The 67,662-nt window shown below is 44.9% G+C and overlaps 6 protein-coding genes and 1 non-coding gene across 8 annotated transcripts; 2 read left to right on the top strand and 5 right to left on the bottom strand.

Annotated features, from left to right (window-relative positions):
• Positions 1-24,110: 24,110 nt before the first annotated feature.
• LOC125546279 (wheatwin-1) lies at positions 24,111-24,860 on the bottom strand. The gene has a single exon (XM_048710493.2). The coding sequence runs from the start codon at positions 24,745-24,747 to the stop codon at positions 24,307-24,309; it is 441 nt and encodes a 146-aa protein (XP_048566450.1). The 5' UTR covers positions 24,748-24,860; the 3' UTR covers positions 24,111-24,306.
• A 16,300-nt stretch (positions 24,861-41,160) lies between these two features.
• Positions 41,161-43,450, top strand: LOC147982296 (uncharacterized). Its single transcript, XM_087517311.1, has 3 exons — positions 41,161-41,410; positions 42,014-42,410; positions 42,499-43,450. Exons 2-3 carry the CDS (start codon positions 42,059-42,061, stop codon positions 43,191-43,193), a joined length of 1,047 nt encoding a protein of 348 aa, XP_087373437.1. The 5' UTR covers positions 41,161-41,410; positions 42,014-42,058; the 3' UTR covers positions 43,194-43,450.
• A 2,528-nt stretch (positions 43,451-45,978) lies between these two features.
• LOC125549788 (U2 spliceosomal RNA) lies at positions 45,979-46,175 on the bottom strand. Its single transcript, XR_007301507.1, has one exon. It is a non-coding gene; the product is annotated as a U2 spliceosomal RNA (small nuclear RNA).
• Positions 46,176-47,069: 894 nt separating this feature from the next.
• LOC125546275 (beta-fructofuranosidase, insoluble isoenzyme 4) lies at positions 47,070-50,604 on the bottom strand. Of its 2 annotated transcripts, none has more exons than XM_048710488.2 (7): positions 50,266-50,604; positions 49,457-49,465; positions 48,524-49,380; positions 48,265-48,423; positions 47,835-48,076; positions 47,653-47,746; positions 47,070-47,566 (listed from the first exon to the last, which is right to left on the bottom strand). In XM_048710488.2, exons 1-7 carry the CDS (start codon positions 50,447-50,449, stop codon positions 47,372-47,374), a joined length of 1,740 nt encoding a protein of 579 aa, XP_048566445.1. In that variant the 5' UTR covers positions 50,450-50,604; the 3' UTR covers positions 47,070-47,371. The 2 variants fall into 2 exon arrangements, with proteins under 2 accessions (XP_048566445.1, XP_087370452.1); XM_087514326.1 differs by having other exon boundaries at positions 49,457-49,487; positions 50,267-50,604.
• A 1,708-nt stretch (positions 50,605-52,312) lies between these two features.
• LOC147982295 (uncharacterized) lies at positions 52,313-53,137 on the top strand. Its single transcript, XM_087517310.1, has one exon. The coding sequence runs from the start codon at positions 52,313-52,315 to the stop codon at positions 52,937-52,939; it is 627 nt and encodes a 208-aa protein (XP_087373436.1). The 3' UTR covers positions 52,940-53,137.
• A 1,748-nt stretch (positions 53,138-54,885) lies between these two features.
• On the bottom strand, positions 54,886-56,834 carry LOC147982294 (protein FAR1-RELATED SEQUENCE 6-like). The gene is made up of 5 exons (XM_087516264.1): positions 56,681-56,834; positions 56,367-56,581; positions 55,849-56,220; positions 55,504-55,663; positions 54,886-55,178 (listed from the first exon to the last, which is right to left on the bottom strand). Exons 1-5 carry the CDS (start codon positions 56,832-56,834, stop codon positions 54,886-54,888), a joined length of 1,194 nt encoding a protein of 397 aa, XP_087372390.1.
• Positions 56,835-58,741: 1,907 nt separating this feature from the next.
• LOC147982293 (uncharacterized) lies at positions 58,742-60,184 on the bottom strand. Its single transcript, XM_087517309.1, has 2 exons — positions 59,826-60,184; positions 58,742-59,477 (listed from the first exon to the last, which is right to left on the bottom strand). Exons 1-2 carry the CDS (start codon positions 60,080-60,082, stop codon positions 59,390-59,392), a joined length of 345 nt encoding a protein of 114 aa, XP_087373435.1. The 5' UTR covers positions 60,083-60,184; the 3' UTR covers positions 58,742-59,389.
• Positions 60,185-67,662: the final 7,478 nt, after the last annotated feature.

Raw genomic sequence — 67,662 nt, 5'->3', positions numbered from 1 at the left:
TTTTTGGGGAGCCACAGTGGAGGTCTGCAAAGTTGCATATCAGTGATGGAGCCGCGTCGAGCTGGGGTGAGGAGGTGATCCGTTATTCTTTTCTTCGGTGGCTGTAGTGATGGTGCCGGAGGCAGGTGACGGACGCTGGTGTCAAGCTCAGAGATGTTCTGTTATCTTTTCAATATTGTCATGTTGGTCCTTACGTGACTTGCACTTTGTTCTTTATCAGACTTTGTTCTTTATGATATAAATTAGACACGTATTACCATGAAAAAAAGGGCTGCGACAAATCAGCCGGATGATTTCTAATCATCCGTCTGGATAGCCGTCCAATCTAGCGCTAAGTGGCCATTTGAACCAAGCAACACAGCCTCGCCTCACTTTCCTCGTCTGATCCCATTTCATTAGAGCAACACAGCACCCATCCTCGCACATCCGTCGTGCGGCCTCGTGGCACCGGAGTCGTCGGAAGCGATGCAACGCAGTTCCAAGAGCCGCCACCAACCACTGCATCACCGTGCAGCACTCCGGGAGATCCGGCATATAGCACCGGCATGCTGCTTCATTGCAGCCATGGCCATGGCAACACCAAGCACAAAAAAGCATTGACGCCACGCCGACGACGTCTCCAACGAAGCTTCATTGAAGCCAAGGCGGCCCTCCATCGCAGCACCTAGACGGCCGCTACATGCTTCACTGCAGCTCCCCACCGCGCGGCTGCCGTCGCACCTCCCATTGCAGGATCCATGGCCGCCGGCGAAGCTTCAGTGCAGCGTCGCCACCGGCACGGCCGTGCTCCTTCATAGCACCCCGACGGCCGTGGCATATGTTTCACTGCAGCCCCCCATCGCATGGCCGCCGACTAAGCTTTAGTGCAGCACCGCCACTGGCGCGACATTGCTACATGCACCCGATGGTCGCCGCATGCTTCATTGCAGCGCCCCACCGTGCGGGTGTTCCTCCATTGCAGCACCGGTTTCCGTCGCATCTCCCATCGCAGCACCTCCGATTGGCCGCCAGCAAAGCTTAGCTTCAATGTCACGCCGCCACCAGCGCAGCGGTGCTCCATCGCAGCACCGGCACTACCAGAATAAATGGCTACCCCGACGGCCTACTCTATGCCGACGGTCGCTGTCAGCATAGATGGAGCTATGCCGACGGCCTAGGGAACGTCGTAGGCGTAGAAAGGCCGTCGCCATACCTTAGACTATGCCGACGGAAGCCGTCGGCATACCTCCACCTACGCAGACGGCAGCCGTCGGTACAGTGAGGCCGTTGGCATATAGGTGGCCCTGGCGACCTGGTCTCAGACGGCAGCCTAACACCGCCAAATCTATGCTGACGGCCCTGACGGCGGCTGTCGGCATATGTTTTATCTGTTATTTTTTCCAGGAACTGCCACATGGCAATACTATGCCGACGGCCTTGCCGTAGGCATAGATATTATATGATTTTTTATTTTTTATATTTAAAAATTAAAATTTGATTAATTTAAATCTGACTTATCAAAACTATGCCGACGGCCTTGCCTTAGGCATAGATTTTTTCTTTTAAATTATTTTTATTTGTTAAATGTTAGAATTTGATTAATTTAAATCTGACTTATCTAAACTTAAACATCCACAAATTATATATCGATTTGGGGTAGAATTTTCCATACATTATGTATATCCGGTATGTTTTTGTTTTTGAGCAAGTTGGAAATGTGACCTCATGTACTTTTGTGTGTAGGTACTTATAATAAGTAATAACAATACTAAAGGGGGAAGCATTTGATTTTTCATGTTTTTTTACACTGCCTCCTGCGCCCTCGGCGAACCCTCCTTGGAGATCAGCACATTGATCGGTATGAAATATTGGGCATATGTTTCATTTCATATGCATCAGGGCAGAAAACATGGTTTTGTTGTTGTCAATTCCAGCAGCACAGGGGGATTTTCATGGTCTAGGTGGTGAAAGTTCAACAATTTAGTTATATAGATGTTGTATTTCTTGAAATTCCACAAATTTCGGCGCTAGTAATTTATTAAAATCACAAGTAATTGATACTTGCATCGATTTTGAATTTCATATGTTTTTTTATCAGAATCTTGAAAGGACGGCGGCTCCGAAGTGTGACCACTTCATGGACGCGCTGCCGCCAACACTTGGAGGGGGGAAATGTCCATGTCGGGTCGACGCGGAGGCAGTCTTGTGGTCGGTAGGGCGTGGACCTTGTTTTGGAGTCTTTCCAAGGGCTGACCTATCACAACAAGGTGGAGAACTCCATTGGTCAAAGCCCGTCCAGCGAAAGTCAAAGCCGTAGATCTCCTGGTCAACTGGTCCAGGGTTAGACCGGCTGGGGGCCTTAGAGGGTAGCAATGCCACCGAACCATCGCACCGGGTCCTCATACATGTCTTAAGTTGTGGTGGTATGTCTGAAGAGCCAATACGCGGCTCCGTGGTGTGGCCCCCCTCACGGACGGCGTTGACACCGAAGTAACGTTCTACAGTTTTGGTGTTGCATGAATATTTCTGAACACTCGGAGCGTGATAAACTCATGAATTTTTTACACAGTGTAGCGACATGTCATATAAGATGCATGGCAAATTCTTATATTTTTTAAAGATGCAGGTGTATGCGCAAACATCCCCCGCTATGTATTGTTCTTCGCGTGTCTACGAGTGTGGTCGGTGGCCTTTGGGGGCTAGCTATGCCACCAAATATTGTGTTGGGTCCTCTTACATGTCTGGAAGTGTGGCGGAAAGTGCAAACACCTGGCGCATGGCTCCAAAGTGTGACCCCCTTCATGGATGGCGCTGCCGCCGACACTTGGAAGGGGGAAACGTTTGCTTCGGGTCGACGCAGAGGGAATCTTGTGGTGGGTAGGCCTCGGACCTTGTTCTGGAGTCTTCCCATGGGCTGACCTATCACAACCAGGTGGAGAAGTCCATTGGTCAAAGCCCGTCCAGCGAAAACCAAATGCATAGTTCTCTTGGTCAACTAGTCCAGTGTCAGGCCGGCCGGGGGCCTTAGGGAGGGGGGTAGCAATGCCACCAAACCATCGCACCGGGTCCTCATATATGTCTTAAGTTGTGGTGGCATGTCTGAAGAGGCAATACGTGGCTCTGGGGTGTGGTGCCATGCATATCTGCAATTTCCCGCATTGAAACCCTATGAATGCAATAAATGTCTCAAATATTGCAGGCGCACCTGAAAATGCCATATCCTGGCACGTGTCATGCAATGGACCCCTTTGAGAGGACAAGAAGTTTCGAGGTCAACGGAGCAACGTGAAGTGGACTTCCTTCACAAACCGGACAAATTCTCTCGATAGCCGGATACTACATCGGAGATGGTGCAGTTTACAAGCGGCCTTCGGCCAGGCTCCTGCGAAATGCGCTCAAACTTTTAGCACACCCTGCAAGGGCCATATGATGACACCATGCCAGGTCCCGAGGATATCCGGCATTGTAAGATTTTCTGTGGATAATAACGGCTAGATCCAGCATGCCGCCGAGGTACATCCCCCCCCCCCGATGATGGGGCCAACCCCTCCTTTGGTTGCACTAGGTCTACACATACCCCAAAGACATCATACATGATTTTACAAACCACTTATGGACATCATTTTAGGTGACCGCCGTGCAGATCTGCAATTTATCGCACTGAACCCTACGGATGCAATAAATGTCTCAAATATTGCAGGCGGGCCCGAAAAATGCCATGTCCTGGCACGTGTTATGCAATGGCCCCCTTTGAGAGCATGAGAAGTTTCGAGGTCAACGGAGCAACGTGAAGCGCACTTTCTTCACAAACCGGACACGTTCTCTCTCGATAGCGAGATACTACCTCAGAGAAGTTGTAGTTTACAAGCAGCCTCCGATCAGGCTCCAGCGAAATGAGCTCAAACTTTTACCACACCCTACGAGGGCCATATGACGACACCATGCCTGGTCCCAAGGATTTCCGGTATCGTATGATTTTCCATGGATATTAATGGTTAGACCCAACATGCCGCCGAGGTACATTCGCCCCCTGGTGATGGGGCCTACCCCTCCTTTGGTTGCACTAGGCCTACACATATCCCAAAGATATCATATATGATTTTACAAACCATTTTACGTACAATTTCCCAAATAATTGTAGGCAAAATGAGTTTATCGTCTTTTTAATTCTAAAAATTTCTAAAAATCTTGAAAAACATGAAATTTGGCAGGATATCACTTTATGATTCATAGAGGGTGTAGAAAAAGTTTGAAAAGATTTCATAAAAAACCCTACTAAATCTAGCAAAACAAAAATGTAAAGAAGCACAAAAAAATGAAGACTTCCTATTGGATGACCACCCAGTCACGCGGATCAGTGACGTGGATGTCTGGGCACATGCCCCACCCCACGTTCCACCGCACGTTATCCTCTCCCCTCGATCGCTCTCTCTCTCTCTCTCTCTCTCTCTCTTTCGTTCTTGTTGACACCTGATTTTGGCAAGATACAGATTGCAATGAAGATGGTCTCGAGTGAATGAGTTTTCAGCATAAAAATATTCACGTCACCGAGTGGAACCACTTTGATGTTTCGGTTATATTCATTCGACTTTATCTTACGAACCGAAACTATACTCCGAGTGGCATAGTTCAATGTTCCGAGTGGTTTTTGGCCAATCACGTCTTCAAGATGACCTCGGATGAAGGAGCACTCTTAAGTAATTGTCTTCGTCTCGTCGAAGCAATCGATTTTGATATATAAATCATCTCAATCCGAGTTCATATGCAAAAGTTAGAGGCAATATACTGCAGACTGAACCTCAACGGAAATATGGCGCGAGGTGCCAACACTTCTCTGATAGGTTGCGCGAGTAATTCGGACATCAATACGGCCTTGAATCGAAAAACCTTCAACATGGAAAAGTTTCGTCTCGTCGAGCCGATCGATTTTCATATATAATTCGTCTCAATCCGAGATCATATGAGGCCTCGAGAGACAAATCAAGATCGGGCTATGTTTTCAGTCGGAAATCCGAGTGAAAGTTTATGGTTGAGTAAAAGTTTACGGTCGAGTGAAATTGTACGGTCGAGTGAAAGTTTGCTGACCGGATGAACTTATTATTATCCAAGTGGAAATATAGTCATCCGAGTGAAAATATGATCATCCGAGTGAAATTGTCGTCCAGGTGAAAATATTCCGAGTGAAAAGATTACCATCGGGACGAAAACTTGCCGATTGAATAAGATAGTGCCTTCCGAGTGGAAATATAGTCATTCGAGTGGAAATATAGTCATCCGAGTGGAAATATAGTCATCCGAGTGAAAGATTGTCTTCCGAGTGAAAAAGTCCAATCGGACGATCCGAGTGAAAGTATCTAATATCCGAGTGGATGAGCTCAAGTCCGAGTGAAATTGAACATGTGCTCGAAAGTTTATCAAAATGACCTTGGATGAAGAAGTGTTCAATACAGAAGTTGTGCGTATCATCAAGACGGTAAATTTTGATTTTGGAGTCATCATCATCAGAGATAATATATAGCCTACAAATTCACTACGAGACTTGGATAATCCAGTCTACTGCAAAACCGAGTCCGACTGGAAGATAAAGATGACCTCGAAAAGTATTCAAGATGGCCTTATTTGAAAAAATGATCAACATGAGAGTTGTTCGTATCGTCAAGGCGCACAAGTTTGATATTTGGGCCGTCTCGATCAGAGATCATATGCAAGCCCGGTGGCCCGTGCAAGAAGGAAGACAGAGTTTGGGCCAGATTCAGACTGAATCCGAGTTGGAATAGAATTAGGACTCTAGGACGTGAATTGATGTAATTTTTCTTGTAAGGAAAGCCTAGATGAATCCTTTACTTGTACGGGAAGTCCAGCCGCCTCTTATATATGTTGGGGGTGACAGCCGATTGAACAACACACAATCGAACAAATCAATATACTACTTTTTCATCTACGTTTTATCTCGCCACCGTTTTTCTATCTCATTCTTCGCTGTTCTTCGTGTTTGAGAGCTGCGAATTCCGAGGCTCTAGGGGCGAGTGAATCGACCTAGGGCAGCCCATAGCCGCCGCACTCCCTGACGGGGTCCCTCCCGGGGGTGTGGGGTTTTTGGGTTTGCAAAAGCGCCTGTCGACTGTCTTGCGTATCACGCTGTCGGTCGGGTCTCCTTCGACGTGAGCTGCGGTGCATCACCCCCGGCGTCGAGGGTACATGTGACGTGTTCGTGTGTCAACAGTTCTCTCGTCCCTCTCTCGCTCGTCTCTCTCGCTCGTCTCTAGCTGGAGCCCCTACCGGACGAAGCCGCCGCCGCCGCTCGTCCCTGCGGATCCGCCGCCGCCTGGCCCCACCGCCATCGCGCCCCAATGGCCGCTTGCCCCCACTTGCCACATGCCTCGACCATCGAGGGAGCCGTGGAGCCCCACCGACCGTTCGCCTTGGCCGCTCGCCTCCACCGCAGTGGGAGTCGTGGTGCCCCACCGGCCGTTCGCCTCCAGCGTCGAGGGAGCCGTGATGCCCGAGTGCCTAGCGAGCTCTGCGAGGTCTGAGACCTGCCGAACCCTAGGCCACAACGACCAAGGTCCGAGGTGGACGAGCAGCATCGCCGAGGGAGTCGTGGTGCCTCTCGCCAGAGCTCTGCTCGCAGGACGCGCTGCTCGCCGAAAACCTTGGACGCCGGAGCCGCAAAACACGCTGCTCATTGGAGCCGCAAGAAGCGCTGCTCGTCGGAGCCGCATGACGGCTGACCTCTGGACGCACACGACTTGTGCATTGCTGTCCCTGCTCGCCAGCTAACCGTGCTGACTGGCTGTCGGGCAGCCATTTTTTTCATACATGTTCCAAGCTATGCCTACGGCTTTGCGGTCGGCATAGGTGGGTTACCAGGAGGCGAACCAAAGGGGGACACGTGGCTCTGATATGCCGACGGTTACGCCATCGACATATCCCTAAATCTATGCCGACAGCTTAACTATCGGCATATCAGCGCCACATGTCGTCTACTTACTGGATGGACTTAGCAACGGCGCCGTTAGCTGACGATCAAGCTATGCCGACGGTCGTACGGAGAGCTGACGGCATAGGCAGCTACGCCGATGGCTTTTCTTTGCCGACGGCTCATCCAGGATGTGCCGACGCATATGTTGCCGACGGCTCTATGCCTACGGCCGCCGTCGGCATAGGCCTATCCTGACGGGGTTTGGGCCTATGCCGACGGCCGGCATAGCTCTTGATTCCGGTAGTGCGGGTGCCTCCTCCTGTTGGGGAACGTAGCAGAAATTCAAAATTTTCTACGCAACACCAAGATCAATCTATGGAGTAATCTAGCAACGAGGGAAGGAGAGTGCATCTACATACCCTTGTAGATCGCTAAGCGGAAGCGTTCAAGAGAACGGGGTTGATGGAGTCGTACTCGTCGTGATCCAAATCACCGATGATCCTAGTGCTGAACGGACAGCACCTCCGCGTTCAACACACGTACAGCCCGGTGACGTCTCCCATGCCTTGATCCAGCAAGGAGAGAGGGAGAGGTTGAGGAAGACTCCATCCAGCAGCAGCACAACGGCGTGGTGGTGATGGAGGATCGTGGAAATCCTGCAGGGCTTCGCCAAGCACCACAGAAGAGGAGGAAGAAGAGATGCAGGGCTGCACCAACGAGAGATCGAATCACGTGTGTTATGGGGCAGCCCTTGGCCTCATTTATATAGGGGAAGGGGAGGAGGCTGCGCCCCCTCTAGGGTTCCCACCCCTAGAGGGGCGGCAGCCCCAAACCCATCTAAGGGTGGCGGCCACAAGGGGGAGGAGAGGGAGGCGCAGGGTATATGGGCCTTAGGGCCCATCTGCCCTTAGGGTTTGCCCCCTCTCCTCTTCTAGGCGCATGGGCCTTAGTGGGGCTGGTGCCCTTGGCCCATGTAGGCCAAGGAACACTCCCTACAGCCCACGTGGCCCCCCCGGGCTGGTGGCCCCACTTGGTGGACCCCCGGGACCCTCCTGGTGGTCCTGGTACATTACCGATAAACCCCGAAACTCTTCCGGTGACCAAAATAGGACTTCCCATATATAAATCTTTACCTCCGAACCATTCCGGAACTCCTCGTGACGTCCGTGATCTCATCCGGGACTCCGAACAACATTCGGTTACCACATACAAACTTCCTTTATAACCCTAGCGTCATCGAACCTTAAGTGTGTAGACCCTACGGGTTCGGGAGACATGCAGACATGACCGAGACGTTCTCCGGTCAATAACCAACAGCGGGATCTGGATACCCATGTTGGCTCCCACATGTTCCACGATGATCTCATCGGATGAACCACGATGTCAAGGACTTAATCAATCCCGTATTCAATTCCCTTTGTCTATCGGTACGATACCTGCCCGAGATTCGATCGTCGGTATCCCGATACCTTGTTCAATCTCGTTACCGGCAAGTCTCTTTACTCGTTCCGTAACACATCATCCCGTGATCAACTCCTTGATCACATTGTGCACATTATGATGATGTCCTACCGAGTGGGCCCAGAGATACCTCTCCGTCACACGGAGTGACAAATCCCAGTCTCGATTCGTGCCAACCCAACAGACACTTTCGGAGATACCTGTAGTGCACCTTTATAGTCACCCAGTTACGTTGTGACGTTTGATACACCCAAAGCACTCCTACGGTATCCGGGAGTTGCACAATCTCATGGTCTAAGGAAATGATACTTGACATTAGAAAAGCTTTAGCATACGAACTACACGATCTAGTGCTATGCTTAGGATTGGGTCTTGTCCATCACATCATTCTCCTAATGATGTGATCCCGTTATCAACGACATCCAATGTCCATGGTCAGGAAACCATAACCATCTATTGATCAACGAGCTAGTCAACTAGAGGCTCACTAGGGACATGGTGTTGTCTATGTATCCACACATGTATCTGAGTTTCCTATCAATACAATTATAGCATGGATAATAAACGATTATCATGAACAAGGAAATATAATAATAATCAATTTATTATTGCCTCTAGGGCATATTTCCAACACCTCCGCCCTCTCCTCCGCGTGTCACAGCTCCATCACAGTACCCCCATGATGCATTGGTGACTTCACCGCAGCACTCCCCCCTCCCTGTAGCAGTTGGTTGTGTGTGACGGCGAGGCACGAGCTGCCGAAGCGAAGAAATGGCGAGATCCAGATGCGAGAGAAAAAAGGTAGGGGATGAAGCAGAGGAAAAGGCGTGGTTTGTGTGGCCTGTGGGTTGTGCGAAGGGATAAGGAGAGTGGAGAGCGGTGCGTGGGGCCAGTGTGACACGTGTCGATCAAAGAGAGCGGTTTACGGGAGGAAGAAATCACCCGGATGAAAGCAAACGTTTTCAAAAAAAAAAAAAAGAAGCCATGCTTTCCTACATCAGGGACCCCAACAACTACGTGGTAAAAGGAAACCATACAATATGTTGTAAAAGTTTCTTTAAAAAAAGCTGGATCAATTAGGTTCGAAAAGGCGTCCATCATGCATGCATGTATTTTCGGACAAGGCCAATTCTTACGAAACCAAATACAGTACTATATTGCGGTGCTCGTGATCTGTGCTTATTCCACAAGAAGCCTGCTGTTAGTTAATGCTCGATCGGCTGGATCTGGAACGCGACGGATCGTGATCGATGCATGCACGTCAAAATTCCACCGCAATATCTTTGAGCAGGATGACACCCTTGCACGCCTGGGGCCATCAATCAGGCCAAGATTTCTGAGGCCATGCCATGGAATTCCAACAACAAACGCGCAGTAGCATCCAGAAGAAACACGGCTGGATTTTGCATTGGATAGAGACGGGCCGGAAACCTTGACCCGTCCCATGTGCATACAGAAGAAGATGACGGGCCTAGTGAGATCAATATCTCCTGAGCGACGTCTTGGTGCAGTCCCCCAACCACAAGCCTGCTACCAGGGATTCCACGCTTGGTGCAACCCCAACCCAGCGTCAACCTCAGGATTCCACGCTTCAGGTTTAGTTTGTTATGAAAGGAATCGGCGGTCCCTGTGAACGACTAGCGTGTGGTCTAAATAATACAGCTTCCAAACTTGACTAGAATATATAGTTGAACTGTTCCCGTTGTGACTATTCGCGTGCTTGAGTTCTGCCTAAACTTCTGAAATTTGACCAACAAGTTGTGCAATCGGTGTACTACCTAATTTGGAGGGTGAAGTGCATCTTAGGTTCTTGAACTATTTCAGAGGTGTCATGTAAATCCTTAAACTATTAAAACTATCACACAGGTCCTCGAAGGTCCCTGAAATGCAATAAGTGTGTATGTGTGACACCTCTGAAATAGTTTGAAGGCCTGGATGACACACATATTGCAATCTAAGGACTTGGATGACGATTTTCATAGTTTAAGTCCGTACATGACATCTCTGAAATAGTTCGAGGATATAGGATGCACGTCACTCTAATTATAACATGCTACTAGCTACTTTTACCCGGCCGCCTGCCTATGTTTCGTAGGCATGCAGAGAAATATGAGAAATATTAAGGATGTTGCTAGCTTTCATTTAGATGAGATTTAACCGTCTCATTCAACATCTATACAATTTGGTTTTACATGAAGATTCATGCGCATTTAATATTTTTTATTAATCAATTTGGTTTTACATGAGTAGCAGTTAAATGAGACTTAGTTAGTTCCCATCTAGATAAGAATTAGCAAATTCAAAATAGTTTATGTATTAGAGGGTGCTTGGATCCAAGGGACTTATTTTAGTCTAACTAAAAATAGTCTCTTTAAAAGGCTAAAGTTCCAAGCACCCCTGACTAAAGAGGGGTTAAAACTAGTCTTGAGACTAACAAAAATTTAGTCAAGGGTACCCCTACTAAAATGTGGATTAGTGTTCTCTCTCCTCATTTAACTCCTCTCTTTTAACATATACTAGTTCTGGATTGGAGGGTTTGGAGGATAATAAATGCTCATTAACTTGATTTTAGTTCTTTAGTACTTCCTCCGTCACAGTTTAGAAAACATAGTTAAATTTACGTGCGTTTCCATAATAGACAAGGTTTAGGGCGCATTGCATTTATTTCTAGTAGCTAATTAGTACTCTTATATACTATTTCTATATGCATGCGTAGTGTGAATGCTATTTTTTAGCCCATCTCACAACCAATAAATAACCACCTAGGTCCCAGAGAATTTCCAAGCGCGCCTTCTAAACCGTGACGGAGGGAGTATTTGGATCCAAGCATGGATGAGGCAAGCAAGTTTTAGTTTCACTACTTTTAGTCATGAGACTAAAACGTATCCAAGCACCCTCTTAGTAAATAGTCACTCAATAATACTAGACGTACACGCCGATTGATACAAGACTTTACTGGAAGAGAACGTGGCCCACTAGTAGAAAACAGGCCTATTGTCCCGGTTCATAAGGGCCTTTTGTCCCGGTTCCAGAACCGGGACTAAAGGGTCGTTACTAATGCCCTAACCCTTTAGTCCCGGTTCTAACCAGAACCGGGATAGATGGGCCTCCACGTGGCCTGCGCGCTGAGCCCAGGCAGGAGGCCTTTGGTCCCGGTTGGTTCCACCAACCAGGACCAATAGGCCTCCACTCGTCAGCATTTCTGTGGCTGGGGTTTTTGTTTTTTTAAGGGGGGGGGGGTTGGGGGTTTTGGGGGGTTAATTTAGGTGTTTCATATATTGTGTTAGCTAGCTATAATTAATAGAGAGAAGTGTCCTCTCTTATGTCCGTGCTTGGTCGACGCTACGTACTATACATACGTATAGAGAGGACTAGACACGCTAGCTAGCTAGTAAGCAAACGAAGGAAACAGAAGATCGTCATGCATGAACATATATGCATACAGAGAGAAGTGATATCGACCACCTCTCCTTCTCCGAGAGATTGGTCGAACAACAAGTTCTCGTATATCTATCCGACACTACCGGCTACATATATACAATAATTATCTCTTACAAATATAATCATACGGACGCATGGTCCACATAGTATTCTCCGTCTTCAGCGATCACGTGGTCAAGAAAGAATGCTGCCAATTCCTCTTGAATTTCTCGCATGCGAGCTGGTGCTACGAGTTCATCTCGCTTCCGAAACATCTAATTTGAAGAAGAGGGTCAATACATATATATATATGAATGAATGAAACTCAACACAAATGATGGTAATAAAATAAAATTGTGAATATTGTTATTTACGCACTTCATATTGTTCGTCAGAGTACCCGCCCCGCTCACAGGTCGTGTGGCGGATGGACTCGCAGACGTAGTATCCACAGAAATCATTCCCTTGTTCCTGCCACAACCACTTTACAAGAAATAGAGGTCAATCAAACGGATAAGCAAGAATGCTAAATGGTATTCATGAAACTAGCGCTTGAATCACTAGGAGATGCGCGGAACATGCTACTATAGTACTTACTTTCGGGTGTCTAAATTCCAACTCCTTCGGCAGTCCCGGAACTTTTCTGGTGAATTTTCTCCAAACCCTGTCGGACAAAGAAAACAATTACTTGATATTAGGAAATGAACAAAGTTGCTGATATGGTGGATAATGATCGATTTAAATTACTTCTTGAGGATTTCAGTCATGTCCGCATACTCCTGGGGATCTTTTCGTTTAGAGTCCAAGACAGTTACTACTCCCTGCTCAAGCCTAATCTCTAGGAGAATATAGTGGTACCTGCGCACGCATGCATAACTCATCAATTACATTACTATAACCTGGACTAATATATAAGGGAAACCGAATATGCACAAGACAGTAACACTCACTTGAAGTTGTAAGGAAAGAGTATTATATCTTTGTTTTCATTTATTTTGAATAATCGTAGCAAGTTGGCCTCGGTATCTTTGGGACGATGTTCAACCTCAGTTGCATCTATGAGATATGTGTTAACGAACCCAATATCACCGATTTGTCTTTTCTTCAATTCGGCGATCTTCAATCTGCATAATATAGTGAGGATAATTATAAATACATGCAATGAAAGAGATGAGCTATATAGAGAGACTTAATGACAGAAGTAGTAGTACTTACAGACAGTAGCAGGTGACCGTTGTTTTATCGAGGGCCAATTGATTGAAAAACTAATAGAACTCCTCAAATGGAATAGGCAATAGTTCAATTCCAACGAGGTCATGCTCCGGTTTAATTCTCGCATACAAAGTACTCCTCCCCCCAGACTCTCTGCAGATTTTCAAGTACCAATCATGCAATCTTCGCATAATCATTGTTAAAGATTTTTCATCTTTGACGAGAGGCTTCCCGTACTCGTATCTGTGTATCTGCACCTCCATGGGATCATAATGTACATCGTCGGGCAGGTAATCGTCAACATTGCAATAACCGGGCACCATCCTCAGATCGACGATGTCGCTAGGCACCTTGAGCGGGGGGCACGATTGCTTCGCTTGTTCGCCGAGCTGGGCAATTTGTTTCCCAGCTGCTCGTCGTTCTTTCAGCCTTTGATCACTGACTGTACTTCCCGACCGCTCCGCTTCGGCCCATGTCTTTGCAATAATGCGCTCATAGTTGCCTTTCGGCGGAGACATGGGTGGTTTTGCCAGGGCAGCCAGAGTGCGCTTCACTTTCACCGGATCTACCTTCTCCTCTGGAGGTGGATGTCTCTTTGCTTTCAATCCTTGAAACCAGTCATCCACTTCGGTTCGCGCGATCTTCGCGTTCTCCTCCGGGGTCCTCTCGTATGGTAACTTCTATGGACTCTTCAGAGAAGGACCGAATCTGTATGTCCTCCCGCCTCTGGCTGTACTGCTAGACGCCGGCCAAACAGACGGAGCGGTTGTCTTCTTTACTTGCTTACGAGGCGGAGGAGGACTACGACGCGCCGGAGCAGCTGCCGGAGCGGCGGCCGGTCTCTTCCGCCCTTGCTGACAAGGCGGAGAAGGAGGAGGCTGGCTGCTCGGGCGTGCCGGCGCAGGCGGAGAAGGAGGCGGAGTGCCGCCACGCGCCGGAGAAGGAGTCGGCCGAGGGCCCTGATCGTCACTCGCCGGAGGAGGAGGCAGTGGAGGAGGCGGAGTGCCCTAACTCGCCGGAGGAGGAGGAGGAGGCGGAGGCGTCCAGTTCGGAAGGTTGATGGGCTCCTTCCGCCATAGGCATGGAGTCTTCAGAGAAGAACCCAGCCGAGTCTCCCCTTCTCCGGTAGGGTGGTCAAGCGGGAGGTCCTCAAATCCCTCCGTTATTTCATCCACCATCACCTTAGCATATCCTTCTGGAATCGGCCGGCAGTGAAAAGTTGCGCCGGGTTCATTAGGAAAAACAGAGCCAACAACCGCCTTAACCTTCATATTAATCCATTGCGTCATAAGGTGGCAATTTTGAGCCTCCGTGATAGCATCCACGGGATAGCTGGCAGGAGCCATCAAGACAAGCTCCGGCTGAAGCAGCTCGGTGGAAGCCACGCTGCTTCTCTGCTGAGATGGCGGGGTAGCTTCAGGGGAAGCTTCGGCAAGTCGTTCGCTGCGATTTGCTTCTCGTTCCTCTATCGCTTGTACCCTTGCGTGCAGCGCTTGCAGTCCGATCTGCTGCAATTTTTTCCTCCTCTCGTGGCTTTTGTAACCGCCTGCGTCCGAAAACCCAGCCTTCCACGGAATGGAGCCTGGCGTGCCTCGTGTCCGTCCAGGGTGCTCAGGATTTCCGAGGGCCTTTGTGAGCTCGTCGTTCTCTCTGTCTGGAAGGAAGGTCCCTTTCTGCGCTGCAGCGATATAGTACCGAAGCTTCTTCAAGGGTATGTCAAGTTGCTCGTCCGTCTAAATGCACTTCCCTATTATAGGGTCCAAGGTTCCGCCAGCCCCGATGAACCAAGTCCGACAACGGTATGGCCAGTTCATTGTCTCTGGTTCGATCCCTTTTTCAACCAGATCATTCTCAAGCTTGGCCCACTTAGGCCGGGCTACGAGGTAGCCACCTGACCCCGTGCGATGGTGAAGCTTCTTCTTCGCAGCATTTATCTTGTTTGTCGCCGACATCTTCTTACTCTTTTTCGATGTCTTGTTGGCCACAAATGCGGGCCAGTGATCTCTGATCTTCTCATATCTGCCCTTGAATTCTGGTGTCTCTTTTTTATCGACAAACCTATTCAGCTCTTTCTTCCACCTCCTGAATAGGTCTGCCATCCTCTTAAGAGCAAAAGACTTGATTAATTGCTCTTTAACTGGCTTCTCCGGATCATCCTCTGGCGATAGGGTGAAATTTGACTTCAGCTCAGTCCAAAGATCATGTTTCTGCATATCATTGATGTAAGACACCTCAGGGTCTTCTGTAGCCGGCTTTAACCATTGCTGGATGCTGATCGGGATCTTGTCCCTAACTAGAACCCCGCATTGAGCAACAAATGCGTTCTTTGTTCGGATGGATTCAATCGGTTGGCCGTCGGGCGCGATTGCTATGATCTCAAACCTTTCATCCGAGCTCAACTTTTTCTTCGGGCCTCGTCTCTTTACCTCAGTTGTGCTCGATCCGGAGGGCTAGAAAAAAGAACAAAGACTTAATTAATATGTGTACATACCAAAACAATGAATGCATCAATTAGCTAGTCAGCACAGGCTTAACTAATATATATACCTGGCCGGACTCGGCTCGGTCACCGGAGCCGTCATCACGGTCTCCTTCTTGCACCGGCATTGGGTCACCGGAGCCGTCCTCATGTTCTTCTTCTTGCACCGGCATTAGGTCACCGGAGCCAGCTTCTTCACCCTCTCATTCCAGACCATCGATGTCATTGAGAAACAACGAGACGGCATCACTTCCTTCTGCAATTATGTCCCTCAACAACGCTTCTTTTGCTTCGTCTCGGGCGGTGTCCATAGTTTCTACAAATATTTACAACATGGCAATTATTATTCAAACATGACAGATGGATATATTAGTGGCAAACGTAGAACTAGCTAGCTAATCATAGTAAGGAATCATATATATTAATTAGTGGCCTCGACGCTGCTTCTCTAGGGTTTGGGGTGGCCTCGACAACGCTTCGAGGGTTTGGGGTGGCCTCAAGAACGCTTCAAGGAGGGGGTAATATCGACCCCCCCCCCCACGTGTTGAAGCTATCGGGAGGGGGTATATCAACAACGACGACACTACATCTATGTCCCTCGACGACCCTCGTTCCCGATAAAAAAAAGAGGAAGAAGAAGAAAAAAAAAGAGGAGAAGAAAGAATAGAGGAGAAGATCTCCTCTATTCTTTCTTCTCCTCTTTTTTTTTCTTCTCTATTCTTTCTTCTCCTCTTTTTTTTTCTTCTTCCTCTTCTTTTTTTATCCTCTTCTTCCTCTCATGTTCGAGAGGATCGCCGAGGGGTCGGGAGGTTTCCTAGTGTCAAAGGATTCAACAAAACCATGTCTTCATCATTAGGCGAAAGTAACAGGTGCATGATGGTACGAAGCTCTCCAAAGTTATTTTGGAATGGAGTCCCAGATAGGATAATTCGCTTTTTGGTACAAAGTTCAGCAAGAACCTTCCAAATATCGTTATTTGGAAGGCCTTTGCTGAAATTCATACAAAAAGGCAAATTATCCTATCCGGGACACCATTCCAAAATAACTTTGGAGGACTTCGTCATGCCCTGATTACTTCCGGCTAATGATGAAGCCATGGATTTCTTCAATACTTTGACACTAGGAAACCTCTCTCGACCCCTTGGCGATCCTCGACCCCTCGAACCCTCGACGACCCTGGAACCCTCGACCACTAGACGACCCTGGAACCCTCGACCCTCGATCCCTCGACCCTATAGAACCCTCGAACCCTCGACCCTGAAACCCTCGACCCTTGACCCCTTAACGACCCTCGACCCTCTACCCTAGTTCCCGAAGAAGAAGAAGAAGAAGAAGAAGAAGAAGAAGAAAGAGGAGAAGAAGAAAGGAATAGCTAGAGGAGAAGATCGAAGAAAAAAAAGAAGAAAAAAAAAGAGGAGAAGAAGAAAGGAATAGTGGAGAGGAAGAGAAAATAGAATATTCTTTTTTCTCTTCCTCTCCACTATTCCTTTCTTCTTCTCCTCTTTTTTTCTACTTTTTTCTTCTTCTTATTTATTTCTCCTTTTCTTTTCCTCTCCTCTTCTTCTTTCTTTCCTCTTCTTATTTTCTTCTTTCCTATCCTTCTTTTTCTAAAATTGTAACTTTTGCATATATAAAACTTTTCTAAAATTGTAACTTTCTATATATGACCAAAAGACTTTCTATGAACAAAGAAACATTTTTAACATATATATTTAGCAAATTCTAGCCACATACATCACATACACATATACATTATAGCCACATACACATATACATCACATATGAACAAAAAAATAAACTAATAAAAATAAAAAAACATATTGCAACATATGAACAAAAACATATAGCCACATACATACACATACATTATATATATATGAAAAAAATTTAAACTAATAAAAGAAGTGGTGGCGCCGGCGGGGCAGAGGGGCATGGAGGCAGCGGTGGCGCCGGCGGGGCAGGGCAGGGCAGGGGCGCGGGAGCGAGGCAAGGCAGGGGCGCGAGGCAGGTGCTCACAGAGGGGTGGCGGAGCACGGCGGGCGGCGTCGGGGCGCGGGAAGCGGTGCCGGCGTCGGGGCAGATGGCGTCGAGGGCGGCGGCGACGACAAAGTTGAGCAGCCTGACGGCGTCGGTGGCGGCGACGACGGTGAGGTGGACCAGCCTGACGGCGTCGGAGGCGGCGGCGACGACGAGGTGGAGCAGCCTGACGGCTCGGCGGCGACGGCGACGAGGCAGAGCAGCGGGCGTCGGGCGGAGAAGAAAGGGATGGATTTTGGAGAAACTGCTAAGTGCTGCTTATATAGCAAAGCCTTTAGTCCCGGTTCATGGCACAAACCGGGACTAATGCCCCCCTTTAGTCCCGGTTGGTGCCACCAACCGGGACCAAAGGCCTTGTGCTGCCCCGCGCCCAAATGTTTAGTCCCACCTCGCTAGTTGAGAGGGAGCCACACCTGTTTATAAGGTGCGATGCGCCTTCCCTCTCGAGCTCCTCTCTAAAGCAGGCTTTCGGGCCTAACCGTGCAATGTGTGCCTGTGGGCCTACTGGGCCTCCCGCGGGCCTGAATCCTGGCCCATGGTAGGGTTTCTAGTCGTATTCAGGCCGTGGGTGCCCAGTAGGTGGCACTTTTTTTGTTTTTTTGTTTTTCTTGTTTCTACTTACAACAAAATACTTATTGTTGCTATATTTATTTATTTATTCAGTTTTTTTTGTTTTGTTTTCTGCATTATTTATTTTCTTTTGTTTTTTGCTTTATTTTTTAATTCTTTTTGCTTTTAGTTTTAGAAAAATTATAAACTTTCTGTTAGTGCCATTAGTTTTCAAATTTGAAAACACTTTTTTTTGTTTTTTTGTTTTCTTTGTTGCTTTATTTATTTTATTTTGTTTCTACTTACAACAAAATACTTATTGTTGCTATTTTTTTCTCCAGTTTTTTTGTTTTGTTTTCTGTATTATTTATTTTGTTTTGTTTTTTGCTTTATTTTTTAATTCTTTTTGCTTTTAGGTCAGCAAAATTATAAACTTTCTGTTAGTGCCATTAGTTTTAGAAAAATTATAAACTTTCTGTTAGTGCCATTAGTTTTCAAATTTGAAAACACTTTTTTTGTTTTTTTTTATTTTATTTGTTGCTTTATTTATTTTATTTTATTTCTACTTACAACAAAATACTTATTGTTGCTATTTTTATTTTTTTCCCAGTTTTTTTGTTTTGTTTTCTGTATTATTTATTTTGTTTTGTTTTTTGCTTTATTTTTTAATTCTTTTTGCTTTTAGGTCAGCAAAATTATAAACTTTCTGTTAGTGCCATTAGTTTTAAAAAAATTATAAACTTTCTGTTAGTGCCATTAGTTTTCAAATTTGAATAGTTAAAATTTGAACATAGTTGCACCTATAGAGAAAATTCGACCTAAATTCATAGTTTTCAAATGAACTCTGAAAAAGTTGGCATAGCATACTCGTCTGTTACAAATTTGGCATGGTATCATCATAATAGTTGCGGGAGAAAGTCTTCACTTTTTCTTCGCTTGTGTCATTTGCTTATTGCGCCGTAACCGTGGATAATCTTCAGCGTTTATCAGGATGCTTGGGTCAGCCTTGACATTGAAGGGAGGAATTTCATGAAACCTTTCATAATCTTCAGACATGTCCCTTTTTCCTGAAAGAACTATGTGCCGCTTTGGCTCATCGTATGATGTATTCGCTTCCTTATCTTTTCTTTTTCTCGGTCTGGTAGACATGTCCTTCACATAGATAACCTGTGCCACATCATTGGCTAGGACGAATGGTTCGTCAGTGTACCCAAGATTTTTCAGATCCACTGTTGTCATTCCGTACTGTGGGTCTACATGTACCCCGCCTCCTGATAGATTGACCCATTTGCACTATGTCCGTAGTCAAGTTCCCATATGTCCACTATGTAACCATAATATGTGTCCTTTCCCTTCTCGGTTGTTGCATCAAAGCGGACACCGCTGTTTTGGTCGGTGCTCTTTTGATCTTGGTCAATCGTGTAAAATGTATTCCCATTTATCTCGTATCCTTTGTAAATCAATACAGTCAAAGATGGTCCCCTGGACAACAAGTACAACTCATCACAAACAGTGTTGTCACCTCTGAGACGTGCTTCCAACCAACTGCTGAAAGTCCTAATGTGTTCACATGTAATCCAGTCGTCGCACTGCTCCGGGTGTTTGGAGCGCAGACTGTTCTTGTGTTCATCGACATACGGGGTCACCAAGGTAGAGTTCTGTAGAACTGTGTAGTGTGCTTGAGACCAAGAATGCCCGTCCCTGCATATTATTGAGTCCGCTCCTAGCGTGCCTTTTCCAGTCAATCTCCCCTCATACCGCGATTTAGGGAGACCTATCTTTTTAAGGCCAGGAATGAAGTCAACACAAAACCCGATGACATCCTCTGTTTGATGGCCCATGGAGATGCTTCCTTCTGGCCTAGCGCGGTTACGGACATATTTCTTTAGGACTCCCATGAACCTCTCAAAGGGGAACATATTGTGTAGAAATACGGGCCCCAGAATGACAATCTCGTCGACTAGATGAACTAGGACATGCGTCATGATATTGAAGAAGGATGGTGGGAACACCAGCTCGAAACTGACAAGACATTGCACCACATCACTCCTTAGCCTTGGTATGATTTCTGGATCGATCACCTTCTGAGAGATTGCATTGAGGAATGCACATAGCTTCACAATGGCTAATCGAACGTTTTCCGGTAGAAGCCCCCTCAATGCAACCGGAAGCAGTTGCGTCATAATCACGTGGCAGTCATGAGACTTTAGGTTCTGGAACTTTTTATTTGGCATATTTATTATTCCTTTTATATTCGACGAGAAGCCAGTCGGGACCTTCATACTGAGCAGGCATTCAAAGAAGATTTCTTTCTCTTCTTTCGTAAGAGCGTAGCTGGCAGGACCTTCATACTGCTTCGGAGGCATGCTGTCTTTTTCATGCAAATGTTGCAGGTCCTCCCGTGCCTCAGGTGTATCTTTTGTCTTTCCATACACGCCCAAGAAGCCTAGCAGGTTCACGCAAAGGTTCTTCATCACGTGCATCACGTCGATTGAAGAGCGGACCTCTAGGTCTTTCCAGTAGGGTAGGTCCCAAAATATAGATTTCTTCTTCCACATGGGTGCGTGTCCCTCAGCGTCATTCGGAACAGCTAGTGTGCCGGGACCCTTTCCAAAGATTACGTGTAAATCATTGACCATAGCAAGTACGTGATCACCGGTACGCATGGCGGACTTCTTCCGGTGATCTGCCTCGCATTTGAAATGATTGCCTTTCTTTCGACATTGATGGTTGGTCGGAAGAAATCGACGATGGCCCAGGTACACATTCTTCCTGCATTTGTCCAGGTATATACTTTCAGTGTCATCTAAACAATGTGTGCATGCGTGGTATCCTTTGTTTGTCTGTCCTGAAAGGTTACTGAGAGCGGGCCAATCGTTGATGGTCACGAACAGCAACGCCTTTAGGTTAAATTCCTCTTGTCTGTGCTCATCCCACGTACGTACACCGTTTCCATTCCACAGCTGTAAAAGTTCTTCAACTAATGGCCTTAGGTACACATCAATGTCGTTGCCGGGTTGCTTAGGGCCTTGGATGAGAACTGGCATCATAATGAACTTCCGCTTCATGCACATCCAAGGAGGAAGGTCATACATACATAGAGTCACAGGCCAGGTGCTGTGATTGCTGCTCTGCTCCCCGAAAGGATTAATGCCATCCGCGCTTAAAGCAAACCATACGTTCCTTGGGTCCTTTGCAAACTCATCTCAGTACTTTCTCACGATTTTTCTCCACTGCGACCCGTCAGCGGGTGCTCTCAACTTCCCGTCTTTCTTATGGTCCTCACTGTGCCATCGCATCGACTTGGCATGCTTTCCGTTTCTGAACAGACGTTTCAACCGTGGTATTATAGGAGCATACCACATCACCTTCGCAGGAACCCTCTTCCTGTGGGGCTCGCCGTGAACATCACCAGGGTCATCTCGTCTAATCTTATACCGCAATGCACCGCATACCGGGCATGCGGTCAGATCCTTGTATGCACCGCGGTATAGGATGCAGTCATTAGGGCATGCATGTGTCTTCTCCACCTCCAATCCTAGAGGGAATACGACCTTCTTTACTGCGTATGTACTGTCGGGCAATTCGTTATCCTTTGGAAGCTTCTTCTTCAATATTTTCAGTAGCTTCTCAAATCCTTTGTCAGGCACAACATTATCTGCCTTCCACTGCAGCAATTCCAGTACGGTACCGAGCTTTGTGTTGCCATCTTCGCAATTGGAGTACAACCCTTTTTTTTGATCCTCTAACATGCGATCGAACTTCAGCTTCTCCTTTTGACTTTCGCATTGCGTCCTTGCATCGACAATGACCCGGCGGAGATCATCATCATCGGGCACATCGTTTGGTTCCTCTTAATCTTCAGCAGCTTCACCCGTTGCAGCATCATTGGGCACATCTTCTGGTTCCTCTTGATCTTCACCAGCTCCCCCCGTTGCAGCATCACGGTATTCAGGGGGCACATAGTTGTCATCGTACTCTTCTTCTTCGTCGTCTTCCATCATAACCCCTATTTCTCCGTGCCTCATCCAAACATTATAGTGTGGCATGAAACCCTTGTAAAGCAGGTGGGTGTGAAGGATTTTCCGGTTAGAGTAAGACACCGTATTCCCACATTTAGTGCATGGACAATACATAAAACCATTCTGCTTGTTTGCCTCAGCCGCATCGAGAAATTCATGCACGCCCTTAATGTACTCGGAGGTGTGTCTGTCACCGTACATCCATTGCCGGTTCATCTGCGTGCATTATATATAATTAAGTGTTCAAATTAATAGAAGTTCATCATCACATTAAAACCAAAGTACATACATAGTTCTCATCTAACAACATATAGCTCTCCAGAGCATCTAATTAATTAAACCATACATTGAAACTATGTAAAATATTTAAATGCAAAAACAAAGGCGATCATAATCGCAACCAAGGTAACAATTGATCCAACGGCATAATGATACCAAGCCTCGGTATGAATGGCATATTTTCTAATCTTTCTAATCTTCAAGCGCATTGCATCCATCTTTATCTTGTGATCATCGACGACATCCGCAACATGCAACTCCAATATCATCTTCTCCTCCTCAATTTTTTTTATTTTTTCCTTCAAGAAATTGTTTTCTTCTTCAACTAAATTTAACCTCTCGACAATAGGGTCGGTTGGAATTTCCGATTCACATACATCCTAAATAAATAAAATATATGTCACGTTGGTCCGCATAATTTTCATAAACAATAAATGAACCAATAGTTATAAAGATAATATATATACCACATCCGAATCATAGACAGGACGAGGGCCGACGGGGGCGGATACCAAAACCATCGCACTATATAAGATGCAATAATAAAAGTAAGAAAATGATACAAGTATCTATCTAAACATACAAGTAAGAATATTTTTCCTTTCAGAAAGAAGATAAGAACAAGAGGCTCACCACGGTGGTGTCGGTGATGAGATCGGCGCGGGTGATCGACGACGGTGAAGACAGGGGTGGGGCGTGACGGACCGCTAAATCTAGACAAATCTCGAGGAAAATGGAGCTTTGAGGTCGAGCTTCGAGAGGAGAAAGCTTAACTAGTGTGGCTCGGCATTTCATCGAACACCTCATGTGCATAGGAGGTGAGCTAGAGCACCACACAAACCCCTCCCCTCGCCGGCCAGAAAAAAACAGAGCACTGAAGTGCTCTGCTCACGGGCGAGGGTATATATAGGCACCTCATTGGTCCCGGTTGGTGGCCTGAACCGGGACCAAAGGGCAGTCTTTGGTCCCGGTTCAGGCCACCAACCGGGACCAATGGTGGTGGGCCAAGAGCCAGGCCCATTGGTCCCGGTTCGTCCCACCAACCGGGACTAAAAGGTCCAGACGAACCGGGACCAATGGCCCATGTGGCCCGGCCGGCCCCCTGGGCTCACGAACCGGGTCCAATGCCCCCATTGGTTCCGGTTCTGGACTGAACCAGGACTAATGGGCTGACCCGGTCTAGACCATTGCCCCCTTTTCTACTAGTGGCCTCATCTAATTGGCCCCTCCTGATTTTCACTGGTGGACCCGCCCTCCTAATTAAATCTCTGCCAATCACAGCCCATCAGCCCTGTAAGCTCCCTGTAACTTCCCGTACATCTAGCATTGCTCATAGTCACTTTATAGCAGAACTAGGGCAAAATATATCCCGTAAACGTGCACATTTTTACGAGGTTTCATAATTCCTCTCAAAGTTTCCCTCCATCAATAGGAAAGACGAGGTGTCTCATAAAAGTTACACGTCAGCTAGCTAACCACCACCGGAGGCCGCCGCGCTGCCGCCCACCAACCCACCACCATCGACCTCTGCTGTCCGCTATCAGCCCCCGCCGCCGGAGTATGCCATCGCCATCGCGCCACTGCCAAAACCATTTTTAGGGAAAGTTTTACAGGAACCGAGAAAATACCTCAACCGTCAACTTCCACTAAATTTTGCGGAAACCCGTAAAAATGGTTTTACCAGGAGTTATTTACGGGAGCTGTTGGAGAAGCTTCAGTAAACTGGTAGTAGTACAATACAATCCATACATGAATAGATAACCCGTTTGGTCTGTTCCACTTTATTTCGTTCCATGTACGTACTGTATACACGTAACACGTATACAATGCAGCATCACGTGCTAGCTTTTATTTAACAGCATGGATCAGTCTCAGCTTACTTTTAGCTAGCCTTTTATTCTTATCATAGCTAGCTAGCCCTTTGATCGATCGACGGAGAACGTAATCTAGTCGCGGCAGTCGACGAACTGGTAGTTGACGTTGAGGTGGCCCTGCTGGTACCCGATCCCGTTGGTGTCGATCTTGGTGAAGACGGTGTCCCAGTCCAGGTCCAGCCCGCCGTTGGCGCACTGGTCCACGATCCTCGCCGTGATCTGCGCCCCCGTCGCCGGGTTGGTCACCTGGAGGCACTTGCCGCAGGACGCCTGCCCGTGGGCGCCGGCGGGGCCGCAGAACGCCGTCCACCCGTACTTGGACCGCCACGACAGCGGCTTGCTGGCGTCCCAGGTCGCGCAGTAGGCGCTCACCGCGGGCGCGCCCAGGTCCCAGTTGTTCTGCGCCGGCCGGTAGTAGTGGTACGTCGCCCGCACGTTGGTCGCCTGCTGCGCCGTGGCCGCCGCCGCCGCCGCGCACAGCAGCGCCACCACCAGCATCAGGCGTGCGGCCATCGTCGTCTCGTCGACCACGGTGATCAGTCACAACCTGCTAGCTAGTTTGTGTGGGTGTGTGTATTGGACTTGCTGCTGGCTGAAGCTGGATGGGATGGGAACTGCTCTTTCGCCGATGAGTTTATATAGAGGTGGGAGGGACGGACGCGGCGTCTCACATGTTATGTTGGCATGACTTTTCTTCTCTTCCTTGTGGAAATCTACAAGCTTCTATGCATTTTCCACAGACCGGAAGTCAGTTGCATGCACTACTCACAACCACGTGGGCACTCTTTAACTAGTTCTGCCACCTAGCTTGTCAGCTCTCGCAAGTGTCACTTTCCACAAATCTGTGCGGTTGCAGTTGCAAGCCACATGAATGGTAGAAGAGAAATATCTCAGTCATCGACCAAGTTTTCATTTTTCGGGAAAGAAAAGGACCCGATTTATTAAAAAAGAATCATCAAAAATACAAAACATCTCAAACATAACAAAAAATACATTGAGATTCCGAGACCATCAACAACCACTATTGCCTTCAGAACGAGCAGGTGATGTGCCGCTGTCGTTGCTCCCCTACCTGAGCTGGCTTGACCTTCTGAGGACAACCGGAAGTCTTCGTGCACGTGCCTCTAAGGACCAACGCCCTGGAACCGCAATTATTGCCGTTGAACTCCTCATAGATCTGAAGCACCTGATGACAGTGTCCTGGATTAGTGGGTCTACACCACATCAGCCCGCCATTGTTGGGCCGAGCCGAGGACCCACCGACAACCGAAGAATGGGCCACACATGCCCTGGCCCGCAGCGTATGATGGAATCCTCCGAAGACTTGTCGTACACTTCAAGGCGTTTTTGAATGATCAGCATGTTATCCCTAGAGGCCTTGCATCTTCAGGCACTGAGGATCACAATAACCATCACGCAAGGTCCCAGCCCCCGCGTCGTCCCCGCTAGGGCGGCTCGGGCGGCTCCCTACCCAGCCGCCGGGGCGCATACTCCTTCCTCCCCACCCTCCGCCACCGCCGGGGGACGCCGCCGGTCTAAGCCCGGGGGCCGACGACGGTGGCGGAAGACATCACCTCTCTCCCGTGGATCTGGGGTTGTGCGGATCCCCGAATCATGTGGAGGCGCCTCAGATCCGATAGGCAACGGTGATGGCTGTGGCGCGGCGGCGTCGGAGGCGGCGCGGGTTGTGGGCGCGGCGACCAGCCCTGTTCGGGCGGCGGCGGCACTGCGGTCGGCGACGGCGGCGGCGCGCCATCTGCCTTTGGATCGGCGGCGGCGGCGTGGAGGGCCTGGTGGTCGCGTAGGCGGCACCTCCGTCAGATCTGTTCTGACCGGTGCAGTCGGCGGCGGTGGTCATCTCTTCCGTCAGAGGTGATCGGCCTACGGCTGGGTGATCAGATCTAAAGATCCGTCAGCTAGTCCCGGCTACGAGTCGGGGAGACATAGTTGCCGGTGAAAACCGAGCCGTTGGCGGGCGATGGCGGCGTTTTGCGTCGTTACCTTGATGAAGGCATCGTCATGTAACTGTTGTCAACCCACTCGTGCTGCTTCGGGGGAAACCCTAGGATCTGGTCTTCCAGATCGAACGATGGTGGTACTACGGTGCCGTCTCTCTTTTGGGAGCATCGTTTGTGGAGCAGCGCTGGAAGACAGAGGCGGGAGGTGGAGCGGCTTCGTCTTGCACGGAGCTTCGGTGGAGCTGTCAAGTCATGCCTGGCCGACAGGTGCTACGCTGAGTCATGCCTGGTCGGCAGGTGCTACGCACGACAGATCTTCCAAAGACTTCAAGCTGTGTCGGCTGGTGGTACTTGGCAGCATGGTGCTGAGGTGTATCAGCGGCGACCGTGACGTGCTCAGCTGTTTGCGCGCAGGGAGGAGGTACCGTTGGGCGCTGTGGTGGCGTCGACGATAGCTAGACCGAGCAAGGTTGATGCATCAGTACAGTTCTGAAGATGGAGCGATGGCAGGTGGCGGCGGCGGCCTCTGAGAGCACGCCGGACCGGCGAGACCCATGCCCGGCAGGCGTCCTGGATGGGTCCTTAGGTCTTAGATGTTAGGTTTGGCTGCGATGTCTGTTTGGTATTAGGCCCAGGCTATCTGCGCCCCTTCATCAACTAGATAGGTGTAGCGACAGTTTGTTGCTTAGACGACGGCTTTAGTCTTACTGTTGTATTACTTTGTAAAGTCTTGTGAGAATAATTAATAAAGTGGCTGTATGCATCGTCCAGATGCAGAGATCGGGGGTCATCCTCCTTTTCTAAAAAAAAATGTTATCCCTAGTTGTAGTCATCATAGTTGTAAGCCTAGAAACCCCCTGGTGCCTACATAAGCAGAGGCTTTTAGTATGTAGAGGCAAGATTTTTAGACTAGAGCTTATTTATACGATCTTGAGGTAGATCATCATGTACTTTGTACCACATCCATAATCAATACAAAACAAGCAGGACATAGAGTTTTACCTTTTAGAGAGGGTCCGAACCTGGATAAACTATCGTGTCCCCATTTGTTTTGTTACCATCGTGCCAAGATCACTAGCTCGGGACCCCTATCCAAGATCCGCCGGTTTTAGCATCGACATTTGTGGCCCATGCAGGTATTGATGTGTGGTCACAGAGGAGCGATGAGATGTCGCTTGACGATAAAATCCATGACGACGTACCCCTTACGTCGGAAACACAAGGCCTCGGTTCAACCGAAGCCCAGGAGCACCTGCTCGTCGTCAGGACTGAAAATTTGACGAAATAGATCTGGTGATTGGACCCTTGGCGGAGACTTTGGATGTAGCCGAAGCCACCCATATGGTCTCCGCCAAGAAACGGTTCAACACTTGAATAGATCACGATTTTGATCAAATGGGCCAAGCCTGGAGCTTAGATACAAACTCGCGTCCAGATAACACGGTTAACCCAATCACCCAGCCTTGCGAGGATCTTCCCAGGAAACCGACATTGAATCAGCTGGAATCAAAATTCCTATCTCACCCACCGCCCACGTTGCGTATCGCCCCAATAGTTTAGGGTCGATGCGAGAGCTGGTTAGGTGGACAGTGGTATCCCTAACCCATCAGGGTTTAAATCCTGATGCTCGCATTATTTCTGGATTTATTTCAGGATTTCTGGCGATGCGCTTTCAGTGGGAGGAGACGTTCCCGTCGACGACGAGACGCCTACGGTGACTTTGTAAATCTCAAGATGATATGCCGGCTCAGGTGAATGTATGCGCGTGTATATGAGCGCTTGTGTCTGTACTGGTGCTCAAAAAAAATAGTTTAGGGTCGATAAATGCCTGGGGATCTCGATCATGTCATGCAAAAGCCCAACGAAACGGTTCCACAGTTTAGGATGCGATTTTCATTTTTTTTTTGTTGATAGCTTACCAAGCTGATCATTTGGTTTGGATGCAATTTTCGTTTATTAAGAACAAGATCCTGAATTGCTGTGACACGGAAGCACTGGGGCTTTCCGCTTCAATTGCCAAGACGAAGGCATCTCTAACGTTTTAGCACGGAGACGTGTCAGAACGTTCCAAAAGCTATCATACATCGAATCAAGATATTGCATAATGAAATAGCCCTGATAGTAGAGAAGGAACAAAAGGATTAAATCCAAAGACTTTTCAAAAATCCTTATAGACCACGATGCGACAGAATAAGCGTGGTGCGGGTTAGGAAGACACCTAACCCTCACGCATTTCCTATTCGCTCCTTCAGCGTACATTAACGTGCATTTTGTTAACTAGCCCTGAAGGCGCTCTTACTTGGGCCGGCCCATTTTATTTCTATAAACTCTCGCAAAAAAAGGTGTAGGCGGCAAGCTTTGACCTTGCCATTAACCATTGGAGGGGAAGCCCGCTAACCACTAGGACAAATGTCCCATTTGGATTTTTTTTCTATATGAGCACGATGTTTTTTCCAGATGTTTTTATTCAGTTTTTCTTTTTCTTTTTTTCCTTTTTTTCCTTTTTCTTCAATGCGCGGATTCTTTTCAAATTAAAGATTTTTCTTCAACATTGATGAACCTTTTTCAAAATTTGTGAACTTTTTTTCAAATTAGTGAACTTTTAAAAAAATTGATGTTTTTTCAGATTTGTAGACATTTTTTAATAAATTTGATGAAATAATTTTCAAATTTGATGAACATTTTTCCAAATTCGATGAACTTTTTTCAAATCAATGATTTTTTTTAATTTGATGCACTTTTTTAAAATTCGATGATTTTTTTTCAAATAAATGAACTTTTCTTTAAATAAATGAACATTTTCCGAAATTTATGAACTTTTTTTCAATTCATGAACTTTTCTTAGAATAATTTATACTGGTCAAGTGGTTTTGGTGCCACGCTGTCTTCCATGCAACAATCAGAATTGCTATTTTTATACGAGGGCCACCAACCTTAACCGGTGCTTAAAGCGCCCGATAGGAGGTCCCCAACCCTCAACCCCCAGTTGGGAACCCAACCGAGGGTTTTTTACGCTACTAGGCATACGATCGAGACCAACAAGGCTCCGCGGAACAGAAGGAGACCTGTCGGTGGTAGGGTGTTGCCGCGGGGCTTTTAACTATCATATATATATTAGGTGATACCCCGTGCGTTGCGGCGGGACTTTTAACTACCATATTTTTATAAACTACTCAAAAGAAGAATAAAATGCTTGAAACGGAAAGAAGCGAAGTTGGCATCAAATAAAAACTTGATGGAATATTGATATTTCCATTTGAACTGCATGAATACATGTAGATACAGTCATGTATTTTAGTTACTACTTGGTTGTCAGGTTGGTGAGCATTGAAACAATTGTTGTCATAAAGGTATTGTTAGCTTAGACCGAGTTCAGAAAGGGCACTGTGTTGGGGAACGTTGCATGGGAAAAAAAATCTACGCTCACCAAGACCAATCAGGAGATGAACATCTACGAGGGGAGAGATTGGATCCATATACCCTTGTAGATTGCTAAGCGGAAGCATTAAGAAACGCAGTTGATGTCGTCGTACTCTTCGCGATCCGATCACGATCCAATCCGATCTAGCGCCGAACGGACGACACCTCCGCGTTCAGCACACGTACGGCTCGATGACTTCTCCTCATTCTTAATCCAACAAGCGAGGGAGGAGAAGTAGATGGGATCTCAACCAGCACGGCGGCGTGGTGGTGGAGCAATCCCAGCAGGGCTTCCCCAAGCGCCTCCGGAACTATAAACGAGAAAGAATGGGAGAGAGAGGAGGCCATAGGGCATGGGAATTGTTGTGTCCAGCCCTTGCGCCTCCTCCCCATTATATATAGGGGTGTTGGAGGGCTGGGGGCGCAGCCCTAGCCCCTCCTCCAAGGAGTGAAGGCGGCCAAAGGGGGAGGAGTGCCCTCCAAGCCAAGTGGAGGGCCCTCCCCCTTAGGATTTTCCTTCCCCTAGGCGGATGGGCCTTAGGGGGGTTGGTACGCCTGGCCCAATAAGGCTAGGACGCCCCCCTACAGCCCATGCACGCCCTAGGTGCTGGAGGGACCCTTCCGAACTCCTTCATAACCTTCTAGAACCTTCCGAAAGCTTCCTGGTACAATACAGATAAAACCCGAAACTTTTCTGATAGCCAACATATGACTTTCCATATATAAATCTTTACCTCCGGACCATTCCAGAGCTCATCGTGACGTCTGCGATCTCATCTGGGACTCCAAACAACATTCGGTCACCAACATGAATATCCCAATACTACTCTACCGTCACCGAACGTTAAGCGTGTGGACCCTATGTACGGGTTCGAGAATAATGTAGACATGACCAAGACACCTCTCCGGTCATAACCAATAGCGGAACCTAGATGCCCATATTGGTTCCTACATATTCCATGAAGATCTTTCATCGGTTGAACCACGATGTCAAGGATTCAGCTAATCCCATACGTAGTTCCCTTTGTCCATCGGTATGTTACTTGCCCGAGATTCGATCGTCGGTATCTCCATACCTAGTTCAATCTCATTACCGGCAAGTCTCTTTACTCGTTCCATAATACGACATCCCATGACTAACTCTCTAGTCACATTGCTTGCAAGCTCATTGTGATGTTGTATTGCCGAGTGGGCCCTAAGATACCTCTCCATCATATGAAGTGACAAATCTCATTCTCGATCCATGCCAACTCAACAGACACCCTTGGAGATACCTGTAGAGCATCTTTATAGTCACCCAATTACGTTGCGAAGTTTGATACACACAAGGTACTCCTTCGGTGTCAGTGAGTTGCATGATCTCATGGTCATAGGAACAGATACTTGACATACAGAAAACAATAGCAATAAGCTTGATACGGTCATATGCTACATTCATAGTTTGGGTCTTCTCCATCACATCATTATCCTAACGATGTAATCTCGTTATCAAATGACAACTCATGTCTATGGCTACGAAACTATAGTCATCTTTGATCAACGAGCTAGTCCGATAGAGGCTCACTAGGAAGATGTTGTTGTCTATATATCCACACATGTATTTGAGTTTCCAATCAATACAATTATAGCATGGATAATAAATGATTATCATGAACAAGGAGATATAATAATTATTTTATTATTGCCTCTAAGACATATTTCCAACACACAGAAACTCACTCGTACTCAAACGTTGAATCTTATAGAGTTAACAATGTTGAACTGAAGAATAAAATAGGGCCACATGGAAGTGGAGATTGCTTTTCGCTCGAGGGAAGAAGGATTGGAATAAAAAATCAAAATAGTTCGCACATGAATATATTGTAATACTATGTTTAGGTTTAACTGCAAATTGTAATGATAAGACATGAGCACTGATATTTGGTATTTAACTCACTCACCTTTTTTCCAGTCAACAAAAGAATATATATATATATATATACTTACTTAACAAAAAGATATAAACATGTTTTCCGTTAGGAAGTGTATTGTGCAGCATAAAGGAATTATAAATGTAGATGTTCTATCTTGCCTACAGAATTTGCCGACTGAGATTGTTAATTGTCTTATTTATTATATAAAAAACAACAATTATAAATTAGAATCAAGAAACTATGAAAGTTGGTATGTATTTCGAATCCAGTTAGCTAATCTAAAATTATGCTTTATAACATGAGGCTTCCATATGAAGTTAATAGTGGCTTAAAACATATATATTAGTATATTACATACTTGGTTTGTTGTTAATACTTGTGCATAAATTGTAGGTGCACCTTGAAACAGAAATAAGAGTGTACTCCAAATGTCAAAAAAGAGGGGATATACCAATATGAAAGAAAAAGATAAAAGAACAATGAGATACTGATGTCAAATATGAATTGCAACAGAACCTGCATTAGCATATGCAACATCCGACTTTCCCTACAGTGTCGATTAAAATAACTCCATGGGTGTACAGATGTACACCCATTATTTTATACTAAAATATTATACTTGTCATCCTACCATGTTAAGGATTATAGTTTTATTATTTATTTGGCATACTTAACAACATAACAAAGTTAACTATTAGTTGTATTATTTATTTTATTATATATTTGTAATATATATTACTGAAAAATACTAATGTGTTGCGCTGAATTCAATTTGTACTTTGTAACAAAAATGGTTTTTCTCAATAGTGTTTGATACTTATGTAAATTATATAGTTTACAGCTATCTATGTTAGATATATCTCTAGAACATATGGTTTGACAAATATTGTAATAGTGGTTGTACTATATGATTAGGAAAGCATATATGTAGAAAATTCTAGAGTACAAATTTTATCGTAACTAAGGAATTGCTTCAGATATATTCGTTTTTTACCGAAAAAGGCTTTCGCCCCGCTTTATAAATAAAGCAACCGATATATGATTAGGAATTGCTTCAGATATATTCGTTTTTGGAGCATCCATGTACAAGTTAAATCATATATTTGCTAGACCATATGGTTTAACAGATGGACCTATATACTCTCTTTAAAATAGAAATAATGGGTGTACATCTGTACACCCACATACTCATCTAGCTCCGCCCATGTATATGTATCAGAATCATATGTGATATGATTAAGCCTCGCAAAAAATGATACTATGGTTATAACATTGTTAATAGTCCATTTGTGCTGAAAGTATTGTTCTAGGTGGTTAGTCAAATATTATCTAGCGAGGAAGAAAAGACTGGGGGAAATGAAGAAGAGAGCAAAATGTTGGCTGCCATGTTATCCGTCATAGTGGCGATATGAAAGAAGATCAGTGTAGAGGATTTTAGTGGTGCCATCTCTGATCATGTGCATGCAGCAGTGGTGAACAAACTAAAGAAGATAGTAGAAAAGAGCAAGCAGTGGCGGAGCTTGATGAATATTCTTGAGGGGGCTAATCAGGGTTGAGGGGGCGAAGAAGGTAAGTTATGCATGAATTTCAAGAAATAATTGATATTCAACCCTAATAATTAGAAGTAGTTTTCTTAGAGTAGGGGGCAATGGCCCCTTTGCCCCCCATGAAGCTCCGCCACTGTGAGCAAGGATGCTACCACTCAAGGCTGGATAATTTCAAAGCTTGTAGTTCATGTGTTCATATCAATGGTTCACCTCAAGCCGAGCTCTACCACTGAGTTCAACAAAATAACTTCCACAAGGTACTCTCCAAGGCTCTTGAGACCATGTCGGGTGTGGATGAACGCATGTTCATGAGTGGCAACCATGGCGAGATGCCTGCCAGGCCTCTAGCTTCTCTTGTGAAAGAGACACAGAAGGAGCTCGTGTGGCACAAGGCTAGACGTGATGCACTAAGAAGTGGGTGCTGGTTGTTTTAGTCCCCAAAAAATCTTGTTTCTTGCAAATGGTGTGCTTTGGAGTTTGTGACCGTGCATCTACATTGAACAAGTCGACATCAGCAAGGATTCCAGTTATCCTTTTTTTTACAGGGATTCTAGTTATCCCGATCTCTGTCCAGTGACAAGTACGTTTGAATTCCCTACTCATTTCGGTCGTTCACGTGGCCTGGCCCCTTCCAAGCCCTGTGTGTATGCGGGTTGGGCAGGCCGCAAACGGCCCAACCCTCGACCCCCACTTGTGAGCCCAACCGAGATTACTGACGCAACTGCGCATACGACCGAGACTAACACGAACCACAACGAGACCAACATGGTAGCAAGGGGAAGCTCCTAAGTGGCGCCTTAAGCGCCACTTGGAGAAACCGGCGCCTACAACGCCTCCTTCACGGGCCAGCCCATTTAATTTTTTTTTCTGTTAAACATCAAAAAAAGGTGAAAAAGAAACGCCCGCCGGTTTCAAACTATAGACCTCTCGTGTCCGAGCATATGGCTGTAACCACTAGGCCACCCTCGGTAATATGTGTCAACATACTTCCTTTTCTCCATTTATTCTCTTTAGTTCACGGATTTTTTTTATATTCCTGTTATTTTTCTTAAATGCACGAATCTAAAAAAAATGGTGAACTTTTTCAGATTTGATGAACTTTATTTTAAAATTGTGATTTTTTTAATTCGATGAACTCTTTTTCAAATCAATGTACTTTTTTCAAATTTGATGAGATCAATAAAAAATCCAAATTCAATGAACTTTTTTCAAATTCGATGAAGTTTTTGCAAAAAAAAGTTCCTTAATTTTTGAAAAAAAGTTCATTGAATTTGAAAGAAAGATCATCAAATTTTTAAAAAAGTTCATAATTTTTTGTAAAAAAAGTTCATTGACTTTTGAAAAACAGTTCGTCGAATTTGAAAAAAGTCCATGAATTCAAAAAATGTTCATAAAAATGAAAAAAAACCATGAACTCGAGAAAAGTTCAAAAATGTAATAAAGAAAATAAAAAATTGAATATAAAATAAGAACAAAAAACAAAGTAGAAAATGGAGAATAGAAAAAAGGAGAAAAGACATAAGAAGGTAGAGAGTAGAGAAATGTAACTAAGCACATAAGGCATCTTCCAATGCACAGGTGCTTAGATGAGGTTCTAATCACATTAAAGGCCTTACCAGTTAAAGCTCCCAATGCATAGGTGCTTAATTTATTGCTGCTAAGCTCCCTTCATTTTCATTTAATAATTTAACAACGAAACTTCTTCATGAATTGGTGGATTTCTTTTATTTAATTGTTTTGCCTTGGTTCACGTGCTTAGCATTGTTTCTTACTGGGGTTGCCTCACTCATTTTTCTCCTCTTAATTACTTTGCCACATCAGTTTTTTCGTCTACATGGCAACCTTAGCACTTGTACCACGTGGAGCACCGGGAAGGGGTGAAGGTGGTCTGGTGGTTAGTGCAGCGTGCCCTCCACCAGTAGGTCGCCGGTTCGAATCCTTGCGGCTTCAGGCGCTGGTTTGCTGAAATAGTACTAACCGATGCCTGCAGCGTCAAATAGGATTCGCCAATAGCAGGGTATGACGTGTGTCTATATATTGCTTGTAGCAAGTCTTGTCATCGACTCACTCACATGGGCTGGCCCAGGAAGCATTCATTTTCCTCAACATGCGTTCAGCTCGTCTGTTCAATTTCCACTCGAAAAAAAAACTCGTCCGTTTAATCAGGTAACAACGAGTGTCCACGTTTAGCAAAAACAACATGCACTTCACGTTTGTTTTTTTTCTTTTAACACATACAATCATCGATGCTGACATACACGCAAATACACTTACGTTCATAAACGCATACACGCACACCCTACTCATATAAGCACTTCATAGAAATTGCGAACACCAGTGCCAAGTTAAGGACATGAACCTTAGTGGCTGGTTTCACCACATTCAACCTAACCATCCGAGCTACACTTAACAAAGGGTGAATATACCCCATAAGTAGAAAATATGCTATGGAGATACATAAACACTTGTTTTCTGTTCAAGTATTATTTTTTATGAACTATTCATGTGTTTAAAAGTTGTTCAGATAATTTATCAACGTGTCCGTGCATTATACAAAAATGTTCAAATAATTTGAAAAGGTGTTCATGTATTTAAAAATGTTAACGGGGTTTCAAAAAGTGTTCACACTGTTAAGGAAATGTTAAGATGTTTTTAAAAGTATTTATACATGTTCAAAAAAGTTCATATTATTAAAGGTGTTGGCGTGTTTAAAACTCCTCATTGAATTTAAAAAAAAACATCATGCATAAAAATGTACATGTTTTTTGTAAAAAGTTGCATTCACGTTTTAAAAACTTTTCATACAATTAAAAAATTATGCAATTTAAATTGAGCTTTGTGAAAGGAAAAAACAACAGCAGGGGTAATCTTGTTATAATGATGGGTTTATTTATTTGTATATATCTCCTTAGTGCAACAACAACTGCCCTATTTCAGAAGAAGAAAAATAGTCTTAAAGCTTAAGGCCGGTCAATTGCTTTTGACGTATCGGGTGGGAAAGGGAGAGCCTCTTTTCTTTCCGCAATGGAATCGGCTTAAGCTCGATCTTGTCTTTCATTTCCTATCATAGGGATATAAAAATAAATCAAATTGCGTTCTTAAAGATTTTAGGAATTAAAAACAAAGCGAAATGCATGTGTCATACGCAAAGGTAATTCAAGAAGGGGCATTCAAATTGAGCTTTGTGAAAGGAAAAAAAAGACGCATATGTAATCATGTTATAATGACGTGTTTATTTATGCGTATATATCTCCTTGGTGCAACAACTACCCTTTTTCCAAAAATATAATCTTATAAAGCTTTAGGAATTAAAATTCTGCAATGGAACCGGCTTAAGTTCGATCTTGTCTTTCATTTCCTATCATAGGGATATAAAAATAAATCAAATTGCGTTCTTAAAGATTTTAGGAATTAAAAACAAAGCGAAATGCATGTGTCATACGCAAAGGTAATTCAAGAAGGGGCATTCAAATTGAGCTTTGTGAAAGGAAAAAAAAGACGCATAGGTAATCATGTTATAATGACGTGTTTATTTATGCGTATATATCTCCTTGGTGCAACAACTACCCTTTTTCCAAAAATATAATCTTATAAAGCTTTAGGAATTAAAATTCTGCAATGGAACCGGCTTAAGCTCGATCTTGTCTTTCATTTCCTATCATAGGGATATAAAAATAAATCAAATTGCGTTCTTAAAGATTTTAGGAATTAAAAACAAAGCGAAATGCATGTGTCATACGCAAAGGTAATTCAAGAAGGGGCATTCAAATTGAGCTTTGTGAAAGGAAAAAAAAAGACGCATAGGTAATCATGTTATAATGACGTGTTTATTTATGCGTATATATCTCCTTGGTGCAACAACTACCCTTTTTCCAAAAATATAATCTTATAAAGCTTTAGGAATTAAAATTCTGCAATGGAACCGGCTTAAGCTCGATCTTGTCTTTCATTTCCTATCATAGGGATATAAAAATAAATCAAATTGCGTTCTTAAAGATTTTAGGAATTAAAAACAAAGCGAAATGCATGTGTCATACGCAAAGGTAATTCAAGAAGGGGCATTCAAATTGAGCTTTGTGAAAGGAAAAAAAAAGACGCATAGGTAATCATGTTATAATGACGTGTTTATTTATGCGTATATATCTCCTTGGTGCAACAACTACCCTTTTTCCAAAAATATAATCTTATAAAGCTTTAGGAATTAAAATTCTGCAATGGAACCGGCTTAAGCTCGATCTTGTCTTTCATTTCCTATCATAGGGATATAAAAATAAATCAAATTGCGTTCTTAAAGATTTTAGGAATTAAAAACAAAGCGAAATGCATGTGTCATACGCAAAGGTAATTCAAGAAGGGGCATTCAAATTGAGCTTTGTGAAAGGAAAAAAAAGACGCATAGGTAATCATGTTATAATGACCTGTTTATTTATGCGTATATATCTCCTTGGTGCAACAACTACCCTTTTTCCAAAAATATAATCTTATAAAGCTTTAGGAATTAAAATTCTGCAATGGAACCGGCTTAAGCTCGATCTTGTCTTTCATTTCCTATCATAGGGATATAAAAATAAATCAAATTGCGTTCTTAAAGATTTTAGGAATTAAAAACAAAGCGAAATGCATGTGTCATACGCAAAGGTAATTCAAGAAGGGGCATTCAAATTGAGCTTTGTGAAAGGAAAAAAAAAGACGCATAGGTAATCATGTTATAATGACGTGTTTATTTATGTGTATATATCTCCTTGGTGCAACAACTACCCTTTTTCCAAAAATATAATCTTATAAAGCTTTAGGAATTAAAATTCTGCAATGGAACCGGCTTAAGCTCGATCTTGTCTTTCATTTCCTATCATAGGGATATAAAAATAAATCAAATTGCGTTCTTAAAGATTTTAGGAATTAAAAACAAAGCGAAATGCATGTGTCATACGCAAAGGTAATTCAAGAAGGGGCATTCAAATTGAGCTTTGTGAAAGGAAAAAAAAAGACGCATAGGTAATCATGTTATAATGACGTGTTTATTTATGCGTATATATCTCCTTGGTGCAACAGCTACCCTTTTTCCAAAAATATAATCTTATAAAGCTTTAGGGATTAAAATTCTGCAATGGAACCGGCTTAAGCTCGATCTTGTCTTTCATTTCCTATCATAGGGATATAAAAATAAATCAAATTGCATTCTTAAAGATTTTAGGAATTAAAAACAAAGCGAAATGCATGTGTCATACGCAAAGGTAATTCAAGAAGGGGCATTCAAATTGAGCTTTGTGAAAGGAAAAAAAAAGACGCATAGGTAATCATGTTATAATGACGTGTTTATTTATGCGTATATATCTCCTTGGTGCAACAACTACCCTTTTTCCAAAAATATAATCTTATAAAGCTTTAGGAATTAAAATTCTGCAATGGAACCGGCTTAAGCTCGATCTTGTCTTTCATTTCCTATCATAGGGATATAAAAATAAATCAAATTGCGTTCTTAAAGATTTTAGGAATTAAAAACAAAGCGAAATGCATGTGTCATACGCAAAGGTAATTCAAGAAGGGGCATTCAAATTGAGCTTTGTGAAAGGAAAAAAAAAGACGCATAGGTAATCATGTTATAATGACGTGTTTATTTATGCGTATATATCTCCTTGGTGCAACAACTACCCTTTTTCCAAAAATATAATCTTATAAAGCTTTAGGGATTAAAATTCTGCAATGGAACCGGCTTAAGCTCGATCTTGTCTTTCATTTCCTATCATAGGGATATAAAAATAAATCAAATTGCGTTCTTAAAGATTTTAGGAATTAAAAACAAAGCGAAATGCATGTGTCATACGCAAAGGTAATTCAAGAAGGGGCATTCAAATTGAGCTTTGTGAAAGGAAAAAAAAAGATGCATAGGTAATCATGTTATAATGATGTGTTTATTTATGCGTATATATCTCCTTGGTGCAACAACTACCCTTTTTCCAAAAATATAATCTTATAAAGCTTTAGGAATTAAAATTCTGCAATGGAACCGGCTTAAGCTCGATCTTGTCTTTCATTTCCTATCATAGGGATATAAAAATAAATCAAATTGCGTTCTTAAAGATTTTAGGAATTAAAAACAAAGCGAAATGCATGTGTCATACGCAAAGGTAATTCAAGAAGGGGCATTCAAATTGAGCTTTGTGAAAGGAAAAAAAAGACGCATAGGTAATCATGTTATAATGACGTGTTTATTTATGCGTATATATCTCCTTGGTGCAACAACTACCCTTTTTCCAAAAATATAATCTTATAAAGCTTTAGGAATTAAAATTCTGCAATGGAACCGGCTTAAGCTCGATCTTGTCTTTCATTTCCTATCATAGGGATATAAAAATAAATCAAATTGCGTTAAAGATTTTAGGAATTAAAAACAAAGCGAAATGCATGTGTCATACGCAAAGGTAATTCAAGAAGGGGCATTCAAATTGAGCTTTGTGAAAGGAAAAAAAAGACGCATAGGTAATCATGTTATAATGACGTGTTTATTTATGCGTATATATCTCCTTGGTGCAACAACTACCCTTTTTCCAAAAATATAATCTTATAAAGCTTTAGGAATTAAAATTCTGCAATGGAACCGGCTTAAGCTCGATCTTTTCTTTCATTTCCTACCGTAGGGATATAAAATTTGGGTTAAACATATGGGGCATTCAAATTGAGCTTTGTAAAAAGGGTTAAAAAGCGGAGCGCATGTGTCATACACTGAGGTAATCTGATGATGACAATGATTTTAACCTTGATCATTTGTTTTGTTAGTTGCTAATTGTGCAGTGCCGCACAATTGGTCACCATCTCACCTATTGGTGTGCTATATATATAGAAGGACACGTATGGACGGTCACGTTCCTCCCTTGTAAACAAGGCCTGGTATTCTCAACTCACCGATGTGGGACTAATCACGTCCACCTTTGTGTCCGAACGTACTTTTTTTTAGCTGGCCCGTAGGTCCTGATACTCGCGAATGAAGTCATCCACAATGGTGGCACTTGTGAAATGGGTGGTCAACCTTCGGTCGACTGGTCTGATCCTGGCACAGTCGGCTCACCAAGGTTGTTCTTCAGCCACCTAGGTTCCAAGACAGCAGGCAGATGGCCTCATGGACCATGATCCAACGGAATAAGCACAATGGCGATGTTGAACAAGTTGATGTCATACATGGTTCCACCGGACTCGATCTCCATCCAATGATGGGAACATTTGAATTCCGTCCTCGTTTCGGTCGGGTACACGGGTCGACCACTCCTAGCTCCGTGGATACACAGGTTCGGCAGATGGCCAAACCCTCGATGCCACTTGCGGCCAAAACAAAATTGTCGTTGCGACTGGGCATACAAGCGAGCCCAACATGGCTCTGCCAACCACAAGGAGACCCGGCGGCCGCCGTATGGCGCAGAAGTTATGTCTCGCTTGGGCATTGGCCACACTCGCATTAGGGGTGGTCCAGTAAAGTGGTTTTGGAAAGGTTTTGTAGAGTGGTTTTAGAACCTCCCGTGCGTTTTTTTATTTTTGTTTTCTATGTTTCTTATTCTGTTTTCTTCATTTTTATTTTCTGTTATCTACCTTTCCTTTTTTCTTTTGTCCAAATACATGTCAACATTTTGAATACAAGTTATACGTTGTTTGTATACACGTGAAACATTTTTTGATACAGTTGATTTTTTGTCAAATACGTGTTTGATACTTCTTCCAACACATACTAAGCAATTTCAAACACACATTTAATTTTTCTTGAACCATAACAAACATTCTTTTCACAATTTTTATAAATTTCAGGAGCATATTTTTGAAATGAGTGAACATTTTCCAAATGTGATGACAAAAAGTTATGAATAGTACAAAACATTTTCCTTTCAATATGTCATTTTTTTTACATTTTATAATAAGGCCATGTTCGGGACGAAGGATTTATCACAGGAATCGTACAACTTTCCTTTCCTATGGATATTTTCCTTTGGAGGCGTTCGGGACAAAGGAAAGAGCACTACACTTTCCTTAGGAAAGGCAACTTTCCAGCGATTTTCACGGGAAACAGAACATCTACCCAGACCTAATGGAAACGCACAGGAAACAGAGTCGCCGCCCCTCCTTTCTATCTCGTACTGCTGTCTCCTATCTCTAGCACTCCCGCCGCTCCCCCCAAATCCCCCATGGAGAAGGACGAACCCTAGATTATTTTGGCGCGGAATCAACATGGAGCACCAACGGAGCACTGTAGGCTGGCGAATCCACCCTCCTCCGCCTCCACATCTCCCCCCTCCATCCACACAAGGGCTTGACGACCATAAATTTGGGGGAAGTCAAGAAATCTCCCTAGGAGGTAACCATCCAACCCTTTTTGATTTCTTCTCCTAAAAATTATGAGTACTTATTGATTTCTTCTCCTAGAAATTATTTCTACTTCAGATCTATAGGCTTAAAACGAAAATAGGTCACACAGATTGAGAATGTTTAGATGCGTAAATGAATAGACATTTTTTGTGCTGAAGTTGTTACACAGGGAAAGATCTACTTCTACTTGTTCGTCTATGATATATACTAGGAGGAAGTGCTGCTAACCTGCTAGATGACTTCCTGCATAGCTAAACTTCCTGGTAGCATATGCTACTACAGGATATCCATTTTCTGATTTAGTTTTTTTTTTCTATATGTGCTTATCTTGAAAAAATACAGTTAAGAACCTATCCTGAAGCTTAGTAGTTCTGTGGTGTTGCTCTGAATAAAAAAGGCTTGGCTGTGTGCTTGTAGTAAAGAGATAAAACAGAGTCATGGTATTTTTAGGATTTAAGGAATAGACCTAATATATTACCTGCCTTCAATACCACAAACAAGATTACACTTGATTGTTATTATATTCAGAGAAGTAACTATACTCACGATATCTACTTTCTGGAGCCCTAATATGCACTTTTCATGTTGGTAGGTATGTCTAAGAATTCTAGTAGAGCCAAGTGGAATCATCAGATCTATGAAGGCATATCTCATTGAACTGTTAAGAGATCATGATGTTCCCAAATACCGCACACAAAATGCATGGAGTAAAGAGGCCTGGACAAATATTGTTGCTAAATTCAATCAAAGATTTGATGTATCCTTCATGGTAGTTCAAGTGAAGCAAAATGAGCAGGATCTAAAGAGAGATTTCAAAACTGTAAAAGACTTAATATCTGAAAGTGGTTTTGGCTGGGATCGTGACAGAAAGATGGTGGTGGCGCCCGATAATGTTTGGGCTGCACTAGAGGCACGTAAAAACAAGGATGCACTCTTCTGGCGAGGAAAGTCATTTCCATATTATGAAGATCTTTTTGCTCTATATGATGGTGAGCTTTAAATCGTTGGCTTAATTGGCCCAAATTTTGTTTTGCTGATTCTTATAAATGTTCCTTTTCTTTTACTTAATTCATCTAGGACGCTATGCTCAGGGAAGGAGTTGCCATGGCATGGATTATTATGCGAACAAAGCAACTCAGCTCTCACAGTTACCAACATCACATTCACCACAACAGCAAGGGCTAGAGGCGCATCTGCACACACCTACACCAACCATACATGCTCCTGGTGATTCATCCATGCAATTTGACATTGAAGAGGATAGTGAAAACACAAACTGGTTTTCTAGCAATAATACATTCAGTCAAGTGGAGGCAAACCCGACTCAAGGAAATGACTTGACATTACATGCTCCATCCCAAGTTGAAACAGTACCAATTTCCTCACAGCGCGTTGGACAGACTTTGCATGAAATTCCACAAGTTGTACATCGCAATCCTCGACCAGCTAGCTCAGCTCCTGAGGTTACTAGCACCAAGAGAGCGAGAAAGCAAAAGACGACCAGTATTGACGATTTTCATGAGAGATACCTGAAACTGAGAAGGGAAGAAATAGATAGGTATGCATCCATTGAGGAGAGGAAATTAAGGGACCCGTTCAGCATCAAGAAATGCATCAAAGCACTTGAAAGGTTGGAGGGTCTTTCGATGGCAGATATGCTAAAAGCAGCGGACATCTTTACTGCCAACAAGGAGAACAGGGAGGTATTTCTATCATTTTCAAGTAACGAATTACGGTTGGGTTGGTTGACTGAAAAAATTCGGAATACCTAATCAGATGGAACTAATATTTCGTACTAGGTGAGTGCTACCTTTAAAACAATGATATATTTTGTTCATGTGCATTTATAGGCACATGATTATGATCCTTGGCGTAGTTAACTTGTAATAGGATGTGATATATTTTGTTCATGTGCATTTCTGGACACATGGTTATGATCCTTGTCATAGTTAACTTGTAGTAGGCTGTGCATGTGCATTACTGGGCACATGATTATGGAAGTGTCAAACTTATTCGACTATTAATGCAATGTTAAATGGCTCTTAAAGCAATGTCTTTCTGCAGTGTTTGACAAAAATAATCATATTAAGTGGAGTACAGTACAACCAAATAATTACATAACATATGAGAAAATTACACAATACATATGCTTATCTTCTGGCAATGTAATCTGCCCACATTTGCATTGCCATTGCATCTCGCATCTCATTTCCAGCTTGTCTCAAGTTGTTAAATATCATCACATCTTTTTTGTATTTGGCATCTTCATCTGGTACATCATGCATATTGCTTTCATTAATATCCATTGTAGCTCTGTCAGGCAATGTCATATCTCCATTGTGTAGTCTTATGAAATTGTGCAAAACACAACAAGCTACAACTGTATCAACTTGTGTGTCAATATCAAACATTGTAGCTGCCTTTAGTATGGGATACCTTGCTTTCAGTATGCCAATAATTCTTTCAACATGATTTCGTAGTTGAGCATGTCGAAGGTTAAATAACTCCTTGTAGCATTGTGGCCTTTGCTGAACTCTTCCTTGTTCTTGTAAATGATATCTAGTTCCTCAGTATGGAGCAATGAATTGGGGTGTATTTGCATAACCCGCATCTACAAGATAAAATTTTCCAGGCGGTACATTGAATCCATGTTCTAGTGCATCTTGCAAAACCCTTGCATCTGATGCAGATCCCTCCCATCCAGCATGTACATGCACAAACTTCATGTCAAAGTCACATGCAACCATTACATTTTGTGAAAGACCTTGTTTTCTATTTCTGTATGGATCTTGTTGCCCAGGCGGAATAGTCATGGGAAAGTGAGTACCATCAATAGCTCCAATACAGTTCTGCGGATTTAATTAAATAGTTAGATATATAAATATAAGCTAGATTTAATCAATACCAATTCACCATGATAGGACTTGAAAAACAATTACCTTAAAGTATGAAAACTTCTGTTGTCTTAATATGGGATGCTGGTGTACAGAAGGTTGTATGTAGTTGCATGTGAGTCGTGTAATCGCGTTGAGCACGGCGTGGAAATAAGTACTAATTGAATCAGCGCCATGCTGGAATCTGTCTTGCAATGTTCTGTTGGTTGCATTCTTTGATACTGCATATAAAAATATGGCTACTTGCTCTTGCACAGAGATGTACTTTGCATCCTGGAGAAGGTGATTCTCACGCAGTTTTTGTGCTAAAGCTTGAAAGATTGATCTCTCCATATGGAACCTCCATTCACATAGAACCTCATGGCCAGTAAGAGCTTCATGCACATAAGTAGCTCCATTCAGGATGGATGTATGTATTGCTCTCCTCTGAGATGATTGGGATGAGCTACCTTGTAATGTAGGGAGTATGAAATGTACAAAATCATCTTCGTTTCTTGACCGTCGGCTGTACTTTGGATCCATTCAGCTTTAGGAATGAATGGATTTTGAGGTTATATAGCAAGAGAAAGAATGGACTATGTGTTCCTAGAGAAGTTCTTACAGGGGAGGAGGAGAAGAAATGACAAGCAAGTTGCTAGCAGTGCATTGTATGTGCTTATATAGCAAGAGAAAGAAGAAGCAACGGCTAGAGAAATCAACGGCAAGAATGCAGTGACAAGTCACATAACGGCTAGTTCTATTTCCTAGAGAAGTGTGCAGATTCCAAAACTTGTTTCCTTTGTTCAGAACACCCCATAGGTTCCCATTCCTTTTTTTGGAAGCGTGTAGGTTTCCACTTGGCACTCCATCCCATACCTATGCATTTTTCAAATTCTTTGTTTTGTGAACCCACGTCCCGAACAGGGCCTAAGCTATGCCACCCTGACCATGGTCTTGCCACGGTTGAAGGCATACATGTGGTGTGGGCCCTACCACAAGTGCCACGAGATAGACTCTGACCATGAAGACCTGCCACGGCCTCCAGAGCTCTCTACAGCCTACCGATCAATCTGCAAGGCGGCATCTATTTTCCATCCTAATATGAAATGCATGAAGTTAATATAGGGGAAATGAAAAACGCCTTCAAACTCACCATAATAGTCCGTCTCAGCAAAAAACTGTGCAAATAAAAGATAATTTTTAGTTTTCATTCGTCAACATGAGAATCACAAAACAATATATCTAATCTAGCACAAAATTAAATAAAAGTTGTAAAATGTAGTACTCCCTCCGTCCGGAAATACTTGTCGGACAAATAAATGTAGCTAGATGTATTTTAGTTGTAGATACATCTATTTTTATCCATTTCTCCGACAAGCATTTTGGGACGGAGGGAGTACATTGATAGCGCAGGTCAAGGAACACAAGCAGCTAATTTTGCTTCCCATTGAGTTTCCTTTTATTGCTCATAAATGGGAGCAAAAAAATCAGGAAAATGGAAGTGTGCTAAAGATTAAAAGCACCCAGTCAACTTAGAACCGCTCAGCTATGTAAATCATCACTTCAACTCTTCACATTAACTAGTGTTGTGGCACTACTAGTTGGCAACACCACATCCACGAGTGGTTAATGATAAAATCACAAGTTATTATTCAACAAAAAAGTTTCTCTTATAATGATTTGGTTGGGGTGCGCCAGGCCTAGGCAATAGTGCAACGCCTAGGCGACACATGAGCGCCCTGATAGCAAGCTATTGTATTGGACCCTACCCCATAAAAAATAAATTTAATACCGTTGTGGGCACATAGCCCACATATCAGATATTAAACTGATAAGAACAGATACTACACTTAATCTTAGCCAAAAGGCCGAGAAAGGTATACTTTGAAAAGAGATTCGCCACATTGTTTTATAACTCTCTCCACGGGCTCCACGCTGTGCTTAGGCGAGGTAGTACTAATAATCCTGTTGTGATTACCTCGGTAAACCTCTCCCTTACCAGCGTTTTGGGCTGGAAAGCTACACGAGACTATGGCAGTCCAGGATCATGTGACGTGTAGTAGTACTTCCCCACGAGGAGCCCATTTAATTTTACTGGCACCTCAAAAAAAATTACTGGCCATTCCATTTCCGTAAAAAAAAAAAGACGTTGCAGGTTGGTTCCCAGTTACACCCAGCATGTAGGCTGTAGCAGAAATCCATCGAAAACAAAAATTAGGGCATAAAATGTGCCAATAATTTAAAATTGAGTAAATATTGTCACGAGCTATTACTATAAGTATATCTCATTCGCTGCAAAATTACTTGCCATTTTCTCCCTTAAATTGTGACATGTACACCACACAACAAAGCAATAGCTAGCCGCTGATCTCATCCCTAAGTACATGTCATTGATAGAATCATGAGAGACTCAAAGGGCAACAGATCAATATGTGAAACTGACTTAGGTTTGTCCCCGCAAGAAAAAAAAACTGACATAGGTCTGGACCAAATGAGATTGATTTGTTACACCGTCATGATTGTAATCCCCAAGGTTAAGCAATAAAAAGCTCATCTACTCGCGAAAGAAAAGTGTGAAACTGATGCAGGAGCTGTCCTGAAGCCATATCGTTCATATGATCCGCAATGAGCAGTAGTGCAGATCTTACATTCTCACAAGCAAAAGGACATTTCCTATCAGGGATTCTCTCTTGAGCTCTCTGACATGCACAAGCTCGTGGTACTATTTATTACCTTTTGTAACTCTGAATCGTTTCACAACGGTAATGCCGATGCTGACAACACGCATCATGTTTCCTTACCAATTGCCAACTACCACTACTTTAAAACAGTAATATTTTTCCTTCTTTGTGACCAAGTATCGGTAGACTATAATACATGAATCCTAGAGGTCAAGGAAATGAGCAGCTAATATCTTTCCTGTTGAATTTCCTTTTATTTCTACCTACTAGAAGTGCTCATGAATGGGAATAATTTGTTTTTTTTTCAAAATAGTGAAGTGTGCTAAACAAGTGATCAAATCGATCCAGTCCTCCAATCACAAGTCAATTAGAATTGCTCTGCTTTGTTAACCATCATCACTCCATCCCTTTCACATTCACTTGTGCTCTCCTCATGCTCCAGGCCCTGAGCTGTGGCACCCTGACCGTGGCACTGCCGTTGTTGAAGGCATACATGTGGGCCACGCCGTCGACAACCGCCACGGGGTACACTCTGGCCATGATGCAGACCCTGCCGCTACCGCCGAAGCTCTCCACCGCCGACCGATCAATCTGCACGGCACATCATCCATTTTCAGTTCTGACACAAAGCGCGTGAAGTGAGCAACATGAGAAATGAAAAGGCCTTCCAAGCTCACCAGAGTTCTCAGAGATATCTTCTTTTCTTTTTCAAGGTCATATTCAAAGAAGCCTCCATAGGCTGGTGTGTACAGTCCTGGTCTCAATGAAGAACTGTGCAAAAAAAGAAAATAATTGCTTTTAGTTTTCAGACATTTGTAGAGATAAATAAAACATTAAGGCAAGAACCATAAACATTAACCTTCTTAGATCAGAGCACATGAGTATCATGTACTTCTGCTCTGACTTGTACACCCGGAAGTGCACAGCAGTGTGCTCCTCCATGTTGTCAGAGGCCAGGACAACAAGTCCAAATGGCCCTATGCCACCATTGACTGATGCACCCGCTTCCCGGCAATGCTTCTCGACGTCCAAAAGCCAGGAGGGATCGAAAGGATCGGCTTTATCGATGGACGTCAGCTCAAAGTCTATCTCCACATCAGCCTGTTTCAAGAGAATGACGTGCCGGATCAGCTACAGTTGCTCTGAAAAATACAGAACACCTAAGCTGAAGAATATATGCTAGTGTTTTTGTTGCCAAATATGTAACTATCAGTTTATTGGCGTGGGACTTTTTGAGGGATTTTTTCTCTGGATGACAAAGGCAAGCCTGTTTGTGTACAGGAAACTACCTGGAAACTGTCAGTTCCCTTAATCTCAAACAGACCACCCTTCTTCAGCTCTAGTCCTTGATGGTTGATTTCATTTCCTCGAAGGGACTCGACCTCTTCAACTGGCCATTGCAGCAACTGCTTGCCATGGCTGTCTAACCAAATTGTCCTGGGAATTGCCTAAAAGTAATAGCAAAAATGTTAAAGTTGCTACACTGATTTGGTAAATCAATATTTCAATACGAAGCAGTTATAGCGAATGAGAGGCAGATTTTCTTACATGGATTCCTGCCCAACCTTTTGCAACATCGTCCGAAGAACTGTCTGTCTCGTTAGTCCAACCCCATATGATCCTCCTGCTCTTCTTCGAGTCGAAAAATGACTTTGAGGCATAGAAATTACCATAATCGATCCTCAACCATAGCCGGCGGTCATCTAGGACAGTATCTGGAATAAAGGTGTCACTTTTCAGATCATAAACCCCAATCATGTACTTGTCACAGGAATCCAGGCTCATCTTGAGGACATGCTTGGCACCATTCGGGATCGCTGCAGACAGGTCCAGTCCACCGCTATTGCCTGGCAATACCGCGAAGAAATCCGGGCACTCCCACATAGAGGAGGAATTGGATGAATACAGTGGGTGGTCAACTCTAGTCCAGTTCAGGAAGTCTTTGCTCTTGTACAAAAGTGCAGCACTGTCGCCGTTGAGCTCAGCACCAACTGCTATCCTCCACAGTCCATCAGGTCCAACCCAACCGGTTGTCGGATCCCTGAACTGGCCCGAGTTCAAGCCTGGACCGACCGGCTGGATCACCGGGTTATTGCCGGCTTTGGTCCATTCCCTCAGGTACGGGTCAGACATGTTTTTCGGAACCACAATGTTTTGGACCTGACGCTTTTCCGGGTCGGCACCGGTGTATATGATGACCAGTCGGTTACCGGGGAGGATTGTGGCTGAGCCGGTCCAGCAACCGTTTATGTCGCTCGGGGTGTCCCGCGCTATTGCGGTTTCAAGTGGAATCCAGTTGATGAGGTCTGTAGAAACTGAGTGGCCCCAAACTATGTTACCCCAGACGGAGCCATTGGGGTTGTACTGGTAGAACTCATGGTATATGCCATTGTAGTACATTGGCCCTGAAATGTTTAAGAAGGCAGTGTAAGATGTAGGGTGCTGCAATTCAAAAGTGCTTTGTGCCTGAAATATTCATACCGTTTGGATCTTTTGTGTTTTCGTAGATTTCCAAGGATCGCCAATCCATCGGATACATGAAAAAGGTGAGAGAATGTCAACGATTTGCAGTAACATATGCACACAGCTAATAGGATTTGATAATTGGCAATAGTAACAGGAGAAAACATATTCTGGATTCCAAAACAGGCCAGTACTTCATTACTTGCAGCAACAGATCTGTCTAATATTTCCCAGACACCTGATGTTAAGTGGATGCTTTCTGACAAAAAGCAGCACTAACGGTGGAGCAAATTTGGACATCTTCAGAGAATACTATGGATGTGGGCAAGCATTCTTGGGAAAGCAAATCACTATACAGTGAACACGTCCGTTTTGGGCAAGAATCTAGAAAACATGGCTATCATCATACTATAGTGGTGTCACTGAAAATCCAACTGCAGGTACAGAGAGCACCTAATGTGTGCAACATTCAGAAACAGAGTGGCACAAGTAATGAGTTGGCCACCTACCGTCCCCCTCACCATGTAATAACTACTTTCTGACAGCAAAAACAGTATGCAATATTAACAACACTGCCTCAAAAAATTTACTACAACATGTATATTTATATTTAGCAAGTAAATTATTCAATAATACTAGCACAAACAGAATTAACTCGGCTTCTACAGCTGAACAGAACAACCAGCCAATCAGATCACTAGCTTTTCCAGCAACACCCAAGAACAAGCAAAGCAAACCAAATCACACCTTCTGATTGGCCACAGCCAAAAAGTCAACAGATGGCCCAGGAAGCAAGCAATCAGAGAGAGGGAGGCGTATGAACATACCGTTGATCCAGTTCTTGGGGGGCTGGAAGTGGTAGGCGGTCCGGTACCTCTGGCTGACGATGGACGAGACCTTCTGGGACTGCGGGTAGAGGAAGACTCGCTCCCCATTGCTGCCGCAGATGAGGTCGGACACACAGCAGAAGCAGAGGACGACGAGGAGGAAGAAGGCCCAGGATTGGGCCATGGGAGAGGGGGACAGGAGGAGGAACCGAGGAAGGGGACTAGTAGTTCTTCAGATGGGGATGTGAAATGAGGCGAGAAGACTTTGTTAACCCGTTGTTTACGACCCCTGGGTGAGCAGAGGCACGCAAGTCATGACTGGTCCAGGCAGGATTTAAAATGCCAGCCAGCATTGCATTGTTTCTGCTGGAAGAAATGGGTCTCTTTCAGAGATTTCAGAGGGGGTTTCAAAGGTCTCTTTCAGAGACGAGACGATTTTTCTGATGGAGGAAATGGGGTTCGGATGGGTGTGCAGTTTCTATTGCCACTTGCACTTGGTGCTCCTTTTTCAGTCTGAACCTTGCTCTTTAGGAGTATCATGGAAGCAGAGAGCCACTGTCAGTTCCATGTGATGAAGGGGTTAAAATAAAGCATGTGTTCCTAGGCTACAAGACATGCTACAAAGTACTACTGCAGAAGAGCATGGTACCACAAAATAACATTTGATCCAGCTTCTTTTCTGCCTAGAGATAACGATTTTTCTTTCTCCCTCGGCATATAATTGGGCTCTCTTGAAAATCCTCACTTGTCACTGAGAGTAGAGTTAATTGCACAGAAGTACCACAATTCGGGCATCACATGCAGATTGGTACCATGATTGCTAATTTTTGCGTGTCAGTACCAACATTGGTCTAAGTTTTTGCAAATTAGGCTAAAACGCGTATTTATACGTATTGACGCCCGATCCGACAGCTCGGGCCCACCCGTCAGGTGCCACGCTGGCCAATCGGCGTGTGCCCGCGCGCTGACTAGGACGAGCCGGTGCGCTGCTGCTCTCCAACCTGGTCCGGTCGCACCAGCTCCAGCCCGGCCGCACCATTCCCCTCCCCTCCTCCTCCTCGCTCGTTTCCTCCGTCGCCGCCGCCCGCGTCCCGACTGCCGGCCGCCGCACCGCCCCGCCGACGCCATGGTTTTGGAGGACGAAAGCAGCGACGACCATTCTAGCCTCCCGTACATGCAGTCTTCCTCCACAGACGGTCTCAACGAGGTCAGTACAGGGTTAGGGTTTCAGATTTGGGATTTCTTGATTTGGTTGATATCGCTAGGTTTTGATTTGGCCATTGTCTTTGTGTGAGTTTCTGCGGGTCCCTTTCAGCATTGAAGATCCAGATTACAAGGGGCTTGAGCTGGATGTGATGTCTCCATGTGAGAAGCACGGCATGGCATCTGAGAGGCTTGTTGCCTTTGAAGGAACAGACACAGGCAGGAGGTTTTTAGCATGTGCACAGCCGGTATGGATTGTAGGATTGTAGGCATACTGATTTTTTTTCTTACTTGGTCAGTGCCATATTGAACTCTGTTTGCTGGAGTACTCTGCTTGCTGTCAACATTTTGGTTCATAGTGGTTAGAGTAGCTTATTTAGGTCAAGCATGAGTATATTTTGCTGGAGTACAATGGCATAGTAATTTATGTTAATAGTGGTAGTAGAGTAGCTTACAAATGTTTGAACACTCCTTAATATGAACAGTACAGTAACTAAACTAGTCAGTCAGCTACTCAAGTGGCTGCTCCTCTTGTTAAATGTAGTGGTCTGGTGCTAACATAGTAATTTATGTTAATAGTGGTAGTAGAGTAGCTTACAAATATTTGAACACTCCTTGATATGAACAGTACAGTAACTAAACTAGTCAGTCAGCTACTCAAGTGGCTGCTCCTCTTGTTAAATGTAGTGGTCTGATGCTAAATTTAGACATTCTTTTTGGCAACTGCAGTGATTTTGTGTAATTACTTGATGTATGAACTGTTTTGTTGTTGTTGTTGTTGTTTTTGCAGTAAGGTAGCAATTGTGGCTTTGTTGAATGGGTTGATCACCAGTGGCCCCCAACAATGCAGAATGCATTGTTGAAGCTATGGGCAATGGTTGAAGATGCCAAAAGTGCTAGGGTGAATGAGAATCTTGAAAGTTCTTTCACTATCCACCATCTAACAGAAGAGAAGAACAACATGGAGGCCAACTATGACAAGCTAGTCCAAGATGTGCATCAGCTTATGAGCTTCCAGGAGGATAGGGTGGTGGATTTCAGACATCTGCAGTCTGCCATTACATATCAGCATGAATGCAGAAGTGAACTGGTGGCTGATATGAATGCACAGATGGCAAAGAAAGATGCAGAGTTTGAGAAGTTTAAGCAGAATTATGATGTGCTACTGAACCTGACAAGAGCTCAAGCTACAGTCATCCAGAACCTGAAGTTGAAGCATATTACTGATAAGCAATTGCTTACTGAAGCTAAGATGAACTTGGAGTTGAAGAATGCAGAGCTCACAAAGTCTGAGGAGAAGCTCACCCAAGATAAGCTAGAATTGAAGTTTCAGGTTGCTGATTTGCTCAAGGGAAAGGAAAAGCATGGTGAAGAGAAGGGGAAGCTAGAGCTTCAGATTGCTGGGTTGATTAAGGCAGAGGAGAAGCTGAAGGAGAAGATCAAGGGGATCCAGGCCATCGTAGAGAAGTGAAGAAAATGAATATGAGAGTAGTGGGCAATGCTGACCTTTTGGGCATGATGGTTGTGTAGTGTATGGCTCTACTAAATGTGAACTTCTCTAAGATGAACTATGGCTGTGTATGTATGTAGTAGATATGCTTTTCATCCTTTTGTGAGAAAAGGATGAACTATGCATCTAAACTCCACTATGTATTGTGAACAATGGTTGTGTACTTTATAATATGTTGAACTGTAGTAAGTATTGTGTGTTATGTGTGTTATGTTTGCTGGATCAGATATTCTGTGTTATGTTTGCTAGACTTCAGATTATGATTTCTCATGCACTAGGTTTTGATGATTATGTTAGCATTGGAAGACTATTTGATGGTTATGTTAGCACTGGACTATTAGATGGTTATGTTATATCATGCATTGGAAGCCTATGTTTAGGTGGCTCTGTCGACCCCGAGTCACCGTAAACCCTAATGGTTAGGTTTAGGTGGCTCCGTCGACCCCGAGTCACCATAAACCCTAATGGTTAGGTTTAGGTGGCTCCGTCGACCCCGAGTCACCATAAACCCTAATGGTTAGGTTTAGGTGGCTCCATCGACCCCGAGTCACCGTAAACCCTAATGGTTAGGTTTAGGTGGCTCCGTCGACCCCGAGTCACCGTAAACCCTAATGGTTAGGTTTAGGTGGCTCTGTCGACCCCGAGTCACCGTAAACCCTAATGGTTAGTCTTAGGTGGCTCCGTCGACCCCGAGTCACCGTAAACCCTAATGGTTAGGCTTAGGTGGCTTCATCGACCCCGAGTCACCGTAAACCCTAATGGTTAGGCTTAGGTGGCTCCGTCGACCCCGAGTCACCGTAAACCCTAATGGTTAGGCTTAGGTGGCTCCGTCGACCCTGAGTCACCGTAAACCCTAATGGTTAGGCTTAGGTGGCTTCCTCGACCCCGAGTCACCGTAAACCCTAATGGTTAGGCTTAGGTGGCTCCGTCGACCCCGAATCACCGTAAACCCTAATGGTTAGGCTTAGGTGGCTCCGTCGACCCCGAGTCACCGTAAACCCTAATGGTTAGGCTTAGGTGGCTTCCTCGACCCCGAGTCACCGTAAACCCTAATGGTTAGGCTTAGGTGGCTCCGTCGACCCCGAGTCACCGTAAACCCTAATGGTTAGGCTTAGGTGGCTCCGTCGACCCCGAATCACCGTAAACCCTAATGGTTAGGCTTAGGTGGCTCCGTCGACCCCGAGTCACCGTAAACCCTATGGTTAGGCTTAGGTGGCTTCCTCGACCCCGAGTCACCGTAAACCCTAATGGTTAGGCTTAGGTGGCTTCCTCGACCCTGAGTCACCGTAAACCCTAATGGTTAGGCTTAGGTGAAATTTGGCCCTAATCCTTGCAATCTTTGCATTCTTCTCTCTGAGTTGAGTTTGCAGAGACAGAAACATGGCCTCCCTTGTGCCATCATCTTCACTTGGAGTCAGGATTGGAAATTGATCTTCAGATCTAGCAACAGTTGCACCTTTAAGCCTCCATACTTCATCACGCAGATCCCCAATGAGCTCACTCCAGAATGTGGGCAATTTCACCATGCTGACATGCAACAGATAGCAGCAGTATTGGTACTAATTTGTCACAAGTAACTGCCTAAAGTTCAACATTCAGAAAACCACCTAAAGTTCAACATTCAGAAAACCACCTAAAGGTGAACATTCAGATAACCACCTAAAGTTCAACATTCAGATAATCACCTAAAGTTCAACCACATATCCAGTAGCAAGTTCTACATATCCAGTACTCCACCTCAAGTTCAACATTACAAGCATCAAGTTCAACATTACTAGAGTACTCCACCAGTACTCCACCTCAAGCATCAAGTTCAACCAAAATAACACCACAGTATTTCACATTACATGGCTCCTCCTCCTCCCATGCTAGCATTGAAGTAGGACATCCATCCAGTGTGTGTGCCATCAGTAGGAATGCCAGCATATTGCCTGGGAGCACCTTTTCCAGCTCTTCCTCTGCCTCTGCCAGCTCCTCTTCCAGATGGTGGTGGTGTAGTAGAAGTAGCACCAGCTCCTCTGCCAGCTCCCCTTCCTCTTCCAGATGGTGGTGTTGTAGTAGAAGTAACACCAGCTCCTCTGCCAGCTCCTCTTCTTCCAGATGATGGTGGTGTAGGAGCAGAAGCAGCAGGTCTTGGCTGTCTTGCTGTTGGTGCAGTAGAAGGACCAGCAGCTCTTGGCTGTGAGGTACTTGGAGTAGCCTTGCAAAGAAAAGGAAACAATTAATAATGCTAGAAAGAAATGTACAAGAAAGAAAACATTAGTATATTTCAAGGTGAAAAATTATTACCACATGCTTATTCTTCCTCAAAGCTAGCTCAGGCGTCAACTGTTTAAGACAGTTTGTGTACCTATGCCCTTGGAGACCACAAGTGCCACATGTTATGGTCCCCATTCTTGAAGTTTCTTTTGGCTTTGGTACTTCAAATTTGCCCTTGATCCTCTTTTCTTTCCTTCTTCCTCTCTTGATTTTGAATGCAGGTGGTTCTATGTCTGGACCAGGGGTCCTTGTCCAATCATGCTCACCAGGCACAGGAAAGATCATTGGTTCATAAGCTGCAGCATAAAAATCTTTCTTGAAGAATTTGCTGACATAATCCTCTGGTTTCCTTTTAGCCTTATTTATTGCAGAGATGGCATGGTTGCAAGGTATGCCACTAAGGTCCCACTTCCTGCATCCACATGTCTGAAGTTCCAGGTTGACAGCATGTGTTTGTTGCCCACTTGTAACTTGCCATAAGTTGACCCCTGCCTGTATTGGCTTGCAGTATCTGGCCCTCTCCTTCTCAGCCTCTAGCTTCTCACTGTAATGAGGTGTTATCTCCCATCTTGCTTCCTTAACACTCTCTCTCTCTTCATGTGCCACCTCACCATCTGCTTATCTTTTATCCCATCACACATTGTCCTTATAGGTTTTCTCCTAACATCTAGAATGTACTTGTTGAACACCTCAGACAAGTTGTTCACTACCAAGTCAGTCTTGCAGTTTGTGTCAAATGCATGCCTTGCCCATGTCTTTTTTGGTATTGCAGTAAGCCACTCCCAAGCTTCCTCACTTTCAGCTCTAAGATCATTCATTGCAATATTAAATTTGTGTTCATTGTAGGCATAGCTAGCATTATCCATGCACTTCTTAAGATCTTCACCCCTAAACCCAGCATTTTGGAAATTTGCATATATATGTCTAAGGCAGAACCTTTGGTTGCAATTTGGAAACACAGCATTCACTGCATATAGTAACCCCTGACACAAACAATATAACAAGTCTAAGCTACATCCTAAAGAAATATGCACCAATGAATTAAATATGCATTCTAATGTACTATAAACACTTGTGCAAAACATAATGAAACTCTAAGCTAATGTAAACACTTCTGCAAAACACATACCTTTTGTCTATCTGACATTATAGTATAAGGTCCAAACTTGCCCACTTCTCCCCCTAGGCAAATTTTCAGTTGGTGTAGAAACCAACACCAACTAGCTTTGTCCTCTTGTCCAACTATGCCAAATGCCAGTGGATATATGTTGTTGTTGCCATCTCTACCAGTGGCAGCAAGGAGTTGAGCACCTGTAGTGAGCTTAATGAAGCACCCATCAACACCTGCATAATCAACATTTCCAAACATTAAATACATTCAAGTGAGAAACAAAATGTAGTACTCTACAATATGTAAATGGTGCACAAGGTTTAGGAACTAACCAATGAATGGCCTACACCCATTGAGAAACCCCTCCCTTGCTCCATTCATGCAAAAGAACATGGCATGGAATCTTGGGCCTGGGTGGGGTATTCTTGTAGTTGGTGTTGGAGTAACAGTAGTGACTATTACTCTGCTCCCAGGGTTTGTGTCCATGACAGTCTGAGCATAGTCTTTAAGCCTAGGATATTGCTTCTTGTGATCTCCTAACACAACTTCAATAGCTATGTTCTTTGCCCTATATGCCATGCACTTGGGCACATCTACACCATATTTTTCATTGCATGCATCAATTATAGTCTGAATACCAGTAGTTATATCAGATCTAAAGAGATGCTCATATTTCTGTGCTAGCCACTTAGCACTAACCCTGGTGGTCTCTGTGGTACTAGGGCAAGTGTGTTCTAGTCTCATCTTCTTAATTACAAAGGTTTTCTCCCCTTTTATAACTGCTGCCACCATTAAGAAGTGGCATTGTTTATCTGTACACTCAACAATTATCCTCTGATCTGAATTCCTGTGATACCTGAAATTCCTGGCCTAGGTGATGTGCAAATTCAACAAAGCATCTCTGAATTGATGCTGATCCCTAAAACACAACTTCATACACAGTTGCTCATGTGGTTGCTCCAATTTCTCATTATACCACTTCCTAGCAGGCCTTTTCTTTGCCCTACTCTTCCTTTTATTTGGTAGGACAAAAGAGAGTGTCTCAAAACCATCATCATCACTCTCCCTCAACAACCCCTTCTCTTCTTCATCTGATGATGGTCTGAAATCAGGTTCAACCTCTGGTAGCTCACTACAATGTGACCTAGTGGTTGGGCCTCTTCTAACTAGCAGCTTCTGCTTCTTCTTTACAGGTTCAACTATAGTTTCTTCTTCTTGTTCAAAAGTCCTATCTTGTTCTACCTCAAATGGGTCCTCAACTTCAGTGTCACCCTCATAATGCAACATTTCTTCCTCTTCTGATTGATCATCATCTGATTCTTCCTCTTGTGCTTCTAGCTCTCTCTGTCTCTTTCCCTCTTCCACCTCTACATCTTCATCATCAACCATGTAATTAGGGTCACTTCCAATTTGACCATCCTCATCAGAGGCATCACTGTCCTCATAAGCCTCAAATCCTTGATATCCCTCTTCTTCTTCTTCTTCTTCTTCCAAAACTGCTTTCAACTTGTCTGTTGCATTTTTGCTTTCTTGTGTGCAAACACCAGCAGGACCAGCAGGGTGATGTGTGATACATTGACTGTCAAAGACTACTCCTTCCTTATCAACAGCTAAGATAGGAGGCTCACTAAGATCATAAACAAGAGGCTCTTGGTACACTACAGTGGACAAGTCTGGCTTTTCAAAATGCTGCCTCTCAAAATCAGTATCAGGGGGTGGACAAGCCCTGACTAGCAAATTAAGCACCAATTTGTCCTGGATCTTCCTCTTTATCATCTGTAATTCTGCATGACTGTCTACCAAATCCAGCCCTTTCTCTCCTAAAGATGGATTTTCAATGTGAAACAAACAATCATATGCATTAAATCCTTGGGTTTCCATCACTGCAACCAAATTCAGATAAGTAATATCTGAACCACACAGCTTCATCTCCAATGGCTCTCTTGCATCAAAATGGATCCTTACTTCCCAAATGTCTTCATCCAAACTACAGAACAAATTAAATTTCATGTATTCATTATAATTACTCTTAATTTGCAGAGCAACAGTACAGTACAGTGCAATTTAAAGTAACCTGTAAGTCTATTATTTACTAATTGAGCACAATAGCAAAATTTGGAGAGCAACAGTACAGTACAAAACAATTTAAAGTAACAGTACCAAACAGTACAGAACAATTTGGAGAGCCACAATAATCCCAAATTTTTACTGTCATTGAACTAATTTGAAAGTGCAATACACTATGTTACTAGGTTAGTTTAATTGTCCTATACTAGTCACTTTAATTGGATAAAACCTAATCCCCAACTGGATAAAGCAGAAGATGAACAAACTCTAAAAATGCCCAATTGGATAAATCAGAGGAGGAAGAGGACAAGGGTACTTACAGCACGCCGCCAAGTCCATGCGTCAACTCATGGCTGCTGCTAGGGTTCGCCACCCACTGATGCGCCAACCGCAACCGCTGCTCCATGGTGAGTAACATCGACTCCTCGTCGTCGGTCGAGTACGCGGAGCTGGAGTCGTCGCCGCCATCCCAGTCGACGCCAGCCGTTCCGCTAGGAGGCCAAAACGGCATCTCACCGCCGCCGTGGACGCCCTCGCCGCCGCCTGGCGGAATCGCCGACGCCATGGACTAGGGTTCGAGCGAGGAGGAGGAGGGGAGGGGAATGGTGCGGCCGGGCTGGAGCTTGTGCGACCGGACCAGGTTGGAGAGCAGCAGCGCACCAGCTCGTCCTAGTTAGCGCGCGGGCACATGCCGATTGGCCAGTGTGGCACCTGACGGGTGGGCCCGAGCTGTCGGATCGGGCGTCAATACGTATAAATACGCGTTTTAGCCTAATTTGCAAAAACTTAGACCAATGTTGGTACTGACACGCAAAAATTAGCAATCATGGTACCAATCTGCATGTAATGCCCGAATTGTGGTACTTCTGTGCAATTAACTCCTGAGAGTAGGTTGCTTCTGTGATCCAGGCACTTGTATCGTCGTATAGGCGATTAACATTATGGTATGAGGAATCACAAATGATCATAATCAATCAGGAAATTTTGATTTGCCTCCGTGGCTTCACAGCACCCTCAGGAGTCAGGATCCAGCAGCAAACTCTCCACACAATGTCATGATTCCTGTGTGAATAACATGCAACATGATGCCACACTTGTGCCTGAGCTAGAAACAGAGCGCCATTTTTCATTTCAGAAATAAAAGAAATCTAACCACTATGAAAAGGCGAGCAAGTAACAATTCCAGTATATCAGTACGTATTATAGGTAGTTAAATGCAGACCGCATCATGTCAGAAATCAGCAATTTAATTGTCATATCACAAAATTAAAGCATCATGTGATTCAGCAACACCAGAAGAAGAAAATAGTACGAGGAGAGGATCATGTGATGAGGAGCCGTCCCTCACGCAGCGGCACCTCCGGCAGAAGCCGCTCGTCGGTGGCAGGCAAAGGGGGGACGGCGACCCACCTGCCAAGGGAGAGGCAGGGTACGGTCGACACCAGAGGCCGGACACCGCACTGCACGGAGCTGGAGATGGGGATACAGCAGAGACGCAGTGACCGAAGCCTCGCTGGTGATGGAGCGGCGCGGCGATGCGCATCGCTCCGCTCCGGGAACCTCCACGCCGTGGCCTCCCCGCGCCGTCTCAAGGAGAGGACGAGCGGCGGCGCGGCCTGGCAATCTCCCAGAGCATCGCGGACCGCGGAGTCGGGCGTGGGGGCCATTCGCGTCACGGATGGACGATCCAGATGGCTATCATCTGAGATCCGACGGTCGCCGGCGCTCGCTACGGTAGTGGGCTGAGGAGCCCCGGGTGTGATTAAAGGTTAATTTTTGTGGACCTAAAATATTGCTGGAGAAACATTTTTCTTCTCTTAAAAAATGAGATTGTCAAGCTAAAAAAAATGAGATTGGTGTGAAATGGTTGACAGCAAAAGAAGAAAGTGGGCAAACAAGAAAGGTTGTGGTCCAAGAATTTCCTTGAGCCAATTTAAGCATGGTTTACTGCAGTTTTGCATGAGAGTTTCCATGCGAATTCTCGGCTCCATGGACTTATGAATGAAGAAGCAAAAATGAAAGGTCGGAAAATAATAAAGATAGAGTCAATTACACGAAACCACTTTATTAACGTCGGCAAAACCCCTTAGTACTCCTTCCAGTCCTTCTTACTCTGCATATTAGATTTCCTCCAAGTCAAACTTCGTGAAGTTTCACCAAATTTATATTAAAAATCGTCAACATTCACTATACAAAATAAAATATAATATGAAAAATATATTTTATGATGGATCCAATGATATGGGAAATGATTAGAATCATCCGGCCGATCTATGCATCATGATCCGTCACATCGAGAGCTAGCCACGTGTCGAACGGTCCCACACACCACAAGTCTTAGGATTTTGCAACATCGTCTATGTTTCCGAAAACATGGGGAATGTTGCAGTGGCAACGGAACAGTGTGATGATGCAGACAAAAATTCTGCAATATAATCTTTGTTGCAAAAACATTCTGCAATATACATCCTAGGCTAGAAGACATGCTACAGAGGGCTGCAAAAGAGGATGGTACCACAAAAATAACATTTGATCCAGCTTTTTTTTTCTTCTGCTTAGAGATAATGATTTGTTTTCTTTGCATTGGCCGGTAATGCTTCTATGATCCAGGCACTTGTATGATTGTATCATGGTATAGCCGATTAATATTACGGTATAAGGAATCACAAAGAAAAAGATGATGATGATTAATCAGGAAATTTTGATCTGCTGCCTCTGTGGCTTCACAGCAACACACACTTTTACCCTTGGGATCCAGCAGCAAACTCTTCACGCATGGTCATGATTCCTGTGTGAATAATATGCAACATGATGCCACACTTGTTGTGCCTGAATTAAAGAAAAAAAAACACCATTTTCATTAGAAATGGAAGAAAGCTAAAACCATATCCAGCCGCGCCCCCAACAGCCCCCCCCCCCAAGGCACTTTTTTAGCGTCGGCGCTGAAAAATGGTCCAGTTGCGTCTCCAGAAGCCTAATTTTCGCCGGTAAGGCCCAAATTTGGCGCTGGTTGACCCAGACCGAACCCGGCGCGCTGGGGGGGGGGGCGCTTGGGGGCGCCGGGGGAATATTTTTGGCGCGAAAGCACGGTGGGCCCGCCGAGTCAGCGAGCCCGGCGCATCATCGTCCTCATCTCCTCGGTTCCCGCGGGGAATCAATAGCAAGGCTGCCACGCTGCCGCGCCGGTCACCATTGATGCCTCACGGCGGTGCAATGAAGGCGCGGCGACGCGCGTCCCGCCCGAGCCCGCCACACGTACACACGTCGGCCGCCCTCCCACCGTCCCAAGCCCGGCTATAAAAGCCGCCCCTCGCCGGGAGCACACACTCCATTCGCCACAGCTCCTCCTCTCCCCGCTGATGCCCCTCTCGACCGAGCTCGTCTCTCCTCTTCCTTTCTCCCCGCCGCCGAGCATGGCCGAGCGCTACCCGGGCGATGACGCGGCAGCGAATGGCTTCGGCCGCTGTCATCTGCACGAGGACAAGGCACAGCTCCTCTACGAGGCCGACTACCCGGCACCGCCGGACATGCGGATGCCGGTCACGTGGAAGCTGAGCACCGGCGGAGTCCCAGTGCCACCACTCACCCACCGGCGTTGCCCGCCGCGCCGAGATCGCGTGCATCCGGTCCTCGCTGACGGAGGAGGTGCGTAATCAGCTGAGGTACGCCCCCGACAGCAACACGCTGTGGACTATGTATTTCGAACGCCGCCATGCCGACCAGCTCGCCTCCTCGAACGGTGTCGAGCCCCGCGGCTGCCACAACTCCGAGGGGCGGCGCCGATGGTGGGGCGTCCCCGGCCGCACCCTCAAAGCCGTCCTCGAGCAAATCGAGGCCGGCAACACGGCGCGCCTGGAGTACCCGGCGCCCCCAGCTTCTCGCGCCGCCGCGGCAGCTCCTGGACGCCGCGGCGGATGGAGATGGCGACCTCCTCCTCGTCGAGCTCTGGTTCCCTTTCCTCGGGTTCGCCGGCATTCCGCCCCATCAAGACGGAGCCACAGGAGACGCCGCTCGAGCGCCGTACCCGCGGTGGTGCCCTCGTCATCCGCGAGGGCGGCCACCCCTTTCCTTCTTCTTCCCGGCTCGTCAGGCCGAAGACCGAGCCGGGGTTGCTCCCCGTGAAGAAGGAGCCCGCGGACATGGCCGCCCACGAGACCACCCTCAAATGGGCGAGGGCGAAGTATGCCCGCGAGCAGCTGGAGCGCTAGCGCCACGCCTTCGAGGAGATCGCCACTCGTTACCGCGGACGTGAGGAAGGCGGCGTCGTCGTCCTCGACAGCGACGACGAGGACGCGCCCGGGCCGTCCAACCCCCCATGCATCGACGACGCTGGTCAGGGATGTAGCAGGGATGACAGCGATGGCGACTACACCTGGTTCTACAAGCTCCTCGGCATATAGAAGGCGGGCGGCGGCGGACGACGACAGTGGCGTAGTAGTGCTAGGCGTAGTTGTAGTTTTTAGTTTATGTTTTTAAGTTTTTGTACAAATATCAATGTAATCATGTAGGCTGGATGAATTTGTGGCGTGTTTGGCCGATTTTCTATTTCAAAAACCAGCGTGGTGTGGGGGGGGGGGGGGGGGGGGCGACGGAAACCGCCCCACGCCAAAATTATCATCGGCGCGGCCCAGGCGGCGCTATTTCAAGCCCGGGGGGGGGGGGGGGGGGGGGACGGCTAGAGATGCTGTAACCACTATAAAATGGGGAACATAAACAATTCCAAGATGTCAATGTGGGTTCTAAATGGTTTAAGTGCAGAATGTATCATGCCAGAAATCAGAAATTTACTTGCCGTGTCACACATTAAGTAAGTAAAATGTGATTCAACTGGCTGCCGCCTTCTCACGCCGCGACATCTCCCACTGGCGTTCCTCCTTCCGCGTCTCACGCCGCCGGCTGCGCAACGGCACCTCCGGTAGAAGCCGCTCGTCGGTGGCAGGCAAAGAGGGAACGCCGACCCACCGGCCAAGACAGATCAGGGTACTGTCGACGCCACGCCAAAGGAGCAACCCTTGCTGGTGATGGAGCGGCGCGGCGATGCACATCGCTCAGTGAACCTCGACGCCATGGCCTCCCCGCGCCGTCTGAACGAGAGGACGAGCGGCGGCGCGTCAGCAATCACCCAGAGCATCGCAACGCGCGGAGTCGGGCGTGGGGCCCATTCGTGTCACGGATGGAAGATCCAGATGACTTCTGAAATCCGACGGCCGTGGGCGCTCGCTACGGTAGTGGGCCGAGGAGCCCCGGATGTGATTAAAGGTTAAATTTTTGGGGACCTAAAATATTGCTGGAGAAACATTTGTGTTCCCTCAAAAAAAAAAGAGAGAGAGATTTGTGTGAAATGGTTGAGAGTAAAAGAAGGAAGTGGGCAAAAAAGAAAGGTTGTGGTGGAAGAATTTCCTTGAGCCAATCTAAGCATGGTTTACTGCAGTTTTGCATGAGAGTTTCCATGCAAATTCTCGGCTCCATGAACTTATGAATGAAGAAGCAAAAATGAAAGGTCGGAAAATAACAAAAATAGAGTCAATTACACGAAACCACTTTATTTACGTCGGTAAAACCGCTTAGTACTCCTCCCGGTCATTTTTAATCCACATATTAGATTTCTTCAGCTCTGACCAAATTTATAATTAGAAATTATCGACATTCACTATACAAAACAAATATAATATGAAAATATATTTTATGATGGATCTAATGATATTGGTTTAGTTTTATGAATGATAATATTTTCTTCTATAAATATGGTCAAACTTCAAAGACTTTTGACTTTGGAAAAATGTAATATGTGGAGTAAAAAGTACCGGGGGGAGTATGTCTGTAATTTCCTTCCATAAAGTTTATGCGATTACATTAGTGTTCCATGCGGAAACCACCTTTGACTGATTTCCGTTTCTACTTAATAGTTTTGACTAATTTTGTTTTAGATGTTTTTTTTTCGTCATAGTTTCTAGCTATGATTGACATTTTCTTTCACGCAAGATCAAGTGCATTATTTTCCCAATTCGCCACGTGACCAAGTGATTTCTGCAATGTTTGGCACTAGTGTTGTACTAACTTCGTGGAATACTTGTGCCATGATTGACGAGCTCGATGGACTAATTAATATCCAATAGACCAACTTACCAACAAATAAAAACGTTATTGGTTCAAAAGAATTAAATAAGGGCGTGGCTACGTCTCAGTTGACTATGATTTAACCAAGTCTCAGTCAAGTGACATAGTAGTATATAAGAAGAAGAAGAAGAAAAAAACGCTAAAATTTTCTTACACGGTTCTCCATGCAAGATCGAACGAATATAGCATAACAGTCTCAGTGGAATGAGACTTAGCAAAACTGATTAAGTGAAGATACTCCCGCAACGTAAGAAATTATATAAAAATGGTATTGATCCTGTGTCTGTTTGGGAAGTAGGTAGGAGGCAACCCACAGCAACTTTTTCACGACCATACAAACAAGCTTATGTTAACTGGTTAATACAGCTGATATTATGGAACAAAAATAATAAGATTTCGGCACGTTTCTAACAATCTGATTTGTGCTCATCGTAGCTATGGCTTTGTTGTGATACACGGAAGCGACGGTCATCGCCATCCCGCTCCATTACATTTATCTTGTGGACTGTGGTGTTGGTCGTATATCTGTCCTGGTATTGACGGTTGGACACAACGCGGCTGACAACCTATGTAGTCGCATATTTGTCATGGTGTTGGTTCTCGGACATGCGGGCGCGCCGGCCGTTGCCATCCCACTCGGCCAGAATTTTGTTGTAGTATTGTGGATCGATCGGACATGCGGACGCGATAACCATGGTAATCATCCCACCCAGTCGGACATATGTGGTGGTATTGGCGACTCAATACTTTGACGCGATCGCAATCGCTATGCAACCCAGCAGCATATGTGGCGCAGTTTTGGCGGCGGCGGAGGTAGGCTGCTTGGCCATCTCTCGCAACCACGTTTTGGTTGTTGTATCGGCGGTTGGATAGGGGGATGTAACCTTCTTCGATGCTCGTCCAGGACACGTTTTGATCGTAGTTGAGGCGGTCGTATCGGCCGTCGCGTGCAACGGCTCGGGAACAACAGTCTTTGCCGCACCTGATCCTGGGCGTGTAGAGGCCGCGGCGGTTGGACCCAACGGGAGCACGCGGCGGCTGGCCGTCGATAATGGAGGTAGCCGTCGGTGTGCTCGGACTTGGGATGCGGCGCGCGGCGGGAGGCGCCGAAGGGCTGCCAGCTCCCCAGCCGTCGGATGCGACGCCCGCACACCGTCGTCTGACGGATCATGTTTGTCTCCCCTCTCCGTGGCAGCACCGCCCGCGGCGCGAACGCAGCATCCTCGCAGCGCTCGCCGCTGGCACGCACGAACAGCCGCTCGCGCGAGGCGGATTCCCTCTCGCCGCACTCGCCGTCCGGCTTGCAGCAGCCAACATCCACCGCCGGCGAGCCGCATCGCCAGTCCGCTCGTTGAAGGAAGCCCTTGCAGCACCGCTGGGCACGTTCGGTTTCCTTTGTATCTATGGACTGTACTTCCTCACACGAGAGGTCCTTTTTTCTGTGCCCATGGGACGTACTCCCTCATGTATATATGATGCTGCATTGCCAGCTGCGAGACACGATCCGGACGCGATGACGCGTCAAACTCATCTACTCGAAAACGAGCCGGATCGGGCGCGCGTGATCGGCCGCTCCCACCCGGCACACGCTTCTCCATGTGGGCCGCAACCGCCTCCGCCTCCTTATCCACACTCGCCACCGCTGCGTCTTCCTCGCCCGCTCCTCCGACGCGCGCGGTACCTCGGCTCTCAGTGCCGCACGCAGCAACATCTTCTGCCCTCGTCCCATCTAGCTCCCGCAACACTAGTAAAAAAAGGGCCTTTATTTCGGTTCTGGAACCGGGACTAAAGAATCGGAACTAAATCCTCCCCCTTTAGTCCCAGTTTTTATTGGAACCGGGACTAAAGGCCCTCCACGTGGCCGCTGCCTGGAGGTCCACCTTTAGTCCCGATTAGTAACACCAACCGATACTAAAGGAAATTTTATAATTTTTTTTGAAATTTTTTTAGAATTTTTTTGAATTTTAAATTTCTGAATTATTTTAACTTCTAATCTCAAATCACCCTTCATCACTGCTCAATTTAACCTTTAATCTCCAATCACCCCTCATCATTCTAAATCATCTAACTTCCCGAACGGTCACCCGTCCTCTCACTACTCCAGACTGAGCACGCTTAACTTCCGGGTTCTATTCTCCCTCGTTTCCAAGTCTGCACTTGTTGTTTTCCGGACAATGGTAAGATGTCAATCCTATTAATCCTCAGGAATTTAGTTTGAGCATTAAGTCACACATTTCACTGTTTGAGTTTGAAACTATTGTTCTAAAAATCAATAATTATTTAGTAACACTAATATTTCTTGAATAAGTAGTTTGACCCTAGTCTGACCACAGTTTGACCATAGTTTGACCAGATTTGACCAAAATTCAAAAAACTGAAATAATTATTTAGTAACACTAATATTTCTTGAATAAGTAGTTTGACCATTGTTTGACCACAGTTTGACCATAGTTGACCAAAATTCAAAAAAAACTGAAATAATTATTTAGTAACATTAATATTCTTGAATAATTATTTAGTAACACTAATACTTCTTGAACAAGTAGTTTGACCAGATTTAACAAAAATTCAAAAAAAAACTGAAATTTGAGCATAACTTTTTTTCCTTTTAGAATTTGAGGATTCTAAAAATTTGCAAACAGGCCATAGGCTGTCAAAATCGGAAGCGGATTTTCGTTCTGAACATTTTGATATATTATACGTTTTTTCCGACATCGTATGCAAAAGTTATAGCCGTTTTACATTTTCCCTACATTTTTTGCAAAACATGTCCATATTTAAGTTTTTAAATTTTCCTAACTAGTAGATGTAGTAATATAACTACCTCTCGAAGGATTTTGTTTTTTGAAGTTTTTATCATTTTCTTTTATTTTTTCGAAACAAAAAAGACGATAGGGGGGGGGGGTAGAGTTTGAAAATGGGACCTTTAGTCCCGGTTTGAGACACAAACCGGGACTAAAGGGCTCAGGTGAACCGGGATTAATGCCTTAGCCGCACGAATCGGGACCAATGCTCACATTAGTCCCGTTTCGTGACTGAACCGGAACTAATGGGCTGACCCGGGCTGGACCTTTGCCCCCTTTTCTACTAGTGCTAGCCGCCCCTCTATCTTCTGCTCACTCACACTATG

Source organism: Triticum urartu, chromosome 3A (genome assembly GCF_056163025.1).
Source record: "Triticum urartu cultivar PI428250 chromosome 3A, HENAU_Tu73, whole genome shotgun sequence".
Classification (NCBI taxonomy): Eukaryota; Viridiplantae; Streptophyta; class Magnoliopsida; order Poales; family Poaceae; genus Triticum; species Triticum urartu.
Note: the sequence above shows the minus strand (reverse complement) of the source record. Positions and strands in the feature narration are given on the sequence as shown.

Excerpts from the sequence above, each read along its gene's own strand:
- LOC147982293 (XM_087517309.1), bottom strand. The coding sequence starts at position 60,082 with ATGGCCCCCACGCCCGACTCCGCGGTCCGCGATGCTCTGGGAGATTGC. Across the intron at positions 59,478-59,825 it reads CCCTGCCTCTCCCTTGGCAG|GAATCATGACATTGTGTGGA; the intron begins GTGGGTCGCCGT and ends TTATTCACACAG.
- LOC147982295 (XM_087517310.1), top strand. The coding sequence starts at position 52,313 with ATGCAGAATGCATTGTTGAAGCTATGGGCAATGGTTGAAGATGCCAAA.
- LOC125546275 (XM_087514326.1), bottom strand. The coding sequence starts at position 50,449 with ATGGCCCAATCCTGGGCCTTCTTCCTCCTCGTCGTCCTCTGCTTCTGC. Across the intron at positions 48,077-48,264 it reads AGGGAACTGACAGTTTCCAG|GCTGATGTGGAGATAGACTT; the intron begins GTAGTTTCCTGT and ends CTCTTGAAACAG. Across the intron at positions 47,567-47,652 it reads AGATATCTCTGAGAACTCTG|ATTGATCGGTCGGCGGTGGA; the intron begins GTGAGCTTGGAA and ends TGTGCCGTGCAG.
- LOC125546279 (XM_048710493.2), bottom strand. The coding sequence starts at position 24,747 with ATGGCCGCACGCCTGATGCTGGTGGTGGCGCTGCTGTGCGCGGCGGCG.
- LOC147982296 (XM_087517311.1), top strand. The coding sequence starts at position 42,059 with ATGAAGGCATATCTCATTGAACTGTTAAGAGATCATGATGTTCCCAAA. Across the intron at positions 42,411-42,498 it reads TCTTTTTGCTCTATATGATG|GACGCTATGCTCAGGGAAGG; the intron begins GTGAGCTTTAAA and ends TAATTCATCTAG.
- LOC147982294 (XM_087516264.1), bottom strand. The coding sequence starts at position 56,834 with ATGGACACAAACCCTGGGAGCAGAGTAATAGTCACTACTGTTACTCCA. Across the intron at positions 56,582-56,680 it reads TGGGTGTAGGCCATTCATTG|GTGTTGATGGGTGCTTCATT; the intron begins GTTAGTTCCTAA and ends TTGATTATGCAG. Across the intron at positions 55,664-55,848 it reads GGATAAAAGATAAGCAGATG|ACATGTGGATGCAGGAAGTG; the intron begins GTGAGGTGGCAC and ends CTGGAACTTCAG.